Here is a 60,948-nt window from a genome sequence, read left to right on the forward strand (position 1 = left end):
CTGGGCTGGTTATCAGCATCGGGTACTGTAATTTATTGAAATAAAATATTTGCAAACTTTTATCCAGCACCATTCCGTTGCTTTCTCTTGTTTTCAAACATTTCTCTATTACACCGTCACACTTCAATCGCAACTTCTCGGGCCTTTCCGACTAGCGGAAAAACGACCTCGAATGTATATGGTAGCCGCCATGACAACCCTCCTTTTTCACGATCTTGGAAATAAATGCATGGAGACCTTTTACCTGTGGAATATGGAGTTTCACTTTATTCAATGTAATGATATTACCTAAAATATACCATAGAAGGGACTTCTAACTCCGTCTATCCTATATTTGGATGAACAGGAAATGTATAAATTTTTAACATCCGGTGATGTTAATACATTCGAGGTTGTTTTTCCGCCCTCTAACGGAAAGACCCGAGATGATGCGATTGCGTCACACTTAGTAGTCTCGTTCAACCAGACGCTCGGCTGTCTCCGTAAACTCCGACAAGCAGAGAGTCTGGTAAAGAATCACGTAAGCGTTTGTAACCGTCAGAGGGCGCTATCTTGTTTTCGTTTTGAAGATCCTTTTTGAAATCAAATGTTAAGTGTGTTTTTTTCTTCTGGATTGTGACTTTATATTGATAAACTAATCTTTAATTTGGGACTCCAAACGAGAAATTACAATATCAATCGAAGGAATGTGTATTACGCAGGTAGGGCTACACTACTTTCACTTTTGCTTTCGTACAGAATATTTGCAAGACGTAATAAAACATACTTACCTATAACCGGTGGGCATTACCGTAAATAATTCCTATCTAACATCTTTAACTTTTAGACACATAATTTTTACATCTTTAAGTTATTTTTCTGCTGATTTATCATGTATTTATTGAAAACGCGTAGGTGTGTTCTTTTCAGCCAATCAAAAACTTTACCAGAATTTCGGTAAGCCTCGTTTTGGCGTTACAAACGATAATGCGTATCTTTACCAGACCCTCTGGGTGGTCGGAGTTTTACGGAGACAGCCGAGGGTCTGGTTGAACGAGACTACAGGGAAAAGAGTACCAATTAATTTCCCATAGAACTCTATACAAACCTTAGGCCCTCCAAGTAATTTACTAATTCCCGTTCAAACAAATCTCTGATATCATTTGAAAGTTCGTTCTAAGCACTTATTAAAAACACGGAAAAAAATATACCGTTCCGCGGCGTTTATAGGTCAAATTTGCAGTTATTTAGAACTTACAGAGATCGGCAGTAAATGACACCCTGCCAAAAATATCAATCCCCACTCCTACAATCTCCCCTGGTATTTCTATATTTTTTGCAGTATTCCCACATTCCATCATTTATTTCAAACATTAATATTTTTACTTTAAAATGAAAATATTTACATACCTGAATTCAGCCAATCAGGTAAAGCCTACCCATTTATTACTCTGCTTCATCTTGTTCAACCAGGAAATGATGTCAAAATCTGGGTCTTTGGTGCTCTTTTTCCTATACACACTTAGCTGATCTCGGCCGGAAGAAGTCGATTTCGTCGATTTTCAACAACTCGTACGAAAATAACTTTCGGAAGTTTGACAATATTTAGTGGGGAAAGTACATAGGCGCTTGGTTTCAGGATGGTGTATGTTGTGTATTATGTGTTTTTTGGTTTGTCTGAATACCCTCATTAAATAAAAATGAAAACTCGCTGAAATTATCACGTTTTAAAAATGTCATATTCCTCGGAGTTTTTTTTTTTTTCTCTCTGGGGTACATTTTTTTGTTTCTGTATACAAGCCCCTGTGATACTCTTTGAGAAAATAAAAAAAAATATTATCTCGGAAAGAGGTACTGATTTTTCTAACTGATTTATTTTCTCTACACAAGTCCGTATGAGCTAGACAGGCACGTAGCAACAAGGGGGGGGGAGGGGGGTTGCCAGCCCCTACTTTTTTCCCAACATTACCTTTACTATTGAAAATGTGCATTGAAAGGTAGGTTGCCCCCCCCCCCCCCACACACACACACGCACTTATTACCATAGTATTGCGATATGAAGGAAAATGTACTATTGTATGGGAAAAAAATGAAAGTGAAAGGAAGTTGGCTTTGAAAAAAATTGGCCACTAACCCCCCCCCCCCCCTGAAATAGGATTTTCGTGTTTGAGCGGGGTTTTTTTTTTGGCTCGTCAACTTTTACAAGGTAAGTGAAAAAAAAATGTTTCTCTCTGGCCCCCCCCCCCCCCCCCCCTCACTTTCAAAAACGATGCTACATGTACGTGCCTATGAGAGTATATATACTGTACATATGACATTTTTAAAACGTGCTAATTTCAGCGAGTTTTCATTTTTATTTAATGAGGATATTCAGACAAACCAAAAAACACATAATACACAACATACACCATCCTGAAACCAAGCGCCTATGTACTTTCCCCACTAAATATTGTCAAACTTCCGAAAGTTATTTTCGTACGAGTTGTTGAAAATCGACGAAATCGACTTCTTCCGGCCGAGATCAGCTAAGTGTGACGGTGTAATAGAGAAATGTTTGAAAACAAGAGAAAGCAACGGAATGGTGCTGGATAAAAGTTTGCAAATATTTTATTTCAATAAATTACAGTACCCGATGCTGATAACCAGCCCAGTATACCCCAGAAACCCTTAAAGTAAGTCAGTCAGAGGTCCCAGGCGAAATCCACAATGGCGCCCAGTTGCAGGCCTTGGATATTTTATAGTATAGAGGGGTAGACCTATATATACTTATCATACGTCATTTACAGAATTACATGGGGAGCGCCTATGTCTGTAAGTTGAAGAAATACAGAGTAACAAATAAATGGTTCTCTTGTCGAAAGTCGTAATCGTTTGCTTATATGTTTGTACATACTAAGGCTTAGTACATAACCATTTTCGAAATTCAACCACGGCTCAAGTATTCAGGTACCTAACTGCTTTGCTTCAATATTCCGATTTTTAAATGTTGTTTTTCTCTTCTCGATTGTTTGAATTGAAATATCGTCCTCGAAAATCGTCCTTTGGGGATTGACTAAGGATTTGAAAACAAATTGTGGAAAACTTTTTTTTTCAATGTATATATCATAGATAAAACAGTTACTGCACATATATAAATGTTCTGTTATAATTTGGTATATCCTTGCACTGAAACATTGAATAATTCTTGATAAAAAAAAAACCAGAATATTTCATTCAACATATTCAAGTAGAAAAGGACATTGATGCATGAAAAAATATATTTCCTGAAATAATACACACATATGCTGAAAATTTGGAAAAATATGTTTTAACCTTTAGCTACCATTTGTAGTGCTGTGGGTAGTGTATTGGTGCACCTGTCATTAGACAGGTGTCCTGGATTCGATTCTCTGTAAGTTAAAAAAATACAGAGTAACAAATAAACATGATAAATGGTTGTCTTGTCGAAAGTCATTATCGTTTGCTTATATGCTTGTACATAGTACATAACCATTTTGAAACCTTGTGGGCCTCTTGTTATAATATGTTTGCCAAAGGCAATTTCCAAATTGATGATAAAATTACAAATGTGTCATCTACAGTATATACAATATGTATAATAAATGAGAAAAACATACGCCGAACAGACTCAGGGGTCTATATCGGATGGGGAGGGGGTATTTCTGTCTTCAAGCACCCGTGAATATTTATAGTATACCGATAGATACAGTGTATCAGTAGCTAATAAGATAATGTGGATCCCTAGTGTACTATTCTAGATCATAATTTCATGTATAACTTTAGTCATGGTAATGGTGGTTAGACTTAAACCCACAAATCTCAATATTACAGTAACAAAGAAGGGAAATATAAAATAGGAATGCCTATGAGATCAAAGTGTGTGATATAAAAAAGGAATAAGGAAAGGGATAAAATTTCAAACAGACAAATTCTACCCTGTATGTTAAGCCGAGTGCTTACAATGTTAGAATTATATAATTAGGTTGTTTGTGTATTGTTTAATAATGCATTAATCATTAAAAACAAAGAAAGATAAAAGAAAGCCAGATAATGTATTGGACCAGCATGCAAAATTCATATCAACCCATTCTCCCCCAATGAATGAAGAGTCCTTCCCAAACTTATGAGTTAGGACTTTATGCTGTGTCATATGTAGCATGATAAAAAGCTGAAGAAAAAAAAATAATTTTTTTTATTTGGTTAGAATACAATTTGAAGAAGTATAATTGAACTCCAGCCTAAACTCCAGTACAAGTCAAATTGAACCATCTTGAATGTCTTGATTAAATGTTTTTATTTTAGGCACAGAGCAACAGAAAGATTTTTTTTAAACTAGACCATGTTCATAATGCATCATTGCATGTACCATTTCTCAGCTACTTTTAATGTACAATTACATACAAATTAAATACCGGTATTCGGTATTTATAATGTTCATCAATTATGCTCAGACAATTACAGGTTCGAGAATCTGAGTCAATACATCGAACAAATGTTCACTGGATACATATCAAAATATCACTTTAACATAGAAAATTCTATTTACTCAGGGAGTCATTGACTTTTAAAGCATCATACCAGTGACTTTTCATACCAATTTTGCATGGATCAGTTTTTCCAAGGAGGGGTCCAAGGTCACTTTTAGTACAATTCACTGTTATCTTTGGACTTTCAGTAAGGCATGGTATTCTTAATGTTATATAATTAGCCCCTAAAATTTACACAGCTTTCATTCATTGTTGAAATATACGTGGCCGGGATATTCGGGCAAATGTCAAAGAGTGTAGCCAATTTCCAATAACAGGATTACATATAAGAAGTAAATGATTACTGGTAAGTTGTCTAATGATTGTCAACAACGATTAAAAGTACCTGATGTTATTAATTTTTTAACCAATGAAAATCTATTTGCCATTTGAAAGACACTAGTGCAGAGAATACTACGTCTTACTAAAAGTCCAAGGATGACAGAGAATTGTACTGCTTGGTTTAGTATGTACATACAATAACTCTGCAATGTCCATGGGAACACACACACTCGCCACTAGATCCACCATGAAAATTTCAATCAAGAAGCATCCTATAGAATTTATACTATGGAAACAAGAAAAAAATTATAAGTGCTGAAAAAAATTATTGTGTAAGAGTGATTTTGACAGGTCGGTCAGAGTACATAAAACAAATATTTTTTTATTGTTTGACTTCCTTTACTTAATCCTTTTAATTATGAACTCTTTCAGATATTAATTTATCCAACCTTATTCATTTTAAAGATACATAAATTACTCAAACATATCACCATTGAACGAGTTCATATTTTACCAATTGAATGACATAGTTTTAGTAATAATGTCATCAGCTATGGAGCTTGGTGTTAAGAATTTATTAAACGAATTTGAGTTATGTACGGAAAACCTCGATCATTCAGTGTCCCTAGCTTAAGAATGGGATCTCTGCCTTCCAACTTCCAAGGACACGATCTCCTATAAGCACGGTGTTTTAAAAAAACAAACAAACATTACAAAGTGGAAACACTGAACATATCCATCTCCGCTTACATAGATTTTATCAATTTGTACATGGATAAAAACATGATAAACAACGTTGCACCTTACTTAGACAGACCGGAGCTTTTCCTGTGATCAGAAACCAGACGTTAAAAAGATGCGGCAAACAAACCACTTATTTGTATCTATGAATAGCGAAAAATGTATTACATAGACACAAAAAGTTGTAAAATGTGCCACTTCTCTCATTTTTTAATCAAATAAATCGCATCCAAACAACCAATGTTGAAACTGAAAGTGTTTTCTTCTTTCACTTCCGTCATAACGTCACACATGCGCATTACCGGTATATAGAATATTCCGAAGATTGAACCCGATTACTATAATCATGATATGCTTGTGAATCGTGAAAACGAATTCTTGGCCGTCTCTGCAATAAATATTTAACTTATAATTTAAACCATACTTATTAATGTTCTATTAACGATAGTTTTAAATATTTAAAGCGACTTTTGCACCCAAATCATAAAAGTATAGATGTTAAAAAGATTTTTCAAATAATCATTTTTCAGCAAATTTGGTATAAAAATGTGAATTTTCTTGTTTGATGCCCGCTGCCCCACTTAATTTTTATGCCATATAAGGGAGAGACTATTGAAAAATAACGTGTTAATTTTAAAAAGAAATCTGTAGTTAGAATATCAAACAGCAATTTATTTTTACTAGCAATGAACTTTATAATTTTGAGCTAAATATGTTTAATTCGCCCTAGAAAGTAATATTAGGTGGATCAGCAGATTAAAAAAATAATTAAACCGTTAATCAAACATATTTTCTCTATAATTCATATGTTAAAAAAATTCTTTTGCTTTTACATTTAGAAATCTAGCATAAATATCTTAATTACTGCATTTCCGTAATTTCACGAGACAATGTCTATTTTTAGTAACAATCCTTTCTAAAGGAGGCCCGGTTGACCCCAAAATTTACACTGATCTGGAAAGGACAAATACTCAGTTAAGATTCTGAAAAGTTTCAACAAAATCTGTAGTTCCGTTATTTCTATAGCATGGTATGGATCTTTACCTTAAGTGTATGACGTCGCGTATCCATCATAATAATAACGTTATTTTGGTGCGGCGACTTCCATAATTGTACTTTGTATATAATTCGATATTTTGAAAAGTATTCATCATTTTAATTTGAATTTTTCAAGACTGGTTTGTAATATATTTAGCTACGATCCTGTTTAATTTCGTTAATGTACGTCGACTAATAGCATTTTTATCGAAGTTGTGACTTTACTTTTGGATCAACCCTCGTATGTGTCGGATCAAAAAGTAAAATAGGAGGTGCACAATGGCAATATGTAATAAAGATTCTGTGAAAGTTTCATCAAATTTCATTCAGTGGTATGAGAGGAGTTGCGGATAAGAGATGGGTACCCCAAAGCGTAACAGACGGACAGACGTACAGACGGACGGAATTAACGATTACTATATACCCTCCCGCTTTTCAAGCGGGGGGTATAAAAAGGGTATATAGTATGGGGTCCCCTATCTTATATTCCAAAACGTTGCCCGCCTTTTTTTCTAGACGTAACTTTTTACTGTTGAAAATATTCATGGAAAGGCCGGTTGCCCCAAACACACTTTTAGTTTTTGCTTGTCAATGTCTCTTTTTTTTTTTTTAGGTTTTGTTAGGTAGACTGAATTTTTTTCGCTGGTTGCACCCCCCCTTTCATAAACGATGCTACATGTATGTCACTGCGATATGTGATTACAATATATACCGATAATATTGATGACGTAGAAAAACGTCCTGGTAATAAATCGATACCTGCTCATTGCAATGCAGGTATCATTGTATATCATAGAATATCATTGTATATCATTGAATATTGTTGCATATCATTGAATATCGTTGTTTATCATTGAATATCGTTGAACCATTGAATATCATTGAATATTGTTGTATCATTGGATACCATTGTATATCATTGAATACCATTGCATATCATTGAATATCGTTGCAAATCATTGAATATCATTGAATATTGTTGTATCATTGGATACCATTGAATATTGTTGCATTTCATTGAATATCGTTGAATATCATTGCAAATCATTGAATATTGTTGTATCATTGGATACCATTGAATATCATTGAATATTATTGCATATCATTGAATATCCTTGAATACCACTGAACAATCATTGTACACATTTAGTAGCAGTTATTCAATATACACTTTGTGTATATCATTGCATTGATACTTTATGTACATCATTGTATTGATACCTTGAGTACATCATTGTATTGATAATTCATTTTGACTATTGATCAATAAAGCCATGACAAAAACTGCCAATCACTGTTAATCTATTTTGTCGACATAATCAGACTTAACTCAATATGAGTTAAGTCACGTTATGGAGACAAATAGAAATATGGTCCAGGAAAGATAACTTTAATGCAAATGTATATAACTGCTTAGCTACATCCATTACGCATGTGCATTTTACTCTTCCTTTTCCATCTCTGTCATCCATTGAAACTCAGCATCCCACCCACCCTCCCCATTCACCAGATTTTAATAAGCTGTTATTTTATTTTGAAAAAGATGTTGCTGCTGTCTTTGATTTCTTTTTTCAGTCATCATCAATTCCCTTGGCTACCAACAGAAGAATGCGTGACATCCTTTCCATTGACTACCAGCAGAAGACTCCATTACATTTCCTCTTGGCTACCAAAAGAAGAATCAATTACATTTGATTCCTTGGCTACCAGCAGATGAATCCATTACATCCATTCCACTTGGCTACCAGCAGAAGAATCCGTTACATTCGATTCCTTGGCTACCAGCAAAAGAATCCATAAGCGTCATGGCTTTTCTTATGTATCATTTAACTGCGGAGTTTCTGGACTTTTTACGGACTGTGAACCGAATTTTGCTAGAAGCTCGCTGCTGATCCTGTTATCTTCCAGGGTCCGTGGCCAATAATTGGGCTTATGTCATTCTATGAACCTTCTACATCATTCACTGTTGAAAAAGTCGATGTAGTTCATGGTCCTGGTAATACATCGATACCTGCTCATTGCAATGCAGGTATCATTGTATATCATAGAATATCATTGTATATCATTGAATATTGTTGCATATCATTGAATATCGTTGTTTATCATTGAATATCGTTGAACCATTGAATATCATTGAATATTGTTGTATCATTGGATACCATTGTATATCATTGAATACCATTGCATATCATTGAAAATCGTTGAATATCGTTGCAAATCATTGAATATCATTGAATATTGTTGTATCATTGGATACCATTGAATATTGTTGCATTTCATTGAATATCGTTGAATATCATTGCAAATCATTGAATATTGTTGTATCATTGGATACCATTGAATATCATTGAATATTATTGCATATCATTGAATATCCTTGAATACCACTGAACAATCATTGTACACATTTAGTAGCAGTTATTCAATATACACTTTGTGTATATCATTGCATTGATACTTTATGTACATCATTGTATTGATACCTTGAGTACATCATTGTATTGATAATTCATTTTGACTATTGATCAATAAAGCCATGACAAAAACTGCCAATCACTGTTAATCTATTTTGTCGACATAATTCATGTAATGTCTCTAGTATTAATTCAGGTAATGACTACCAAATGATGTCCATAGCAACAGAGCTGAACAGACATTTTGTACAAACTATTGAAGACATTCCAATGGATAGTTATGATAATTCAAAGAAATAATCTTTATCGATGAAATCTGCAAAAAGTTGAGCATTTAACTGATATTGCATTATTCAAAACACAGGCTGATCATCCAAGAATTACATATAAAATTGAGAATCATTTTCATTGTTTTTCATTTTAAAAACGTTAAATGTTCGGTTTTTACACAAGTAAAGTTATAAAAAAAAAACACTTCAGTTTTGGTGGAAAAACCTTCCAATTTCTTCTATATTGATATTTTTTCATGTTTATTTGCTAAATACACTCATGCATCATTAATTAATAAGGAAGTGATATAATGGTATCTCAAACATTATTTAAATGTCTTTTCCATCATTCATCAGGTAGCTTGTACATGTAGCATAGTGGTTAGTGTGTTGGACTCAAAGCAATATCATACTCGGAATTCTTATCGCTAATGTTAGAATCCCACGCATATCCCATTATTTTTTTTAAATAAAAGAATTTTTCCGAAAATTTTTTTTCTAAGATAAATTTAAACATGTTTATTTTTTAATAATTAAGAACTTTAAATACATGTAGTTTTAATTCAAAAAATGAATATGATTGTTTTAAAAATCTGAATATATAGACATTCTGCATGCCTTGTTCACCCATTTTCATTTTGATTTTATTAAGCGGTTAGCTAGCTAACCGCTTTATGGCATGGGCCTCCAAAAACCGGAAACTTCCATAAGGCGCTACCTATCGACATCGCTTTATGGCACGTAACCTTATCCTTCTGCAACCAAAACCGGAAACTTCCACAAGGCGCTACCTATCGACAACGGTAACTTCAGTAAAGCGCTTCCTATGATTTGTATACTGTTGGCGTAATACGCCCCCTGGTGAGAGATTGACAATAAGCTGTGTGTGAAGAGTGGCTATTATAACGATTATATCGAATTCTTATTAGACTAGTATTTACCAATGCATTGACAATACTTAAAACACTAACTTCAAAGAACTGAGAATTTGGTCCTTATTACATGTACATCGTGCGATCGCGATTTATAGCAACTGTTAGTTATTTTTGAAAGTTGAACGATACAGTTAATTATACAGCAGGTTGAAGGTTATTACAGACTGCAAAAACATCAGCAAATCTCTTGATCGAGTTTGATTTTCCTTGCCAAAGTATTAAGAAACACCATTTATTAAGTTAAGTAATACCTGAAAAACGCTTTTATAAAAACACCGAATATATCTGTACGTTTTACACTTTTTGTAACGTTTTTATGGAAACAATAGGGTTACCTCCACAATGAAACGTTTGTTTTCTTCTCTTTTCTTCTCTGTCTAATAAAAAGATTATAAAAGCTCTGCTCCCAGGGGTAAATTCTCTACTCCGTCTTTGATAATTTATGACAAACGATCATAAGGGATCACTTACTTTTAGTTTTGAAAAAAATAATGGGGCACTTAAAGTAGTAAAATTAATTTTGAAAAAAAATGGATAAATATATATTAATTTTAATCGGCATTGTGATTCTCTTCTAAAAATCAACCGATATAATTATTCACAGAAGAATAAGGTATGAAAAATCTTGGCAATTAGCAAAAATGTAAAATATATACTTAATGCTTATTTATAAGTTTTGAAAATTTAATCAATTCCTAAGGAACGTATTATTAGCTGAGAAAATACTTTTTAAATTTGAATTTGTCTAATTTGTCGATTATTATTTTGAGCGTTTAAAAAGAATTCAATTAAAATACAGGTGTTTAGAGGCACATTGATAGAAAAAAATCAGTGTATATTGTTTAACCGACATATTGAAGAAAGTGACACTGATAACTTCTTAAGTTACACGGACTTTTAGTGTACATTTGAATTTTTAAATACTAGTATTGATTGATTAGACAACTTTCCTTTTCACATGTTTTAGTTGAGAACAATATTGCATGAAGAGTATATGGCAAATACACATTATATGTCCTTATCTAGACATATTGTGCAAGACTTCTTTTAAATGATTCTCATATACCATTTACTTTATTCGAACATTTACTTGTTTGAAAAGTCAATAAAGTACATTTCATAAAGCTTGATAATCTTGTTTACTCGCCAGTCTTCCCGTAGAAGTAGTAGTTCATAATACAATGAAGCGCATTGAAGTGGTAAAATTTTCCGTTTGGATGGAATGTTTTGAGCGATCTTTAGACACGCCCATTTCTTTAGAAAGGAAAAATCGGTCAAATGATTCAATCGAATACCTGTAGAACAGGTATTCCATAAATATAATAACCAATCAAATTGACGGTCTACATAAACACCGAGTAAGCACGTGTTCGACTGATACATGTGTTATGCTAACTTCAATAAACATGATAAAATCATAATTATGTACAAATTCGTTGCAATGTATGTTTTATAGACTGAAGCGAGGACTCTATATATAGCTCTTTCTTATTTGAAAATCTTCATTTCAGTAAAACTCATGTTGCTTGTTGCGGAAAGTGGGGTGTCCTAAAACATTACGACGAATATTTCTTTCTCGTTTCTAAAGAAATGGGCGTATCATTATGTTATAATTGACGTTCAAAACATGACTCAGAACGTTTCATCCAGATGGAAAATTTTACCACTTCAATGCGCTTCATTGTATTACTAAACGGAAGTATTCAGTATCTGTATCAAAATACAGAATGATCAATGATCGATTTAAGATGAAAAACTGACTCCTGAAAGTTCAACAGATGGGATCCGTTGCCTAGAAGAAGTAAGCATCCCTCGTTGACAGGTTACACCCGCAGTGAGCCTACACATCTGGAGCTCTCTGATATCAATTCATTTACAAAGTCTCTGCTCAGCCATCCTTTTTTCTCTGACTAGCCAGTAGCCAGCTGTAGATCTACACTACTCCAAATCCATTAATCTAAAGAATTTAACTTGTCATTTTTTTAGTTGTTTGCTATAGTAGGCTTTACAATTACCTAATTTCAGATTCAATAGAGCATGAAAGACAATTAAATTTTCAACATCAACATAATTGTTTTCATCCAGAGAACGATTGGATGCCACCAAGAGAGAACTTTTAAAAATGCACTTCCTGTCTTTCAAACTGAAGAAATCTCATGTTTAAATTTTGAAACATGCATTTCAGTCTAATTAAAATTTATTTAAATGTTCCAAATCCGCTACCGCTTCTCAAACATCTAACATGCCATTCGGGGTCACATCAGAGCGACCTTTCGATTATGAATACATGTACCAGTAAACACAAACACTTTGGCCATGTAGATTCAAGCCTCGGTAAACAATTCTCAAATTAATTCCACGGCTACATATCATCGTTATTGATACTGTCTTACGTTGAATCAAAGTAATTTTGGAATAAATTTCATGTATAGTCTGCAGTCTGGCATCTGAACGTGAATAATGCAAACGAAAGAGCACAAACTATACAAGATACCCCACACGTCATACATAACACAGCTTTTGCAATGCATATTTTGTTTACTACAAAACTCCTCGGGTGTTTTGGTTCGGTGGTGAAAACCAGAAACCCATCTGAACTATAAGCCAAGATTTCGGAGGAACCATTTTCTTTGGCTAATCGAAGATTCACTCTTACATGACCCCAAATAGGATGTTGTTAGATGTTTGAGAAGCAGTAGCGGATTCGGAACATCTAATTTTAATTAGATTGCATCCATCTGTGACATCAGTTTGGAATGTTATTGGTTTTACTATTAAAGTATTACAAAAACAGAATGTCTGTTGTTTTTTTGTTTTTTTTTGTTCTCTGATGACATTGGACAAAGATATGCATACTTAAATATCATCATTTCATGCACTTTTTTCGGTACATATTACATGAAAGCATGCTAACCGCTTTTCAGTACTTTCAGTACTTTGATTGTATATGGGTTTTTGTTGTTGTTGTTAAACATCCCTCTCGAGAATTTACGACAATTTTTCTCATATCGAGACACCACTACTTGTTGGGGCTGCAATTTAATACCTATGAAAAAGCACTCAGGACGTTTGCGCATTGAGGAAGCTTTTTATTTACTGTGGCACAAGACCTCGGTTTATTCGGTCTCATCCGAAGGACCACTTCCCACACCCCGCAGTGGATTCGAACCCGCGACGTAAGGATCAGTTCATTACTCCGGGATCTAGAACAGCCAGACGCTCTAACAATGCGCCACGCGGGCAACAAGAAGCGGACGAAGGCAAATTTTCAGTAGAAAAATATCAAGACTGAACTGTCTTGCTTTCATTTGCAGAATGCACTACCAAAAAAAAAAACAAAAAAAAAAAACTAACAATTAAATGCTCTTAGTTTTATTCAGTTTACAAATATAAAATTCTATAACTTATAAAACACCGGTAAAAAAACGGAGGAGTCAAACTCCAGACTTAGTCTCTTTTACAGAAGGGAGGAGCAGCGTTTGTTTTCAGGTAAAATTTTCCGTGAACATTCTTATCGGCATAGAAACCCATTCTATTGCAGCCATTAGCACATGACTTGCACTTGCCACTGTAGAAGTCCAAATAACTTGTACATAAGTAGGCTTTAAATTCACACGAGGAGTTAATGGACTCGGTAAAGAAGTCGATAGCCCGCATGTGACTGCATGCTATGCTTGATGAAATCTCTGTGAAAAGAAGAATATATAAATTAGCATTTATAAAAGAATATTTTTTTTCTGAGATCTGATGTACATGTATATATGATATGATGGTCATTTCGAGAATGTGGACACTCAACATTTAAGTGCTACATTAGAAACAGTAAAACAAGAGGCCAATGGGCCACATCGCTCACCTGAATTGCTCTGATCATGCTTGTAGTACCTATTATTACCCCACCTTACCCCACGTGTAAATGACCGTCAAATTTGGACAATTTAAAATCTACATTACCCCATGATTCTTTCACATAAGTTTCAGCTTTTCTGGCCCAGTGGCTCCTGGGGAAGAAATTTTTAAAAGTTTTTTCCTATACATTTCCATGTATAACTTGGATTCCAAAATTTGGCCCCGCCCTACCCCCGGGGATCATGAATTGAACAATTTTAAATCTACGCTACCCAAGGATGCTTTCACATAAGTTTTAGTTTTTCTGGCCCGGTGGTTTTTGAGAAGAAGATTTTTAAAGAATTTTCCTATATATTTCTATGTAAAACTTTGATTCCCTATTGTGGCCCCGCCCAACCCCCGGGGTCATGATTTGTACAATTTAAAATCTACACTACCCCAGAACCCAGAATGCTTCCACATAAATTTCAGCTTTTCTGGCCCAGTGGTTCTTGAGAAAATTTTTTTTTTAAATTATTTATATTTCTATGTAAAACTTTGATTCCCTGTTGTGGCCCCGCCCAACCCCCAGGGGTCATGATTTGAACAATTTAGATTCTTTACTACCCCAGGATGTTTCCACATACAAGTTTCAGCTTTTCTGGCCCAGTGGTTCTTCAGAAGAAGATTTTCAAAGATTTTTCCTATATGGTTCTTTGTAAAACTTTGATTCCCTATTGTGGCCCCGCCCAACCCCTGTGGGTCATGATTTGAACAATGTAGAATGTACACTACTCCAGGATGCTTCCACAAAAGTGTCAGCTTTACTGGAGTGGTTCTTGAGAAGATTTTTTAAAGACCCCACCTTATTTTTGCTTTTCTTGATTATCTCCCCTTACGACAAAACTTGGCCCTTCATTTTAACAATTTAAAATTCCCTTTATCCAAGGATGCTTTGTATCAAGTTTGGTTAAAATTGGCCCAGCGGTTTTTGAGAAGAAGTCGAAACTGTGAAAAGTTTACAGACGGACGGACGATGGACAAAATGTGATCAGAAAAGCTCACTTGAGCCTTCGGCTCAGGTGAGCCTAAATGCCATAAAGCAAAGAGTACTAAACTAAAGAAACAGCAAGAAATATGGTACGTACTTCCCATTTTTCCTTGGAAGAAATTCAGAATGTTGCTCCATAAACTGCGCTTACATCCGGGTTGTCTAGTGCCCCCGTTTGGATAGAAGTCAACATGTCCATTTGGTATCCTTATTCCAAAAGCTATGGCAAGCAAAAATATGATTTTAGCCAACTACTTCAAATTGTTTTAGCCAACTACTTCAAATTGTTTTTTTGTCCCGTGGGGATCCGGGTTAGAATAGGTCCTCAGTACCCCTTGCTTGTCGTAAAAGGCGACTTAATGGGGCGGTCCTTCGGATGAGACCGTATAAACCGAGGTCCCGTGTCCCAGCAGGTGTGGCACGATAAAGATCCCTCCCTGCTCAAAGGCCGTAAGTGTCGAGCATAGGCCTAAATTTGCAGCACTTCACCGGCAATGGTGACGTCTCCATATCAGTGAAATATTCTGGAGACCAGTGGAGAGGGGCGTTAAACAGTATGCAATCAATCAATCAAATTGTTTTCCTCTGAATGAATTGTTACTGTGTAATTTTTACTTACCCATTTCTGCCAAAGAGGCTCCGTCGGTATGAATGACGTCAATAAAATTTGCGTCAGAAGTGTCTAACCTCACTTTGGTGTCATACCTTTCAAAATATAAGCCAGCTGGGTCTAATCCTGAAATTCAGAATCAAAACCTCTGTATCAATATCCTTTAATAATGGAGAGAGAGGGAGCGAGAGAATGAATATGGTAGTTATTATATACCCGTGATTCTGCCAATTCCACGCACCCAGTCCCCGGTGTACCCCATGATATGGGCACCGAGACTGTGTCCGATAAGATGGACCTGTCCCAGAGGTAAGCTGAAGCTGTCTCGTAGAACCTTTATCATGTTTCCAATGGTGGCGCCCACCACGCGGGTATTGGCGGCGGACTGACGGTAAATTCTTCCTTGGGTGCCCTTTGACCAGTCAACAGCTATCACATTCATGTCTCCCTGAAAGAGAATATAATTTTAAAAGTACTTCTCGATTTGATATATACTTAAAGTACCAGTTAAAACATTCTTGGATTCTCTTCAAAATTTGCAGAAAGTTCAATGATTATGCAAATTTCTCTCACAGTTTAAAAATAAATGTTCAACAAACGTTTTGTTATGCCCCCGGAATAGAAATTTCTGAATACATGTATGTACATGTAGTATAGGTTTTTGTCAAGTCCCTCCGCTTGTCTGTCCGCATAAACTTTACCTTTCCCATATTTTTTGAATGGGTGGGGCTATGGCTTTCAAATTTTACAGGCGTTTTTTCTTGTGACAAGACCTTTCTTTTGGTACCATCAAATTTGACCTCTTGTCCTTGACCTTAGATTTGGTCTACTTTTACAAAACTACCAAACTTTAACCTTGACCATAACTTTTTTAAAGTTGTCCAGAGCTAGGGCTTTCATTCCTCATACGTGTGTTCATTGTGACAAAATAAATGTTTTTGACCTTGACCCTCAAGTTTGACCCATTTTGTAAAAACAACTTGAATCTAGGTCATAACTTTTGAACAGTTAGAACTAGGACTTTCAGATTTCACAGGTGTACTAGAATTCCTTGCGAAAAGACCTTCTTGATACCAACAGTTTTGACCATGGAGTTTGACTTGCATTTGAGCCTTCACGGTACGCCATAAACTGCCATACGGGAGCATAAATGTTTCACCAACACTCTTGTTTTCTTATTGTAGTTGGAGTCATACTTTGCTTGTCCCTGTTTTTGCGAAAGCAAGGGGAAATTAAGCCTTTCAAAAAACTGGGGTACTTCCAGTTTAGCATTATTGTTCAATAATAACTAGCATTTGTATGAATTTTTCAGAGAAATACCAACATTTTGGAGAAGGGCGTCTTTCATCTCTAGTGGCCATCCAGATTTAGCTGTATCTTGGAATCCGTGGGTAATAAAAACTGTCGGCAGACTGGAATCAAAGTGTGAACTGGAGACGGTGTTTGTATCATAAGGATTCAGGATCTGGGCGGTATCCGTGTTTTGTCTGGTGTACAGGTTGAAGGTGGTATCAATAGTACTTGGAGACTGGGGCAAGGTTCTCTTTGCATTATTGAACGGCTCTGCGTTGCTGAAACATCCTATGTTTGGGTAACACACTTGCTTTGGCTTTGGTTTGAAAATCCACCACCCTAAGAAATACCAGGGTATTTTTTTTATCATATACCAATATAAAGAATGTCCAAATGCAGCGATCTCGAAGTTTTAACTTGTTTAATTCTGATTCGAGACATTTTGCACTGAACATTAAAGTTTTGGATTTAATTCTTCAAATACCAGTTAATATTTTACCTTGGGTGGATGAAAACAGAAGCAGAAGTGTTAAGCTTTTCAACATCATGGACGAATATGGAACGAGTTTATCAATCAACAGCTGAAAAAGAAATAATAGATGCAGCTTCTAACATCACATAGCATATTACAAGAAGATGCCAAGAATGTATACCTTAATATGTATTTTAGATACCATAATAGACCCAGACAGGTAAAACCAGGGGGACCATAGGTTTCCTCCTCGTCCGTTGGTCCGTCTGTTCGTCAGACTGTCCCATTCTTTTCTTTTTTCTCTAAATTGTAGCAGGTATAGAACTGATTTTTGGTAGGGGGTTGTATCATGATGCCTTACAGATCAAACCGAATATCGTTTCGCTTCAATTATTCTTTTTAGGGGATTACGGTCTAATTTTCAAGGGTTGTTCGTTGATGTTAGAGAAAACCAGAAGACTCTGTCGAGACTGTAGCTCTACTGGCTTGCAGTATATCAAAAGAAGAGGAAAGTAGCAGTTGGACTTGAAACTTAACAACAGCAATAAACAGAATTATAATCCTTGGTTTAGTCTGCTCCCGAATCCGGCTTAATCTGTAGGACTAACGGAATTTCACAGATATTTCTAATTTTAGGTAACCATGGCAACACGTTTATCGCAATCAAAAACCAAAATATAAAATCATAAATCTGAAAGTTGCCTACTTGTGTGCCAATTTAAACTGTAATCTAACAAAAACTGGAGGAGTAGTGTTTTGAATTTTATTTTGATTTTGAGTTTTGTATTCCAAAGAAATTTTTGTTTTCAGTAACCATTGCAACACCGTTCAATGAAGTCCAAAACTGATTAACAGAAATATTTATAAACCAATAAAAGTGAATAGGATTGGGCAGCAGGAAAGCCTATTTTATCCCTCTCCCTAAACAGAAATATGTATCCAAGTGTAGTCTAGTTGTGCCAAATTATATTGAAATCAAACTAAAATTGTAGGAAGGGGTATTGTTTTAAAGTATTTCACAGAAATTTCTATTTTTCATAATTACGGCAACGTCGGTTTTTGAAAATTATGTAGCTAAGTGTAGTCTACTTACACGTAAGTCATTTTGAAATCAGAACAAAATTGTTAGGAGTAGCGATTTAAAGTAACTCCTAAATTTCTATTTTTAGTAACCACGACAACACTTTTCACCAAAAATCAAAAACCGATTTACATATGTATAGAATTATGTATTTTAGTGTAATCTTCTTATGTGTCATGCTATATTTGAATCTTTAATCGTTCGTTCTCGTATATGTTGATGATACTGTTCTTTTGTTGGACACATCGGAAGATCTGCAATATTAAAGAATTATTCCCAAAAGCAATAAGACTAAGTGTATGTATGTTATTACGGTATAAGGAAGAAATCACAGTTTCACTGTAGAATGTCAGTAGATGGTTTGATAAAATGGCTTATAATTTTAACAATTCATTCAACTTAATAATTCATTAGATTTTTTAGACCGTTAATTCACCCGGATCCAATATTTTAATGATTGAATATATAGTACTGTATGTGGTAGTTAAAAATTGCATTAAAATTTTTTAAAACAAATTTTACATCAAATTTCATCTACATTAAATTTTATGGTATACGGTGAATTAGATCGATATCCTATTTCAATTAATAGAAAGGTAAGCATGATGAGTGTTTCATGTAAAGTAACTTTTTCACATGGTGATATCTTACTGCCACCATGATTCATAAGTTTTCAGAAACAACAATTTTCCATGTTGTAATTATATAAAATCTATACTGAATGACTGTCGTCTTTCTTATATCTGGCAAACTTGCCGTGCATAGATCTTGGGTGAAGACAGTAGTATATAAGACCACGTTCCTGTTTTAGGGTCTGGGAGCCGTAAACAGCCCAGGAAGGAGACCAGGGCAAATCTGATCAAATTAAGATAAAACTTAACAGATCAATAAGGCGACTTTCCCTTTAGCATTGAGTTGATAATTAGGAAGGGAGCAATAAATTTGAAAAGTGTTTTCATAACATATTACATATGCGGAATATTAAGCTTGATTTTCCTGGGTATTTTTACCTGTGTATTTTTACCTGTGTATATTGTAAATGAGAAGAATTCGAGGAATATGCAGCCCGTTTTCATTTAAAATTTCAAGATCTTTAAAGAGAAAAAAGTATTACATACTATATATCTTAACCCTGTCTATTTCTCATGTTATTATAAATAAATCAAAGATACATTTTTTGAGTGATAGACTGATAGACTGATTTATTTCAAGTGATACCTGCGACATATATATATTTCAGATGAGTTAAAAATACGCATTCATACATGTACTTATATCAAATAATGATTATAGATGTGATTGGTATTCATCATATTTTCTACTTCTGCTCTAGTTTAATTTATAATTAGGCTACATTTAAAAAAAAGGGTTTAAAAAATCAAATGGTTTCTTTGTTTTACTATTGTTCCCAAAAAGGTTTTCCCTATTTATTTTTATGTAAAACTCTAATCGCCATTTGTGGTCCAACTACACCAAGGGGATTTGACACTCGCGGTATGAATATAAGATGATGCTTTCATATGTTTCATATTTTCTGACTTAGTGTTTCTCGAGATTTTTTCAAAATGACATTAATGTTTCACTATTTTTTCACAGTAATTTATATTTAGTTGATCGCGAGGTGCATTTTTTTAAATAACAGGCAACGCCTACTTCTTCGGGGATTTTTTTTTATGGAGGCGTCACTACTGGTCGAGAAAGTGATGTTAACAGACAGACAAATTGATAATTGGCCGATAGTCAGCTAGATGGACAGATGTTCACCGTAAAACAGGTTGAGACCAATCGCCCAAATGGGATATACTAGTAATAGCTCGTTTGGGATATAATATCTCAAATGGGATATAAATTTACAAATGAATGCAAAAAATGAAAATTTTAATCTTGAAAATATCATAAATCTTTGGTCAATAAGTTTTTTTTCTCTATGACCACTGTTTAAGAGATTGATCCTTCGGAAGTTCGTAAACTTCAATCTATCTATCAATCTAACGACACATATAGGGTTGGAGAAAAAACTTGCTTGCCAAAATGTAACCAAAATGCTCTAGGTGAAGGTGAGCTAACAATCACCACTGGTTTGTTGGCTTGACCAAAAAAAAAAACCATCAGTAAAAAAACATTGTCCACTTCCCACAATTGGATTAGAACACTAGAGGTATGAAGCAACTTCATACATTGCGAGTAAGAAGACTCTAACCACGCGCATGACAGGATTCGGCGTTATCACACATATCAATCGAACACTTCCGTAACAGAGGTTTTATATCACATTCTGTTGATCGAGAATTTATTAAGTAGACAAAATGAGAGATTTGTATTTTATATATATAAACAGTTGTTGTTTTTGGCCACACAGGTTGTATTCCGCCATTATTTGGTGATTATAAAATTTATACGTTATGTTCTTAATACCTCTTAATTCAAGAGTTAACTTAGTAAGATAAATGCTAACAGGAATTGAAGCATATAAAATCTTGGACAAAAAAGAAAGTTTCAAGACTTACTTGCCTTTCTCCTTCTTACAGTGTTGTTTTATCCGAATCCCAATGAACGAGTGTCATGCTTTCTTGGTCTTTAAAGAGATACGTAGTACCACGTGTCTCATGTTTTCCCAGGCCTTAAACTTGTACGGTGGGTAAATCATAATGTTTTGATACGCTCTGTTGAAGCTGAACGTTAATACAATGAAGCGCACTAAGTGGGGAAATTTTTCTTTTGAATGCAACGTTTGAGTGTTCCATTGGTACATGACACGCCAAGTTCTTTAAAAAAGAGAAAAAAAAATAATTGTCCTAATGCTTAAGGACATCCCACTCTTCGCGACTAGCAATATGAATTACACCGAAATTGAGCTTTATAACACACTTCTGCAAAACAGTCATTGCAACGAATTTGTACATAGTTATGAATTTATCATTTTCATTGGAGTCACCATAACAAATGTATCGATCGAACACGTGCTTTCTCGTTGTTTGTGTAGACCGTCAATTTCATTGGCTATTGTATTTATGGAATACCTGTTCAACACTTACAAGTATTTGAATAAGCTTTTTGGCCGATTTTTTCCCTTATCAAACAAATGGTTGTATCATTATATGACAACCAACTTCTAAAGATAGCTCAAAACGTTCTATCCAAACGGAAAATTTTATCACTTCAATGCGCTTCATTGTATCCCATGTGTGCTATGTTGAAAATATATACTCTTTTTTGAAATTGTTAAGCCATTGTTTACACATTCTAAATTAATTGTTAAGCCATTGTTTACACATTCTAAATTAATTGTTAAGCCATTGTTTACACATTCTAAATTAATTGTTAAGCCATTGTTTACACATTCTAAATTAATTGTTAAGCCATTGTTTACACATTCTAAATTAATTGTTAAGCCATTGTTTACACATTCTAAATTAATTGTTAGGCCATTGTTTACACATTCTAAATTAATTGTTAAGCCATTGTTACACATTCTAAATTAATTGTTAAGCCATTGTTTACACATTCTAAATTAATTGTTACGCCATTGTTTACACATTCTAAATTAATTGTTAAGCCATTGTTTACACATTCTAAATTAATTGTTAAGCCATTGTTTACACATTCTAGATTAATTGTTACGCCATTGTTTACACATTCTAAATTAATTGTTAAGCCATTGTTTACACATTCTAAATTAATTGTTAAGCCATTGTTACACATTCTAAATTAATTGTTAGGCCATTGTTTACACATTCTAAATTAATTGTTAAGCCATTGTTTACACATTCTAAAATTAATTGTTACGCCATTGTTTACACATTCTAAATTAATTGTTACGCCATTGTTTACACATTCTAAATTAATTGTTAAGCCATTGTTTACACATTCTAAATTAATTGTTAGGCCATTGTTTACACATTCTAAATTAATTGTTAAGCCATTGTTTACACATTCTAAATTAATTGTTAAGCCATTGTTTACACATTCTAAATTAATTGTTAAGCCATTGTTTACACATTCTAAATTAATTGTTAAGCCATTGTTTACACATTCTAAATTAATTGTTAAGCCATTGTTTACACATTCTAAATTAATTGTTAAGCCATTGTTTACACATTCTAAATTAATTGTTAGCCATTGCCATTGTTTACACATTCTAAATTAATTGTTAAGCCATTGTTTACACATTCAGCCATTGTTTACACATTCTAAATTAATTAATTGTTACGCCATTGTTTACACATTGTTTACACATTCTAAATTAATTGTTAAGCCATTGTTTACACATTCTAAATTAATTGTTACGCCATTGTTTACACATTCTAAATTAATTGTTAAGCCATTGTTTACACATTCTAAATTAATTGTCTACGGATTTTCCCGTTTACCCCATCAGGACAAGGAGAAAACGACAGGAATGTCTGACGAGCAGGGAAAGCTCACTCCTTCATTGCACCTGATCCCACCTCTGGTGTTTTCAGAAGTTCGTGGTGTTTGCTCCGCTCTTAATTTTTTGTGATATTCTTATGGACTTTTGAGTATGAAAACTATACATTTATTGACCGAGTTCAACGGCAACATGCGTTTGTCGGACCCAAGAACCGAACTGTCTGCCTGAGGTCGTTAGGCAGATAGTTTGGATCGTGGGTCGACAAAATGCATTTCGCCCCCGAGAACTCGGTCAATAGATGTTTTGTTATACCTTTCATTTTATTGTCCCCCACTTTCGCAAAAGCGAGGGGACATTAAACCTCATTCGTCTGCCCGTCCGTCACAAAAACTTTAACCTTGCCCATAACTTTTGTATTCTACGACTTTCATATTTCACATGTGAAATTGTTGGGACAAGACCTTTCTTTGGACAAGACCAAATTCGACTTTTGACCTTCACCTTGGCGTTTGATCCACTTTTAAACCAAAATTCTAAACTTTTACTTTGGCCATAACTTTTAAATGGTAGATACTAGGACTTTCATATTTCACATATGTAATTCTTACGAGAAGACCTTTCATTGGATACCAACAACTTTGACCTTTTGACCTTTTGAAATTTTAGTACTTATGAAAAAACTTTATCCTTGGCCACAACTTTTGAACAGTAATGGCTAGGGCTTTCATACTTCACATATGTAATTCTTCTGAAAAGACCTTTCATTGGATACTAATAAACAACTTGACCTTGGAGTCTGACATACTTTTAAAAATTAAAAAACAAACCTTGACCATAACCTTTGAAGAATTAGAGCTAGGGCTTTCATACTTTGACAAAATCTTCCATTGGATATCAAGAACCTTGACCCTTTCACCTTGACCTTGGAGTTTGACCTTCTTTATAAAACATTAAACTTGGCCATAACTTTTGAACGGTAGATACTATGACTATCATATTTCATATTTGTATTACATTTTATTTGATACCAACAACTTTGACCTTTTGACCTTGGATGTTTCCGTATTTATGAAAATACTTTAATTTGGCCATAACTTTTGAACGGTATAGACTAGGGCTTTCATACTTCATATATGCAATTCTTTTGAGAAGACTTTCATTGGATTCCAAGAACTTTAACCTTGACTTTTCATATTTCACAATCGTATTTCTTGTGAAAAGACCCTACTTTGGGTACCAATATATATATATATTAATTTGCATTTAAGAAAAGATTTTTTTATGTTGACATAAGGGGTCATCAATATTTCACAAACACATTTTGTTCCTTATATAGAGAAGAGATATGGCTTTCATATTTGATATGTGCATTACCTGTGAGAAGATATTTCCGAGCATGCTATGATTTCTGACCCCTTGACCTTCACGATAGACCTTGTTAAAAAAAAAAACTTCGTTGATAAATTCTAAATGACATATGATAGGGCGTTCATATTTGACACAATATGGTAGGACGTTCATATATGACACAATATGACCACAGTTCTTTGAATTTGCTTGCTTTATTTTATATTTTTTCATGACATACATGTATTTTGTATCGTCTTCCGTGATTTAACATCAGGTCCGTAACTGTTGAACACCAACGAATGAAAATGAGATTAAGCTCCGCCCATTCTGTGACGTAAGCGGTCCAACATCTCACCGACCGGTCCAACATCTCACTCAGCGGGCAAACATCGATTTTTTTATGCCCGCTGAGCAAAACATTAGAAATATTTGACTTTTTTCGTATAGATTAGGAACAAATTTTTAAAGGTATAACAATTTGAATTTGGTTCGTGTTTATACAAGAGGTCATGACATTCACTTTTGAAAGAGACACCATTGCTCGCGAAAGCGAGGGGGCATTTAATTCCAAACGTCTGTCAGTCTGTCCGTCCGTCACAAAAACTTTAACCTTGGTCATATCTTCTGAATGAGAAGAGACAGAACTTTCATATTACTCGTGTTTATCACCTTTGACAAGACCTTTCTATATACATGTATATTATGATTGTTGACCCCGTGACCTTGATGTTTGATTTATTTTTTAAAAAAAATAAACATTACATTGAATTGGCATTAACTTTTGAATGAGAAGAGATGGGGCTTTCATATAAGATCTGTATATTGCTTGTGACAAGGTTTTTCTAAATACAATATGATTTTGACCCCGTGACCTTGAAGTTTGACCTTATTTTTAAAAAAGACTTAAAATTGACCATAGTTTTTGAATGAGAAGAGATAGGACTTTCATATTTAACATGTGTATTATCTGTGACAAGACCTTTCTAAATACACTATGATTTTAAACCTCATTACCTTCACCTTGAAGATTGACCTACTCTTCAGCCCTATCACCATCTGCTCCCAAGTTATGGCCAGGTTAAAGTTTTTTCATAAATACAGAATTCTTCAAAATCAAGGTCAGAAGATCAGGGTTATTGGTATCCAATAAAAGGTCTTGCCACAAAGAATTCATATGTGAAGTATGGAAGCCCTTGTTCTAACCATTCAAAAGTTATGGCCAAGGTTAAAAAGATTTTAAAAGTAGGCCAAACTCCAAGATCAAGGTCAGAAGGTTAAGGTTATTGGTATTCAATGAAAGGTCATGTCACAAGGATTACATATGAAGTATGAAAGCCCTAGCCCTTACTGTTAAAAAGTTATTGCCAATGTTAAAATTTACATATAAGTACGGAAATCTCCAAGGTCAATGTCAAAAGGTCAAGGTTGGTGGTATCCAATGAAAGGTCTTGCCATAAAGAATACATATGTGAAGTATAAATGTCCTGGTATCTACTGTTCAAAAGATATGGCCAAAGTAAAAGTTAAGAATTTTTGTGTAAAAGTGGGTCAAACTCCAAGGTCAAAAGGTCAAATTTTGTGGTACCTGAAGAAAGATTTTGTCACAAGGAATTCATACATTAAGTATGAAAATCATAGCTCCACTAAATCAAAAGTTATGGGCAAGGTTAAAGTTTTTGAGGACAAACAGAGAGACAGACAGACATGTAGATAAACGGACGGACATGACAAAAACTACATACCCCCGAAACTTCGTTTACAGGGGCATAAAAATCAACTTCAGTGATAACTTCTTAATGATATTTGAAAGGGTATTCATATTTGACACAATATGCCACAAAAAAAATGACATTTCACCCACAAACACAGCGAAAGCGGGGGACGACAATTCTTTGAATTTGCTTGTTATTGACTGCACTGTATGCCAAGGGTTTATGAGGAGAGTATCGTTTTAGATACCCCTGGCAAGCGAAAATGGTGTTTCTTTGATAAAAAAAAACATATCCTAATGCAACAGATACAGGTGAAAATCATGGGTTTTTTTCAGGTACAACTGCCTTCAAGGAATATCCAGTGAAAGGATTGAATTACAACTAAAGCAGTGATTTTTGTTTCTTTTTTCATGTATTGCGTATCAAGCATTTATAAAAAATTGCATTCTCTCATTCTATAATTCAACAGTACTAAGAACATGAACAATTTACTTCCCATGAGAAAATCTATTGATAAACTATTCCTTCGTATTGAGTTGAATCATTTATATCTTTAAGTTTTGATATATTAAATATATATGTTCTAATTTACTTAATTTTCATTTTCACTCTACAAACATATTCATACAGCTGTTTTAGGTCTCCTAACACGTATGCTTCTCATTTTCTTTCGCTTTAAGTTGGTCAAGGTCTCTTTTTCATTTTCTGATATAGAATCTCGTCTTTGCGAGTAAAATGTCTTTCCTGGGATTATTGCGTTGCGACTGCGCGGTCGGGCCACCCGTTGTGTCGGTGTCGCTGGTTTTGGGGGTTGGTGGACCCCTAGTCCTAATTTTTCAAAGTCTCTTACAATATCAGGACTGACAGGCGTATCCGGGCGCGGTCTGAGATCTTTTGGTTTGAAAGACGCTTGTCCACGGCTGTATGTTGTATTCCCCGATTTTGGTCGTCCTAAGACTAAGTTGTTTGCGTTTATCATTTTGGCATTATTTTTGGACTGACAAGATTTACAAGCACGTGGTAAAGGTTTAGTTGATGTTTGCTTCTCCTCATCGATACGAGGTTGGCGCATGCGTTGTTCATATTTTGTTTCTTTACATTGAGAACTAATACAGAATACTTGTCTACAATATTCACATACATTAAATTGCACATTTTTCTCGGGACAGTCCCCGGTACAAGCAGGCTGTAAACACCGGTTACAGCATCTGCGGTCACGTGTTATAGGCTTGGCACTCGTCACACGCTTTGATTTCCGGTTTACCTGAGATCGTTTATTTTCCCACTCCTCTGTATCTATTTGAAGACGCTCTAACTCAACCAGACGGTCAAGCATTAGGTCTAAATTGTCTTTCGCTTTAGCTCGTGTATGATCCCTCCAGTTCCATTTTAACCTCGCCATTTGCCGTAAATCCAAGTCACTAAATGGTTCGGGAATGGGGTCAGCGAATTCATATGGAGGAATGTCAACATGATCTGCATCAAAGTCGTACTTTCGCCATCCCTTTGAAGAATCTGGAACAACAAACGAATCCAGTTTTTCAGGTCTGAGTATTAGATCCGGAACTTCTCGGTTTTTATCTACTTCCGGTTCAAAATCACTATCTTCGTCATCAGAGCTACTTCCACTACTATCGTCGTCTGTTTGACTGCTTTCAATTCCGCTTGTGCTATTGTCTTCATCTTTCTCCTTGCTCCTTTTGCTTTTCTCAGCTTTTAATTTCTCACTGTCATCTTCATCGTCTTTTTCGTTGTCACTTCCGGGTATTCGATCTCCGAACGTCTGCTGTTTATAAGAGTCTCCGATTAAGGTTGATAACACTCGAGGGTTTAAGGAATCAAATGGACCTGGTCTTACATCACTCGGTGTCTCGCAGCGTCGGGCGTTAGCGGGTACTGACCGAGGCCTGCGCATGCGTTGTGCATAACATCTTGAAGGTGGAGGGGTTGGGGCTCTAAAAGAAAATAGAGCATATTGTTAATGATCTTGGAGTAACCTGCCATATCAAATGGAGATAAATTTATCTAAATATTAAAGAATTCAATGTTGCTTCTGAATTATTAAGAAGGTTTTCTACAAATTGGTCTTTAATCTCTGTAACGTAATGGTCAAATTATTGAGAAACGAAATTCTGGTATGCATGTTAACACACTATTTTGCAAAGTGTCGATTGCAGTCTTTCATTTTATTATGAAATAGCACCATTTAAGATGGTTAATATTAAGAAAAATAATTGTCCTTGGCCAGATATCAATAATGCAAGCGCACTTAGCAATCTGTTTATTTAAAAAAAACGGAGTATATAATCAGAAATTTCGTTTTCAGATGACAGTCTTTTATTTAGAATCCAAAGCATACAAATTATATATACTTCACTACAAACCGGTAGACCACTGGTAGATTTCGATTAATTTCGAAAAAAAAGGTAACTTTGGTGAAAAAAAACTATCCAGGGCTGACAGATCACAGTAGTGCATGAAAATAAGACGCTACAGCCTTCTTTTCAATTTAAAAAAAAACAATGGACAGAAATCGGTCCCTTTTAAATGTAAACGAAGAAAGGCCATTCCAAGTTTTTTCTCTGTTTAGCGTCCACCCATCTTTCAAAAATCTACCTACCTATTCGCAAAGAACACACAAGCCAAAACATAAACACAGGCTTAAAAGTCATAAAAAAGACACCCTTCAAATGATTTGATCTAACTAAACTGCTTATAATAGCTATAGAAGAAATATCTATTCTTAAGCAAAAACAAGGGATTAAATGCTTAAAATACACCCAATATAACTTACTGTACAGAATTATTTGGAGAAATTGACAAAATTCAAAAAACTTAATCAATTTCAGGTTTTTTCTTATATGGGGTGTCAAAATCCAAGGCGCACGCGGACGCTAAACATAGAAATGGCCAAACCAATAAAATATAACAGAAATTAACCTACCTATATAAATAGGTCTGTTATTATGGTGTTATTTATATTTTTTGTGATAAAATACAATAAACTTCCCTTCACCGGTACCGAGTGACAAGCGAAGTGCATTAGAATTAAATATCAATATGTCAGTTCTATACATCATACTACATAAACATAAATATTTGTTGCATTGTGCAACTATTATGCCCAAGTGTCTCCAAGCGCCTGATTGCGATGGACTTCCGCCAACACCAAGATGGTGCTGTAACATTGCACGAGTGACTTTTACCTGATCGAAGGAAGGAAGGATCGAGAGCGAGGAAATCTTAACCCTGATCTGTTCCGTATCCTATCACAGTAAAACACGTGGAATAAAACAAACTTTCAATTTAATCATCAAGAAAACACTGCCGTATTATTATTTTCCTGACAAATATTATCAACTTTAGTACTGAAAAGTTTATTATTAAAATCTTGACTGAAATTGATCATTTTAAGAGGCCCATGGGCCACATCGCTCACATGGGTTACTTATGGCCCTTGTTGTTCTTCATCAGTAGATTTTTTTCGTATCGGATGCATATTTCCATGTGAAACTTGGTCACCCATTATCGTTATGACCCCCTAAGGATCATGATTTGAACAAACTTAATTCTGTCTGAGAATCCATTTTCATAAATATATCTTTGCTGTTCCTTGGAAAAGGGTTGAACAAACACAACCTCATGATGCTTCCATATAAATACTGACCAAGGTTTATTTGATTTCTTGGATGGAACATTTTCATTTCTTCTCCTATTTTATCCCTTCTTTAACTTTGAATACCCTGTCCATAATTGTCACAGCCGATCCCTTTCCTATTCCGATATTAACCAATCTAAAACAATTTCCTTCAATGATCCCACCATATATCATGACTCCTGGAGGTCATGATATGAACAAAATTGAATTTAGGAAGCTTCAACATAAGTCTCATCTATTCTTGAGAAGAAGATTCTTAAATGACCCCACCTAGTTTTTATTGTTTTTTTTTTATATAAATATTTCCCCTTCACCCAAGAATACTTGTACCAAGTTTGGTTGAAAATCGCCCAGAGGGTATGGAAAAAATATAAAATTGAAAAAAAAACGGCGAAAATAATGCAAATGACATGTAGACAACGGAAAATTTTTATTAAAAAAACAACCTAAAATGAGCCTTTGGCTCAGGTGACACAAAAGCACTGAACCCAGAAGAGTTATTAATAATATTCAATCAGAACTTATTCTCTGTTTAATCTAGGAATTTGGTCTTTGACATGAATTGCCAAAGGTCAACATGTATTTTAATATATATAAACAGAGTTGACAAGGAAGTGATAAAAGAAACCCGATATTAACAATGGCGGAGATCAGTTTCAATTCTCACCTGTCGGGCTGGGGTTGCTGTATTGGTCGACACCTGAGGAATGACGTCTCCTTCTCGTGGTAGTCCAGGGGTGGCCAGTCCTTGGGTTTGAAGGCCTTCAGACTAGCAGCCAGCTGGGAACGGTAGATCTGGGCTCCCGTCTCCACGGGCGAAGGCTGCTGGTACAGCTTCTGTAAACAAAGCAGCCATTATTTCAGTCAGTTACAATATCACGGCCATTAAATCAAGCCGTTGGTGTGTCAAGATTCTCACATAGATGTCCATTCTATCAGCTAATGCCACTATTGGATAAATCTGTCTCCATAGCCATACATGTACTAGTAGAGAACGGTTACCATGGTTACAAACACCAGATATATTTGATCTGTTTAAGACATAATAACGGTTATAAAGAGCAGGTTTTCTCTCCGTATCTTCAATGAAAATATTTATTGGTACTTAAAATACACAGGTTGGTTTGTATCATAAGTCAACAGTTAAAGTCTACTTGGAGATAACAAGCTACCCTCTTACAGCCACAGGTAAGACTCGAAATATTCTATATTATTTTTGTTTTAGGTGACGCTAATAAGCATTTCAAGCGAATAGTAAATAAAAACGGGGTATATTTAATGATTGCGACTGATTTTCGTGCAGCTAAAGATCCTTTTAACAAACTTGAGACGTTCACACATGCAAGTCTCCTCACGTGTAGTGAAGAGAAATAAAACGTTTTCTACATATAGAAGATAGTAATGTCAAATCTACTCTATACAACATGAGAGATGGACTGTTTTAACTAAAAAATTACAATTGTTAGTAGGAATGTTAAAAAGGTAGATTTTTGTGGTAAGTAGTTCACGCGCGCCGTGGAGAAGGAGCGGATCTAAAATAAAACCACCACCATCAGCTTACCACTTTTGTCACTGTGTAAGGCAGTTCAAATATCTGTGCAGGAGAAAAATTAAAACAGGCTGAAATATTTTAACTTTGTGTGTTTGTGATTTAAGCATTGTTTGTTAAATCTTATTCAGTAGCTGATCAGTTTTACAAAGACTATTTGTTAAACTCAACACGTCTCCAAATATATCAGCCACTTCATTATCATGATATAAGCATGATCGACGAAAGATTTCCATGTGGAAAAGTCAGAGCTTCTGTGCTGCTTTTTTGTTCTTAATTAAACTGTAATTTGATGAAAGGCAAGCCAGAGTGTGGATTGTATTGATTCTATAACTTCTGTGGCATTTTTCTCCGACAGAATGACAAAGGTCCTCGGCCACTGGAAACTCTTCAGCAGCGATGACCGCTGGGACGAGTACATGAGAACCCTGGGTATGTAGTGTTACTATTTATAGTTAATGAGAACCCTGGGTATGTAGTGTTACTATTTATAGTTAATGAGAACTCTGGGTATGTAGTGTTACTATTTATAGTTAATGAGAACTCTTTGTATGTAATGTTACTATTTATAGTTAACCTAGTATCTATTCAAGATTCACAAACTCTGGAATGTGCACAGAATTACAAGTTTTGTAAGGTATGACAATTACATTATTGCAATCAATACATATTTGTTAAAAGTACATTAATATATTTTAACACATATGTATTGATTTAATTAATTTTCCATAACTTCGTACGGCTTTCGAAAAGTCTCAGCGGACTCTGATAATATCAATGAGTCTTGATTCCGTCCTTGAACTCGCTTAGTACCCCAGGTTTACACTGATTATCAGTCAAACCTGGACATCTTGGTCTCTCCTTTGATTATGCACCGGTGAACGGAGCTGAAACCAGTGGACAAACACGACAAATGCTTGATCAAAGTGTTAAAGTTCGTTAGGCAACTGAGAACAGAAAATTCTTGTCATCTTAGTTTAACATGATTGACACCACAGAAAATATCAAATCAACTGTCATCGAAACATGTAGCATCTAAATATTCTACTGACTCTCAATATACCATCATATCTGTCTTTCAACAGTAACACCTTAAAAAGACTACCGGAAAACACTGTGAAAGTACATGTATTCAAATACATTATAGCAATCTATCCTAAGTATTATCATACCATCTTTACTGTACCCTCAAAATTTCGTCATAACAGTCCAACCAAGTACCACTGCAGATTTTGTTCTGTGTTTTAAATTAAGAAACAAATATTTTGAGGATATCAGATTCTATAAATTAAATCATCCTGTTTGTAACACCTTGACATATGTTGCTTTAGGGATCGGGTTTGTTTTACGTAAAGTGGGGAATTCCATCACGAGCTATGAAGAGCTCAAACAAGACGGAGACACGTGGGAACTGCTTATCACATCCACCTTCAAAAACGCTCATCTCAAATTTAAACTGGGAGAGGAATTTGACGAGACGACTCTGGATGGCCGAAAATGTAAGGTAAGACAAACGTGATTCGCCAGTTAAGGAAGCCAATCCAAGACAAATCCAAAGGCCCTGAATCCAGTCAACTGTATACTGTCAAACATTCTTATAAGCATTTTTAAAACTTTCAGTAAAAGAACGAAAGCAAAAAAAGGAACCACTAATAATAAATGGATAGATTTAATGTACCATCAACTTGTTCAAAAGGATTTTGTGTTTTCAGTCGTCCTTTGTAATAGAAGGTGATGATCTAGTCCACTACCAGAAAGGTATAAAGGAAGGCGAGGTAGACTCTAAAATCGTCAGAACAAGAGTGGATGACGAAACAATGACGATTGTAAGTGGCAGACTCAAATAGAATTGTCCGAGTACAAAATAAATAAATCTATCATCAAATGATTTTGTGGTCATGGACATTATGGGCGATACATTTGAGATGGGTGTCAAATATAATTTACTTCCTCTTTTGTCACGATTATTCACAATTTACTTGTCTCACTTAGTATATTTGAGGATATCAAACGTATTTTTTCTGCTATTTTACAGACTCTTGAAGCAATTGGCAAAGACGTGACCACTGTGCGTACTTTTAAACGCTACACGCCATAGGACCCTGGAATGGCCATGTTTCTCCTAATTTGCATAATAGTTCTCCTTGGGCAGTGTTTAGACATGACGTCATCGCATATTCTGGTTTTTAAGAGACACTTTTTCATGCTCGTGGGAACATTATATGCTTTGTACATTTAATCCTTAAAAGCAGGCTATTAAAGTCATGATAGGATTAAAAATAAATCGATTTACACTTGGGATACTTTTTGTCATTGTAAATCAGCCGTGAGCAAGGAATACAACAGCAGGAATCGCAGCAAAATACCTGGCATTCCCATGGGAGCACGGAATTGCGAACTGCATTTAGTTAATCATAGAAGATGAACTGTGTATTATCCTAAAGACCGGTGTTTTACTGATTATGTCAATAGAAACCTAAAGTTATCATGCTAGGAAGTAAAATTTCTACATTATTTGATGTAATACTAATTACTGAAACAGTCAAATTTTTGACTTCCAATCAAAAACCAAAATTTAGTATGGAAAATCTAACAGCAAGAATAAGATATGATCATTTTCAGTATGAATTCAATACGAATTAAAGTAACTAACGTTTTTTCAAGTCTTCATAGCACAAAATATGCTGATCTAACTATACTGAAATATTTCATTTTGACACTATTTAAAGTTAATGTCTCCAACTTTGGCAATTTGTAATTCTAATGAGCATTAACCATTCTACTTAGACAACAACATACATGAAAAAGCCATGCAAACTAAAATGTAGCCACTTGACAACACTCATACCTGTAAGAACGTGTTCGAGAAGGATTGGGGGTAATGAAATCGGATCTGGAAACGCCCCGTCACTAAGAATTTCAGAATTGTTACTAAGCAGTACTGCAGATCACGCCATTGATAACCAACACAAAGTGATGCACAGTACAGAGAACTCTTTATGATAAATATTGTCATTATCTTAATGGCCCTGTCGACAGGATCGAACAAAATCAATAAGGAAATACCTGTAACGAGGCAGGGAAGCTGGGTTTGCTTTGAATTTCAGATATACTTTGAGAAGAGGAAGTTCTCATCTTGGAATGCAATTGTATTGATGCTAACAATTAACAGACACGAAAACAGGAGTCAATGATCCAATATCCAAGTTACTATAGTGCAATTCTGGTTGACAAGTGCGCGTTGAACAACATATAAAACATCAAGGGTCTTAAATTTGACCTAGGGTACATTATCTCCATACCAATTATAAATTTGAAAGCTACCATATTATAGAATCGCTCTCAACATACACGAACAAACACACAACCATGGTAGTTAAGAAGTAGCTTTCATTAAATGACAAGACAGAAGCTACAAAAAAGATAAACTGACGACTTTAACGGTTCCGGCTTAACACTGCTGTTACCTTGTAAAGTCGGCGTCTCTTCCTTTTCTTTTTTAGTCGCTTGGTAGCCATGTTTAATTCATCCACTGATATAATTAACATGGTAAATAATCCCTCTATTGTTTCCCGGACAGATGACACAGTTTTTTTAACTGATCTGATGGAAGACTGGCATTGCTAACCCTTTGTTCAGCTCGGGATTAAATATCCTATGATGACATACCCGCCGATTTTTCGCTAGGTCAATTTGTGCTTTATCGTCCCTCAAACTCGGAAAGGACCCCCTCTAAATTAATCACACAGCGCCACATGTCTCTGTAGTTTCCGGAGAATTATAAGTATTTAATACGCCATATCTCATCAACAATACAGTTTTATGAACTTAGATATTTATAATCCACAAGCATTGTGGGCCGTGGGTGCTTATGGTACAATTTCTGGCTTTAAACCTCACTGAAAAGACTGTCAGGTAAAACAAAACCTCAGTGAAAAGACCATCAGGTAAAATGATCAAGCTATACTTTGATTCTTTCTGCAATGCCTGTTTTACATGATTGTTTCTGTACCTTTCTTTGTCAAGGCAAAGAACAAGAGCAGAACTCGATCAAAAATGGCCAAAATGCGGTGAAATATTTGCCCATTGCAAAATAAAAAATGTTGAGAGTTTTTATAAAATCATTGTAAGACTTTTAATGTTAAGACCACGTAAATTTTATTAAATAAGTCCTTAATTACTAGCTAGTATATTAATTGTATTATCATTGTCTTGTGTTCTAAAGTGACTAACGATCGATTTGTTGAGGCTCTGTTTAAGCAATTGATTTCTAACAACTCACACTATAAAAATCTACCAAAAGTAACCCTCGATATAAAATTTAAATGTCACAGTTCTTATATATAGTGTATCGGTGCTGTTCGTGCATAAAGTGACAATGTACGCCATGTTGAAATTTGTTTACGTAGCAACGAAAGCACGATGTTAATTAGCTGAATAGCCCATCACACGTGTCAATGTTTACTTCCTATATTAAACATGAATAGTGTATTTTACAACATTTTTATCACAAAAAAGCCTGACATTATTGACAAACACACTGAACACGTTAATAAGAAAGGTAACTCGGTAAGAAGGAGCGGTGAAAGTTCCTACCTGATAGGCCGAAGTCCTGAATTTATTCCGGAGGTTCATACTGACATCTCGCACCTGTTCTGTGAGCTTCTTAAACTCCACCTGATCATTAGTTGACCAAATTAATGAATCCAAAGTTTCTTTAAAATCGTAATCCATTACAATAGACTATCAGTTAACACATCAGCACAATTATTGATATATAAAACAATCAAGGAGGCGAATCGGACATGTATCAAATCAATACACATGCCCTAGTTCTAGTTTTTGAGATTCTAAATGTAATATGCAGCAGGTCCGCCTCCATTTATAGGGTATCAATAAAAACCCCGTCACCAGGCATAAAAACAATGGCGGACATGTACAGATCCACTTTTACCTTGAGCAAAGTTGTCGGGACGTTTTAAATACCAGCCGAAATTTTGACACAAGTTTACACCTTGTAAGACTTGGCGATATGTTTTTCTAACTTCGGTAGTATTATGGAAATGTAATTAAAGTTTAAATGCATTAAGACTTATTGAGTCTTTGTGACAGATTAGAAGGACATTCGGTCCTCTTTGTGTACCGAGATAATTTTCTAAGTTGCTTTTGATAGGTATAATTTTTAAATGCTTTCCTTATTACAAATGTATTTCAAAGAATCAATACAAATTCAGGGTCTTTCAAGGGGACTTTAAATATCAGAGAGACCATTATACTGTATGAAATGTGAAATATTTACCTTGGATAACCGGCACAAATTTTCATCTGAAAAACATAACAGAAAAAGAATCTGCTGTTAATTTTCCTGAGGATTTATGATTCAAGTACATTGTACTCTTCACATCAACAAATAATGCTTGATTTTACTAATACCGAGTTTATATATTTTCTTCATTTTTTTACAACTGCAGATCGGATTTTCCTTTGCAAACAAGAAGAAATAACTTTCATATTGATGAGCCCCCAAAAGAACTATTGTGTCAGCACACAAAAAAAACCGGTTACTTACTATCTTTATCGCTCTTGATAACTTCTGGTAAATCTATCGTTTCTTCTCGTAATTCTACATCACTGGGCGCCCATCCAATGTACTTCAAGGTGGCCTGCAAAAAAAGAGAGAAAATAACCAATGAGCATCCCAATGTTTCAAAAAAAAATTAATTCCAGTTTGAAACACGCCCCATCCAGATAAAAACTTCAGTTACATTCATTCCTTGAGACTTATTTGTGTCGTCGTTTGTGTCGTCACTTGTGTCATCGTTTGTGTCTTCGTTGTGTCATCAAGTGATAATTTTTAGTTGGTCACTTACCTTGTCAAAGAACCTGTAGCCTTTTATTCCAAATGCTGACGACGCATGGTTTGATATGTTTTCAAAATTTTGATTAGGGTCCAATGAAACAACGGGAGGAACCCATTAGGCTTTCAATGACATTCAATACATAATGACAATACACATGAATATTGATCAGGCAGAACATCAAAGTCTCTAGGATTTGATGACAGTTGGAGATAGGATGTTTCCATACACTGCATGATTCAGCAGCCTTAAATATTAATGTTCACTAAACTTAAACGGGAACCTGTCGTGAACCCCTGGCCGAGTGCACGTGAATATACATATCATTTATAATTGGCAAGAACATAAATGATTTAGTGTTAGCTTGTAAATGCGACCCAGTGTTGACAACTTTAAATCATAAATTAAAATTGGTTGGTGGATTGCAATGCTATGTAAAGACGAAAATGACCCCTGATTTTTTTCCATGTAAAAAAAAAAATCACATTCGTCTACGACTGAGGTCCGTCAATGTTTTTTAATGTCAAAAAGTGACCCAGTTCATTATTCTACGAGGGTCGTGAATTGTCTTTAAATTGATTTTGATGAAAATGTCTCCACATTTAAGTTTTCTTTTCATTTTCTGGATTTGCGTTATTAAGACTAACAAGAGATGTTTGTAAAACACTTATGCCCCTTCCCCCCAAATTGGATTTATTCTAAGTCCAAAAGGGCATAACTCAGTCTAAAATGGTGCGATCCTACCCAAAACAGAATTTAACCTAGATATTCAGCTGAAAAACCTGTATACTAAATTTCATTTCAATATGTGCAACCTCTGCAAAGAAAATGAACGGAAACGGCAAATAAATGGAATTTTTTTCCAAGGGGTCTAACAACAAGGGGCATAGCACTGTGGCTGGGAAAAAAAAATTGGTTTATTTATATAATAGTGTTGCATTATGTACTATGCCTAAAAAACAGAACTTGACCTAGATATTAAGCTGAAAAATCTGTATACTAAATTTCATTTTATTATTTATGTGCAATCCATTTGATTTAAGAAAATAATGGTAACACACGCACTTGCAAAAACTCATTCAAAATCTTCATGCTAAAATTAGTTGCATGCTTAGTTATTTTGGTTACTAGTATTTTCTCTAAAGGGGCATAACTTTATTTTCTGTTTTGTAAAAAATGATTTGTTTACAGCGTGGATCATTGATAATTTTCTTTTACATCCTTCAATCAAGCGCTATATAAAAAAGCTGACCCCATGATATCAATTCATCTAACGATCTGTATGTAATTAGTTTGAAACTTTGTTGTACACATTGATAAGATTCCTGAATAAATATAACTGTTTTCAAATAATTTCTATTTTCTCCTTCTTGTGTCAATTGTATAAATTAAGTTTATATATTTAATAAGAAAATGATCGTCTCTGTGGCGTAATCGATAAGGCATCGGACTGGCAACCTCATGGTCGTGAGTTCGATTCCCGGTGAATGCACGATAGAATTTTATTCAGAAAATAAGGGCGTGCACTATTTCGGCATAGTATGCTTACGCTATATAAATCCTTAGACCACTATGCGAGAATAGTAGGGTATGGGCTATATAGAGACAAACTGACAGGAAGCATAATAATATTGAATAGTTATTATCCAAAAGTAGTCCCATGACCAATCATGCTTTGCTATTCTTGATAGGATGATTTTAAAGAATTTTCCTATATATGTCTATGTAAAACTTTGGTCGGCCATCGTGGCCTCGCCCTAACCCCGGGGGTCATGATTTGAACAAACTTGAATCTACACTACGTGATGATGCTTCCATATAAATATGATAAATTATGGCTTTGCTATTCTTGAGAAGAAGATTTTTAAAGAATTTTCCTATATAAATTAAAACTTATTTTTAGTAACCATAGGGTCATGATTTGAATAAATTTGAATCTACACTACCTGAATACTTCCAAATAAATATGATCAATTATGGCTTTGCTATTCTTGAGAAGAAGATTTTTAAAGAATTTTCCTATATATTTCCATGTGTGCCAAGTTATACTGAATTTGAACAAACTTGAATCTACACTACCTGAGGATGCTTCCACATAAATATGATCAATTATGGCTTTGGTTTTCTTGAGAAGAAGATTTTTAAAGAATGTTCCTACATATTTCTATGTAAAACTTTGGTCGGCCACTTTGGCCCCGCCCTAACTTTGAGGGTCATGATTTGAACAAACTTGAATCAACACTACCTGAGGATGCTTCCATATAAATATGATCAATTATGGCTTTGGTTTTCTTGAGAAGATTTTTAAAGAATTTCCCTATATATTTCTATATAAAACTTTGGTGGGCCATTGTGGCCCCGCCCTACCCCCGAGGGTCATGATTTGAACAAAAATTGTTTCACAGAAATTTTCCTGGCACAGTTTTTGAGAAGAAGATTTTTAACAAGATCATCAAAATCAAAAACCGATGCAGGGCGTGGCCCTTCAATTGAACAAACTTGAATCCCCTTCACCCAAGGATGCTTTGCGGCAGGTTTGGTTGAAATTGGTCCAGCGGTTCTTGAGAAGAAGTCGAAAATGTGAAAAGTTTACAACAACGACGACGACAACGACGACAGACAACGGACAAATTGTGATCAGAAAAGCTCACTTGAGCCTTTGGCTCAGGTGAGCTAAAAAGGGTGCGATCCTACCCAAAACAGAACTTGACCTAGATATTAAGCTGAAAAATCTGTATACTAAATTTCATTTCAATATGTGCAACGTCTGCAAAGAAAATGAACGGAAACTGCAAATAAGTGGACTTTTTCTAAGTTCAAGGGGCATAACTCTGTCAAAAATGTGCGATCGTATCCTAAACAGAACTTGAAAACTGTATGAGGAGTAGCATTTTGAAAGCATTTCACAGAAATTTCTATTTTTAGTAACCACGGCAACACCGTTCATCGAAATCAAAAACCGATGCACAGAATTATGTATCTTAGTATAGTCTGCTTGTGTGTCAAGTTTTATTGAAATCAGACAAAACCTGTAAGAGGAGTAGCATAACAAACTAACACCTTTTTCCAGAAAATGTTAATTCACCTTTATGTAGTGAATACATATAAAAAATAATTTTAACGATGGCCATATGAGATGACGACTTTAAATAAAGGACAGAAATTTTGTCTTTCTGGTGGCGTGTACATACAAAACATGAAATACATGAGAAGAGATAAGGATAGGAAAAAAACCGCTAAATAGAAATTCTGTTTAAACACAACTTTCTACCTTTTCTGTTTTGTTTTATTGATTAAGTTAAAAGCGAAATTCCTGTCTTGGACTTTCTTTAATAATCCCTGCACGATCAGCGATCTGTCACTTCAAAGTCAGAATACCTTGTAAACTCTGGGTAGAGATTTAAACTACGAAAGAAACACCCCTTTATCAACAAATCAAGTCTGTCAGATAGCTAGACTAGCAATTTACAACAATTACAAAATATTGATACTTTGGTTGGGTCATATATATTTTTTCCAAAAATGTTTTTTTTAAGTCGGAAAATTTGTCCCACCCCACCCCTCCACTTAGCTAATGCAATACAGAATGTAATTTTCCCATGTTTTACCGTTACAAATTTCATGTAAGTAAGAATTCCTTGACAAACTCAAAGGACTCCGGGCGACAAAATGAAACAAGTAACTACTGTCAGCGTAACAAAGGCCATCTCAAGATTAATTTTACAAGTTATTAAAACTTTCATTTTCGGATGAGAGAGAAAATAAGTTGATCTATTATTATTCCAATGTCACCTTATTCTTTCTATAAACATAAAGAATAATTCGTATCGGTGAACTTTATTTGTGTAACCGTTTAACTTAGTCAGAAAGTGACAAATCGCACCTTCGTTTTCCGTCGGCTTTATCTTTTAGTCAATTTTATTACACCATTTTTGTATACAACTTGGTGTTATTGAACAATCCATTACAAATCCCGAGACGTGAAAGTTAATGGGATTGAAATGCTTTACTGAAAGAAACTGCATGAAAATATCGATAATTTAAGCTTTATCCGGATCATGTTATTACAACTTTGTATTCATTGTGTACTTTAACATATCAGATGATGTTAGCATTCAAAGAAAACATGTATAGGACACCGACGACGAAAGTTCTACACAGATGTAGTACCCTCGGAGACTATGATTTTTAAATTTTACCTTTTTCTATTTCAAAGATCTGTTCATATGCATGTTTATTATACAGCAGAGTTACTATTTGTATTATACATGTTGATTTGTAATGCCTTCAAAAAAATTTCCCTATATAATGTTTAACTGAGCGGGAATCGGTGATTAACCGCAGAGTGAGATGTTGGACCTATCAAAGAGATGTTGGACCGCTTACGTCACAGGGTGAGCGGGGTCAGCTATTAAATCTTAATTTCATTCGTTGGAGTTCCGCAGAACTGCAGTGTGGGTAAACGAAATTAACATTATGGTATGTCAAAAGAAAAAGGTATTATAAAATATATATTTTCTGTGTTCTCGGACAATGCTTTTTTTTTTGTCGACCCCTAACGGTCTCAGGCAAACAGTCTGATTCTTGGGTCCGACAAAAAGCATGTTGCCCACTAACACAGTCAATAACTATAAAATATCGACCTACACTGAAGTCCAAAATTGGATAATGTTAATTTTGAGGGTTTTACTGGACGAAACAATTTAAGCTTTTGAAAATGGTGAATAAACAACGAGGGAATGGAACGAAACTAAAAGATTCGTTTAGATTTTACTCAGTCCAAAGACGAAAAAATTCAGACAATTTTTGAAAAATATACAATAATGCCGTTTCAGCTAAAGAATTCAACATCTCTTTCATGTTGCTTTCAGCCAATTTAGATAGAATACCAAAGACATTCAAATTAAATACATATCTTATTGCAAAAACGATTTCTAGTACTCATTTTGAGCGGTATCGAACAAAGCTTTTCCAATTTTTTTTTTTGTACTTCAGGACAACTATTTATAACTTCAGCATTTTATACTGCATTGAAAATTTAAAATTTTGCCTACTCATTATTATTTTTTTGGGGAAGGGATCATTGCCTTCATTTTTTTTTCAGAATCTATATGAAATGTAAAATTTTAAGAATGGATGCCATCAGAAACAGAAAACAATCCGAAAATTGCTAAATGATTTAGAAATTCCTACCGGATCAAGACGTGAGAAAGCTGTCCGTCCGACCATGCTGTCATCAGAGTCCGGAGTTTCCGTGTAGTAGCCTCCTTCCGGTCCAGAGTTTTCCGTGGAGCAGCAAACAATGACACTATCCTGAAGCACCTTTTCTTTGCGTCGTGACGTCACACCATCTTTGCTTTCCCTGCATTTAGAAAGGCGATAAAGTATCAGTCTGGGATTTCGATAAGTATAGCCCTTCTTTCTGATCATCATCCCTCACTGAATAGAGGGATCAGACAGCTAAATGATTATAGATCTACCCACGCAAAGATAAATCTTTCTTAAATCGTGAGCCATAGTTTTTATCCCATTGCAACAAACAAAAATATCAATGTATAAAAAATCCTTTCTTTGTGTTTTCCTATGAAAGGAATGTGATGTTGCGGCTAACAGAAAACTCCCGTGGAGAAAGTTCTCAGGCTACTTCCAAATCACCAGCACTCCTAAGCAAGAAACAGAAAAGTTTCACAACTTCAAATCAATATATTCTTCATCGTAAAGTCCATTCCAAAGATGAATAAATTTGTCGAATCAATTCGTCAAATCAAATTTTTGTCGAAATGTAAGGCTCTCGATTTTATATTATTAAAGTTCCATAACGACTTTCATATCTAGTGTATCCATGAAGAAGCCAATATTTCTAGCTGTTATACAACTTAAAACCAAAGTAAAAACAATCGTTAAAATTTTAAGAGCTTTGTTATTTCCCCGAAGGTGAAAAAGACAAACACTTAGAACACAGATCGAAGATTTTGAATAGGTAAGATTATAAGACCAAACGTTTATTTTTCTCATTTAGGAGCAGTATACATACCAAAAGAACGATGAAAATTAGGTAACGCGAGTGAGGATTCTGACTTAGAACTTGTTCTAGATTCATCAAGATTTTTTTTTCTAAAAAAAAAAGGAATATTTGGATCTACGTAAGACAAAGCTGAAATTTTGAACAGAGATGGCTAACAATGAGCAAGCAACGTAAACGATAAAATCCTGTATCGATGTTATTATAGTTGAGTAAACTTTGTGCAAAAACAGAACTCCTTGTTCAAACTAATGGTCTTGGTAGACAAAGAAATGTAGCCAAATCCATTGAAAAGGTATATTAAGCACGGTCTCATCAAAGAGATTTCTTAAATGAGTACATACTCAGTGCAGATATGTGAATTTGTCAGATGAAAACCAAGTAGAAAATTAAAACTTGAGAACTCAATACATTGGTATCAATACGTCAAAGACGACCCAGATAACTTCAATATATCAATTCCTGTAAATTTCAATTGGTTAAAATATGTGACAAAGTTCTGCTTGTGTGGCATTGTCAAACATTTTCTAATTAGAACATTTAAAGTCAGCAATGCCATAGGTGAAACCTAGCAATGAAGTTAGCCTTAAAGCAAAATTGCCAATGGTTCCGGAATTTTATTTCTCCGGCAACTGCATTCACCGGAAATGACGTCGATACATATCCGAAGATGCTAACACATTCGGAACCAACAAGCAGACCAAATAAACTGAAAATTGGGTTAAGTCAAAATTTCTAATTAGTATAACATTTGAAATACTTTTGAAAATAAAACAAAATTATTTATTATGTATATATTTGAATATTAAAGTATAATATTTTAAACGTATTCGTGAAACAAAAATCAGGATATCCAGAGTTTAAATTCTGACCTCCGCATGATATGGTCCTGAGCCCCGAGATCGATACGCTCCAGGAAGATTGCCATTAAGATTTCTCCCTTAGATATCAATATCAAATAATCAATCACTACTTTGAGAAATTGAATAATCCTTGTCCAATATGCCTTTAAATATTGAAACTCGAAGAAAAGAAAGCTTGTCGATTATCTGTCTCAGGTCTTGGGGTCATGGCAAGGATTGAGGTTCACATGAAGATGGGCCAATTTTACGATAATCTAAAACTCGATGATAATGAAAGAATTTACATTAAGAGAGACAGAAAAATAATGCATAAACTAAAGTGTAATGGGAAAAATCTGACGCTTTTTTCATTGGAATTTAATTTAATAACAAATTAATGATTCGATTCTTCTAGAATGAGGAGAAGCGAACCAAGTTTATGACGACTTTAGGAAAATAGTATAGGACTGTCAATATCTTAAACACAACAAAGACTCAGAGAAACCATCGACTTTTTCCTGGTGTTACGTTGTCCTGTTCCAAGCTACTATACAAGGTACAAAACTATGTGATGAATACTGAACAAGGAAATGATAATGATTTAAGACAAGTGTATATACTTAATTAAGCCATCTGCTTTTTCTGGCAGTCTAATGCCTTTAAAGCTTTTAAAGTACATTACTCTGTGGTGAGTACAAAATGAGGAAAGTCTAGGTTTAGTCAGTACAGCTGTACCTACCGCGATGTCCTGTCCTCTCTGTCGTGTTTCTGGTCGTCAAATGTCCAGAAGTTCCGGTAGGCAGTCGTCGTTAGTGTGTCTGCCAGTAACTCGCTGCACATGTACATAGACCCCATAATTATCAAGCCAACATCAACATCATTTTTTTTACAAAGAGCGGGTTAAAGGTCACCAAGAATAATTTTAAAACACGTTCAAATTTTAAAACACGTTCAAAGAAATAAGTCCATTCCAAAAAGAAAGTTAGTTTACATAACTCCTTAAAAAGTCAAATTAGTTCTATTATCGTAACAACAATTATAATCGTAATTCAAGTACTTCCAGGTACTTCCTTGGTTTTCCGTCGGACTCTTCCTGAAAATTAAATCTCCGCGGATCAAGGGGTATTAGAAATTTTCGAAGATTTAGAAATAATATTATACTTGTCAACTTAAATTTCCATTGATGAACATTTCACGAGACGGACAATATTTAAATCAAGTCTCTCAGAACTATATTTACATAAAGAACGCAGTCAAATTCCATTTAGACGTTCTTCTTTGATAATTATACTCGTATTAGTCCAAGACCTAATTTGCTGAGAAAACAAGAAGCACCTCCAAACGAAATTACACGACTTCAATCAAAATTCAAATCTAGGTCTAATTCCAAACATTAAGTTGCACCCCTCTTCTCCATTCAGTCGTGCATTTTGACCAATGCACCATCCACTTTTTGGCATTACTGGTAAGTATGGAAACTTTCCATTGGCTATCTCTGATATGTTATCTCCAATCGATACTTCCGTTTTTTGAGACAACAAATCCTCCGTGGCAGGCACTAATACTTCGTTTAGGTTAGGACATTTTATGGAGACACTCGGACATAAATTTTCAGCATAAGGCATGCACTCCAAGATTGCGTTGTCTGGGTAATAGGGATGTGCGATTTTATCGGTATACCGGTATATCGCGATTTTTTGTTGCGTGATACGTATCGTGATACGGAGGCCTAAATACCGGTCTTTGGTACATATTATAAAATCCAGAAATAATTCATTTATTTGTTCAATCTTTCAAATTACAAACACAGGAAGTATAAAAAATTTGTAAAAAGTGAAAAGAATCATCCTGTCCAAACATAATTGATTATATATACATAAAAATTTCAAGAAAATAAAATTTTATTTTTCTAGCATATTTTCTAGAAAAATAATGACTTTTCATATAAAATCATTGTAAAAACTGGTTTTAAAAATATCATGATATTATCGTGATATTGTGGGAAAAAATCGTGATATATCGCGATACGAAATTTTTGGCGATACCCACACACATCTTTCCTGAATTTTTAAAGATCACCTGAAAGCTATAACTCCAGAATTAATCACCATAAAACGCCCAATAAAATAGTTAAGGAAACACACAGTCTCTAATAAGAATCCAAAGATGGTCGTTATTTCCAGTTTCCATGTTGTGTCTTGAGTAGAGGGATAAAATAGAGAGGGATTCCTTCATTTATCATTTGTCTTGGATGAAATGAACATGCTTCATAATGATTAAAAAGAATTATCAAGAAATGAAAAAGTTTTAAATAACATTTGTGGGATTTGATCCGATTAAATATGTCTCCATTCACTAAAAGAACACTGACTTCAGGCTTTCCTTAATTAGATCGTATTCTGTTGCTGTGTGCTTAAAGCAATTACACCGGATTTCTGGCAGTCCATCGATAAATTTGCCCTCAATTTATTTTTCCCTCAAGTTCTCTGTCTTGAACACGTAATGAAAATAATGCATTTTACTGGCCGTAAACGTTCTTGTATTCTTTTTTAAAGAGGTAAATTTATCTATTTACACCCGGCATACCCGTGTCTTTTGGTTAGAGCTAAACCATTTCCTTAATACTTTAAATCTGTTTACACTTAAAACATCAAAATGATTTCTGCTAAATGGGTTCCAAGTTTTAGAGTAAAGTCAACATCAAATTTAGAAAATCCCGTTAGAATCACAGGATAACTCTAACTAGAGCGATGATTGCGACAAAGATCGCCAAAATTGAGTTCTTTGAACTCCACAGGGTAAGATTTATAAAGAGCATTCATCAGCTAAATGAAATACCCCTCGAAGAAACCAAAAAAGCCTTTAAAATATTACATGTAGATGAAACAAGGGAACAAGTCACTCAAAAGTGGCGTTTTCTTTATTTTACTAATAAAACGAGAGGTTTTAATTAGATAAAGTAATGAGAGATTAATTCCTGCGTGGATAAGAATTTTTTGTAGTAATCTGTAAATACAGTTTAATTTTCTGACCACCAAACTTTTTTTTACTTGTTAATATATTCTAGGTGAGTGGCTGGCTGTGATGGGGGTGTATGGGCTGGAACTCAATTTGGAAGGGAGGGATGAGAGCTCTTAATTCGAATTTCATCATCGTCATGTGCATGTTTGGAAAGCATTCATTGATACAATGTACCTGTAATTTGACTATCGACAAAGCTGTTTTTGTTTATACATGATTTGTTTTTTTACGATGACTTGAGTGCATTCTGACATAATATGTCTGTTATCTTCAGATCGAGATCCCCTGATGGACTTCACATCTGAGCTGTATAGGACGTCAAATAGAGGAACGCGTCAAAGTTCCTAAAAAAGTCATTCGTTAAACCTCAAACACTTTTCTTAACACGAGAATTTGTTGTTTTTTCCCCTTATATTGTGATATTCCTGTTATTTCTCCATTGTCTTTTATATAATTATTCAACCATTTTACATTATTTTGAAACATAAGTAGATCTATATAGTTAGCTAAATTAAATATATACTTCGCTTGCACATTGTATTTTGAACTTTTAGAACGGTAGGTATTATAAGTGCATTTCTATTATTTTAATATCGTGTACTTGCCAATGAAATGTTTTAAATTCCCTTTGATGTCTTACACAGTGGTTTCAAGTTTCATATTTATTCATTTTTTAAAATATAATGTGGGTTATTTCACATACTTATATGACCTATATATGATGTAAATTGAAGTTACTTTGTAAACAAATAATGACTTGGATAATTCAACAGATTTTAAAAACAATTTAATAATTTTATAAATAGTTTTTAAACCTTTGTTAAACCTTTAAACACACTTAGGTCATCCAAATGGATTATGTTATTTTTACAGGAAAACGCTGCCAAAATATTTCGTCGTTTTACAGATATCTGCAGCTGATTCCAAATAAAACTGTCAGATTTTTATCTGTAGGCATGGGACAATCTATAATCTGTATACGTACAACATGTAGTTGATTTTCGTCAGCATATCAGTTGACAAGTTTTTAAGTTCAACTTAAGAACATCGAAATAGAAGCAAAAAATAGTGTAAGAAAATGCAGTGGTTAAAGAATTACATGTGTTACTTATTTTATGAAAACAGAATCTTTAAATATTCAAATATTTTCTCCTTCATAGCAATTTTCACATTATGTAAAAAACCCAAAAATTCTTTGTCCAACTTTTCCTAATTTTTTCCGTAATGTTATAAGAAAATTTGCTTAACTAATTATATATATATATATATATTCCCTAGCTCTAACTTCTAACTTTCTTCTCAGCCATCAATCATAAGAATATGATGTCAGACATTCTTAAATTTCATGAATTTAATATTTCTAATTAACACTTTAAAAAATACGATCGACTCCATTCTTCCACTACAATCCTGATTTTTTTATTATTATTATTTTTTTTTTGGTTGAAAATTATCACTTACCATTTTGAAGGTGCATTTCCCCTGGTGCACAATATCCCAATACACAGAGAAATAAAAACAAAAGGGTTTAAAGTGCCTTGTATAGTGTTAACCCCGAACAATAACCACAGTATTATAGCACTGGAAGCGCCATAACAAAAGTAGTCTTTCAAAATCCATTCATGATTTGCTCTCGGATTAAAAACATGACAGTTTCAAAACTGCATATTCATATCGGATGCAAAGAGTGCTTTATAAATTGTGGTTTGAATTCTATGCAGTTTAACAAATTCTTTAAAAAACCGGATTAAGAGCTGACTAGAAGTTATTTGAATTGAGGTATATACATTTATATTCATTTCATTCCTTAGTTTAACTACTTTACGCTTTGAGTACTGACATAATTGCAGTGGCTTTTGAGGCAAGCACCGAGGGTATATGTTTCAACAAATGTGTTTGACAAATTGCTGTCTTTTAATTAACGAGAGTGATTTATTGGTTTCAGATAGGGAAAAAAACTGGAAAGAAGATTAACCACATTAATCACCAAATAAGATATCGGGAGAGTATGACGTCACACTTCACATGGTCTCAGTAGCGAGAGGGAGTTTTTAATTCCTACCCTGTTATTGGGTCTAAGAACTGTTCATTGATTCTTCTTCCTATCTCTGTCATTAAGTTTATCTATGCTGGTGTTTTCCCGTTGTGTAAAATCATTTATTACAAAGTACAAACAGAGAGAGGTCACCCTGGGATGAAGACCACGGTTATACGGAGTGAGCACTCCGATTCAAGTCCGCGAAGTCCGAAAATTAACACACCCTCGAAGATACATTTTACAATTTCTGTATTTCACATTTTTGTCTTGGTACCTTAAACGGTGTTATTCCAAAAATTCAAATAGCCACAACTCTGCTTTGAAAAAAAATATATCTTGTCTTTAACTTGCGACATTAGGGTAATAAATGCATCTCTGACAAAATAAGCTGTTTCCTCTCTTTTTCTCTATATATAAACTTATTTCGTTGCACAAATCAAAGAAATCATTCTTAAATTTAAAAAAATGATGACAAACAAAGATGGGACTTACCAACATGACCCTCGTTCAATCAACGGTAAATAAACATAAGCTATATCACGGGCATGTGTCTGTGTATCTGACAGTTCGAGTTACTTCTTTACAAAGCTGTATTCTAATTTTATCTTTGTCGAATTACTCTTAATCCAAGTTTGATTTTTATATCAAATATTATTTTTATGACAGAGCAGACTTTGTACCTGGAGAATTGAATGATTTTTAAACGCTGCGAGAAAATCAATGGTAGAGTCTTTAACATTCATATGTCGCCATCCATTAGAGCAGTGGGATTAGATACAAGGGTGTATCAGTGAAATCTTTACTGATAGGGAAGTCATATGATGTCCACCACAGAAGGAAAATTTACTTCTTTTTTTAACTTTTGTGAGAAATCAATACTTTTGTGAAAAATCCATTAAACTTCTATCGCAAAAAGAAAATGTATGCGCTTTAAATTTTGAAAATTTCAAAATACTTCATATACTCATCCCTGAGAGTTTGGTAAATTTTAGTTCATTTGGTTTCAGGTATTTAGCAAATAATTTAGGAAATGAACTTTCAGGATATGCATATGATAAGCTTACAACAGTAGAAGGAAAAAGTCTCCAGAGGTTTATATAAGGAATGTAAATCATTCAGTCGACAGAGCACTAGACCATCAAATCGCGTTCGTGAAGAATAGTTCTTTGGAAAGATTACATTTCTTTAGTTTGTACTTCAAAATTTAACACAGATTCATAGCGTTCTCACAGGAAAATCAAACAAAATGTAAGCAGCGGTACAGTCGTTATGTACAGGGGGATTAACAGAAAGAATAAATTCACAAAATCGCCATTATTTCCATGCAACGGTAAATTGGCCGCCATACATCTGAGGGAGTGCGATTCCCCTACATCGGACTTACCTCTTCTGATATGCCTCATCTCTGGAAATGATCTTACGGCAAATATATATACTTGATAAATATGACTCTTCAGGGAAGGAAAGCCAATTGGGGCCACTTGAGATTACTGGAGATTGAATTACGGACCATAAGCGCTACCTCTCACTAGTCATTTTCCCGCGTTTTTATATTGTTTCGGTGTCAATTGCCAGGGTCGTTAGATATCCCCATCTTCAAAGGCGTTCGGGTAGATCAGTTATTGACTGATTTTACCAAAATAGCTCCCTGTCCTACCTCTCCCCTGATTTATGATTCTATTAAGCAATAAAGCACCATCGACGACCTGACTTTTGGTTGGAAAGTCTTATTTTTTCAGAGCATAAAAATTTAACGATAAATTCGGGAACAAACATAGATCAGTAACATAGAACTTTTGACAATGAGGAGAAAATACGAAATATTCAATGATTTCCAATAGTGAAACACAAAAGAAATTAGATAGGTATGGATTTAAAAAAAGAGGTCTTATACATTCCATGCGAAGGTGGAAATTCGCGAAGATTAACTAACTTCCTGAATAATAGATGATGGACAAATGGAATTTACAATCGTGTGTTTTTATGTCTTGTAGCAGAAAATAACCTGTGTAGTGTCGAAGTTACATACACAAAATCGGAAAAATATTTCAGCAAATGAAGGGCATTTAATCTTCACTTAAAATAAATACATTTTATGATTTATCTTATGAAAAATGCGAGAGAGAAAAAAAATTAAATTTCATTTTTCATAAATATAGGTACTGTAATAAAGAGTATCGTGACAGTATAGCATCTACATTTTTCCTCAGAAGTTCATGTACCTATATATCAATTTTACTGAAATTTTAAGTAAATTTAAATTAAAGTACGTAATACCTATAAAATTAACACATTATAGGTATTACGTATTTTTTTAAATTAAATAATTACTGAAATTTTCGGTAAAACTGATAGATGCGCGAACTCCTGTGATTTTTCTGAAGAAACCAAGTCACAGTCAATGACTAACCTTCTTGGAGATTCTGTGGCGCTCCATATTGTCCAAGTCCTGTTTCTATACTGCTTGTGAAGCTTCCATGTATTTTCCATAATTTCTTATATTAGATCTAACTAAATTAAACACGCACCAGAGTATATTTTTCATTGCAACATGCACCTGAACTGTTTAGCAATGGGTTTATGCACAAAGTGTTCCGTGGGAAAACGGAATAGAATACATGAGTGTCTTAATCAAATTAAAGTTCATGACCATATAAAAGCATCGTGTTTCAATTATGAAAACATAGGATTATTCTAAACAATAGATTTTAAATGGCTCATTGTTCTTAGTAGTTAGTTTATTGGAAATTGCACAACATTCATTCTAAGATTGAATTGGCTTAAAATTGGAACATCTAAGGTAATATTTTCAAAAGAAACTTCTGAAAATTGGATGAATAATCACCCCCACCCCAACCCCAGAAAGCTTATTGATGCGCATGTCTTAAAGAAGCCTTTGAAAAGCCAAAGTAAATGTATGCTATCTGTCGGAATGTAAAGCAAATGGGTATATTTTTGTGAAGAAGAATTTTAGGTTATTTTATCTCGAGGTGACTACAGTGCCTATCAAAACCAAAAGCACTATGATATGTGAAGAAACTTTGTAAACTTCGATCTGTTCCATTTGTATTGTATGATAATTATCATTTGTATTGTAGAGTTTTTATATGTATTCCATATAGCTTTTCATTTGTATTCTATGATTTTCTGTTTATTTCAATTTGTCTTCTATAAATTTCCATTTGTATTCTGTAAATATGCAATATAAATGAAAAATATGCAATACAAAAAGATCATTATAAAATTTAAATAAAACATATTCAATACAATTTAGAAATTTTAGTATACAAATATAAATTATAGCAAAATGAATGGAAAAGTATCGGATACAAATATAAAAATTTATACAATACAAACTTATATATATGTCAATACAAATGGAAAGTCATGCAATAAAAACGGGAAAATTAAATTTTGCAATTTTTGACATGCCAGGATTTCATCATGTCTGTCATTGTCAAAGACTTAGTAAATTAATCGCTGAAACATGTCCGGCATAGGTAGAGATTTGATATATCTATGAATATTACTGTGATTCGGCGGATGTTTGGTTATGAGAAATCTCAGCAAGATGTACCTATCTCACTGAGATTACATGTTGTTTTGGATTAAATGAGTCAGCAATTCATGAGTTAAATTAATCTAGTAAAATTGCTTTTTCTTAAAGAAAATATCTTGTCGTTCCCTCTTTCGTAAAAGTGACATGCACTTAAGTTTAATCTTCTTGGAAAAAAATTAACATAATGGTTATATCTTTTGAACAAAAAGAGGTATGGCTTTCATACTCCTCATGTGACAAATATATTATTATTTTTACCCTACATGTATATGACCTTTTGTATAAATAAAACATTTGAATGAGCATCCCCACAACAAACCTAATTTTTAGGCTTGATTCTTTAATTGAGAAGCAACAAACAAATTTGGGCTTTCATAAGTATAGAAAACATAAACAGAAAGTAGGCAGTTGACACTACAAAGTATGTTTCAAAAGCTTAATGAGACTGGTTCACAGATAAAATACAAACTAATTTTTTTCGGACCAAAAGAATTCCCTGCAGTCAACCCGTAAAAGGTTGTCAGGGGTCCAATGGACACGAGTGGCTTGGAACTTCTGACCTTGTGAAGAATGATATAGACAAGTTTGGTCATAACTTTTGCATGAGTTTGTGTGACTTCATATTTCACATGTGGATTACCTGTGACCTTTCCAAATGTACCATAACCTTGTAAAATTCACTCACTTTTAACATTGGCAAAAACTTTTCAAAGAAATCTTTTATAATTCACTTATTCAGAGATATTTCGTGTATATTGGGGTGCAATGTTGCAAACCTTGACTTTTCTGATATAATTATATGATGACAATTAACCTCTTGACCTTGCAGATTAGCAGTTTTCCAAAAAAAAAAAAAAAAAAAAAAAATTAACAATGAAACAAGAAGACGAGCCTTTCTTATTTTTTCACATGTGCATTATTTGTAAGAATCTATTTTGTCATTTTGGAATGTAAAATGATTTTTGATCTCATGACCTATAGATCAGTTTTTAAGAATTCCATAACTTTTCCAAAAGAGCAGTTTGCTCACTCAATATTTTGAAACCTTTTATTTAATGATGTGCAGACAAGATAGATAAAATATGGAATAAATCATTGTACCTCAAGCAATAAACCAACGAAAATCGAGAGACCTGAATTCTTTCACATTAAATTAAGAAATTATTTCAATTGATTTTATTGTACATTAATTTTTTTTTTTTCATATGATTTTACAAGTCATTTCCAATTCTGTCACCAACTAGATCACTCTTTGTCCATCTTGATTCTCCGAGCCTATAAAATCTCCTGTGTTTATAATCCTGGTAAACAAAATTCTTATACTTCCCTTCAGTTAGATCATCCTTAAACCGGCGACTTTTCCCAATAATTTGAAACTGCCTATGTCTCTTTTTACTAGAACATTCAACAAACAGTTGACCATGTCTGGTAACAAAATAGCAATGTCTGCATCTTAACTTTGGAACACCTCTTGGTTGATATGCTCTTGTTTGCTCTAGGTTAATGATGGATGGCATTAATAACTGTCGTGAGGAAGTAAACTGTGTTGTGAATGAACTGAGAGAACATTTCTGGTACACAATGGAGAAGCATCTGCTAATATTGTTGGTTTGTAGCACGCTAGGCAGAAGAACTCGGGCTGTTCTCAGAAAAGAGGATAAGGGATTCATCGTAACTGTTCACTTGTATCTCAAAGCTACAAAAGAAAATTCTATTACTCAAAACTTGAAATAAAATTGTCCTTTTCAAACATCATTCTATCTGACACCTCTGTTGCTTATAGAATTTGCATGTATTATATGCACCCATAACATGGAAGAGGCATTAAGCAGGACTAAGGAATGTCTCCAATAGAGAGGAATAAAGAGTAGCAGCAGCCCATTTTTCGTTATACAAGCAGAGGAGTAAAAATCTTTTATAGTCAATTAGTCTGAATTTCCTCTGACGAACCATTTTCTGACAAAAACTATAACGATTAAGTAAAACACATACTATAAGACACTTTTCTATGTATAAAAAATACCCTGTGTACCTAAAAGCGTCCGTATAATTCAAATTCAATGTTATCTGATTAACAAAACATGTTACTGGTCACAACGAAGAGTTTCTGAGTTAGACATAGGTCAGACCTTGGTTCCGGAAACACAAATCGGTTTGGTTCATGAATTAGGTATGAAATTACGAATAGCTCGTACGAAAAAATATTCGGATGTTCTGCATACAGTTATAATCATAAATACATATGTTGCTTCTCTCTTGTTATTGCTAAGTTTAAGATATTTTTAAACAAAAGGTAAAGATGCGTTCAAATTTAAATAATTGACTGAGATCTACAATAGTATATGGGATTCCATAATAACACTATATATTGTAAAATTACGTATATTACTTTGTTTTCTCTCCCAAGATTGGCAAGAAGAACTAAATTAGGCTAAAATTTATCTTCATAATGTTTTACATTACCATAGACTTTAATAAGACGCTAGGTATCGTGTTTTCTTAGGGGTGGGGTGGGTGGGTTAATAATTATATAGTAGGCTAAAGTTTTATTTTTTTTTCAAATGGACGATAAGACTTAGTTAAAACAAATAAATAAAATGAATTAATAATGAAACCAAATAGCTTAAATCAAATAACTTGACTAATGGAACTTTAAGTTGCTACATTTGACTAATAAATTATTCAAATAAGTAAGTACATGTATGAATGAGTAATCAAGTAATATAACTAAGTTTGTGAGTTATTGCATGAATGAGAATGAGGGTGAGTGAATGGGTGAGAGAGAGAGAGAGAGAGAGAGAGAGAGAGAGAGAGAGAGAGAGAGATAAATAAAATAAAATAAAACGGAAATTAATCGGGGAAACCAAATTAGCTGTTTTGGTTTTTGTAGTACAGCGACAAAAATATCGCATTGCACTCACAGGTACTTGTAGAACTTTAAGCTTATTTTACATTTTTTTCACAATTTATATTTACTTCTCTCTTAAATGTATAGTGGGGTATTTTTTTGAAATTATTTTGGGGTTTTAAATTTGTTCATTGCAAACAAATAAGTGTACTAAATATAAATTGTGAAAAAAATGTAAAATAATTGAAGTTTGTCCACAAGTACCTGTGATTGCACTGCGTTTTTGTAATACGGTAAATTGGCAAAATGCTTACACTCAGTATGCCTCTCATCAAAATGAACACATATTATTTTTTCGTATGTCCAAAGTATGCGAACACCAGAAATGAATTTTTACATAATTTTTTACAATTTGATAAAATCCACACACTAGATACACATGTCTTATTAGGGGGGGGGTTGATTCACTGAATAATGCAGAGAATGATAATTTTTTGTTCAAACATTTATTAAACATTCTGGTAGATTTCCTTGTTAAATACTGTACCAATATCTGTTCAACATTTTATATATTTATACATATATGCAAAATGCATCAATTTGTTTACTTTTGCAAATATATACTGAATACTTTATATAGCATGTTTAACTGTGACAATATAAATGTGTAATTTACATGTGTATAGGGAGAGGGCGTTATAAGTTTTCAGAACTTATGCTCAATCCCTTTGTAATTATATTACAATAAAATATGTTCAAATCAATCAAAATGAATATAAAGAAAATTTGTCTGAAAGTTTTGTGATTGAGCCAAGCAGGGGGACAGTTCTAAGCGGTTGACAACCTGTCTGGGTTATTTAATTTCAGTGCATAACTGTAAATTTTTTCTTTTGGTTACTTACCATAGACATTTATAAACATTCTGCATGTAAATTGATGAAGTCAATTTAAGAAAAAAAATTTTCGCTTTAAAGATATAATTGCAATATATATCATAGTCAATTTTCATTTTCGTTTTATAAATAATTTCAAAAAAAAAATTTGAAAAAAAATTAATTCAAAAAACCACTAAAATTATGTTTAACGTTACTTTAAGTGAAGATAATCCAACCATATATTATGCTAAATGATTCATCATTATATCCACAGAGAAACTGGATAAATAGAAAATTTCATTTTCATTTTTTCGCAATTTAGTAAATGAAAAATATACGCAATATACAAAATATATATCAATCCAACATCTCTGACTAATAAAAAACAGCCCTAGGTAGGATAAATTGTAAAAGCATTTTCATTCCCACATTTCGCAGAAGTTTTTTGTGACACCACTCACTTTTGGTTAATTTTCAGGATGGAAAGTTTCATACATTTGTTTAAATCGCCTTTTTGTTGTCGTGGTTGTTTTTTTTCTTGAACTGTCTGAGAGAACCATCAACTGATAATGCTTTTAAAAACCCAAAAGGTATGTTTAGTGTCTTTTATTATTATTATTTCATTATTTCTTAACTCAGTTTTAAAAAAATAAACTTAATTAACTTTGAAAAATACAAACATAAATAACATTTACATGGTAATTTATTTTACACTGTTATTTTAAATGTCTTTGGATGTAATTTTTTTAAATTAATAACATTTGTAGTTTTATGCAGAAAAACGAAAAAAAAAAATAGATTTCAAAAGACTCTCTCTCTCTCTCTCCTCTCTCTCTCTCATGCGCGCGATTCCTTATCTTTTTTAACCAATCAGAAACCAGATTTTATTCCATGTGTGACAGAGGAAAGTGTCGGCTTTTGTTTTGTCGAACCGAACGCGACAGTGAAAGTAGAGCTTCTGACTTAGCACCATTATTTGGGTATGTTTTATGGAAAACGTATATTCGTAATGAAAACATTACAATATACTATATTATGATGCCTTTTATGCAATGAAGGATCTACAGACTGGCCTAAATTATGGGATCAGTCTCAGCTGATCATGCCAATTTCTGATAATCACTGCGTAGATAATCTTAATATTAGAGCATCGCAGTTCATGCTGTGGTGTGTGAAATATTGTAATTTTGTATAGTTGGATTCTCTCTGATTACATTTACAACTAACCTAATTTTTATGTTGAATGCGAGATTCATACAATATTCGGCTGTTTTTAGTTCTTCTGAACAAGAAACCCACAAGACTTACTGACAAGAGTCAAGATTTCAGAAGTTAAAGACCTAGGTAGTTGCAGATCTGTAGCGTTATGGTTTTATATATTTATATATCAGTTAACTACCTTTCACTCCCTAATTTTAGGCACATTAATTAACTAATCTGTATATCCATCTCCCAACCCTTTATAGTCATCTGTACAAATGATAAACTCACTTGATTAAAATTATTTGTTGGATTGCTGAAAATTCACTTCAAGCAAGTTTATATGTTGCCTGTAGAGACAATTATAAATGGTTGGGAGGTGGATATAATATATTCATACTGGCTACAAAATGTGTCTAGAATATGTAATATTTCGAGGAACTTTGGTACCCCTCAGTTATCTAACTTACTACCTCTCTTTTGCAAGGGAATTGAGAAAGCTGAAGATTTCTGGGGCACATGACATTGTTTACAGTAGTGACAATCGAATGATTCGAAGAATTTTATGCAGAAAGTATAATTTATTGCCAAGGATTCAACTCCAAATAGTAGATTGTCAAAAAAGGAAAGTTTAGAATATTTAATCAGCATTCATATGACAATTTTCAATGAAAATTCATTGAGAAGAGCTAGTCCACTTAGTTAAAAATATTGTTAAAAATGTAACATTTTAGGATTAGCTCCTCTCAAAAATTGATTGGGCTGGTTCAGCAATTGTATAGCAAGGTATTCCACCAGGATTTTTTACTTATCTGTCCTTATAAATTCTATAATGATCGATCTTGCATTGTATTTGCACATTTGCCCCCATCCAACAGACGTTCCTACCTCCATCATGAAAGAGTTCCGCTAAGTTAAGTAATGGTGATATCAAGTATTAGGGAATTGACCGATGCTGGAAAGTGGAGAAATTCTCCCCAAAAGTGCGCAAAAAATATTGTGCCGTAAATTGCACCTTTTTTGCATTACGGGATCTGTAGCGTTATGGTCAAAGACAAATAAATATCATATACCTAGTAGTGTATCAGCCCTGATACAGGCGTTTTATCGAGACAGCCTGGGAAAGGGCTGTATCGCCCTAGATATCTCTGTCTCGGCCCGTTGTCAAGGGGCTGTCTCGTCCTCAAATTTCAATCCATTATTTCTATTTACTTTGTGTGAATTAAGAGTAAAAGATATATATTCTAATATTTAAGAGAAACATTATATATCGAAAAATTTAACCAGAATCTTTAAAAATTATTTATTTATACTAGAATTTTGAGAAAATTGTTTTTGTACAGTGTGCCAAATGATAGCTTTTTTGACGTAAGATAGATAACTCTTGTTTACTTCTAGGACAGCAACAAATCATGTTTTGAAAAAAATGGACGTTTATTTGCTTTGACATTCAGACAATACAAAGTTTTCGTGTAATGTGCCATTTTTGATTTAATATATATCCTAAACAAAAAAAAGCAGTTACTATAAATCTCATATTTACAATCCGTAACAATTCGTTGGCGAAGTTGTAACCCCGGTTCGGTCCAAAGTGAAAGTAGAATATTTTTAAGTTTGGGACCTTTGTTATCTAATGTGCTTCAAAATGAAATGTTTCAAAACACCATTCTTTTTAATGACAAGACCAGGCAAATCTTTCTTAACTTTCACCATCAAGCAACATCTCCAGGAACATCGAAATAAAGAAAGATACCTCTATTTTGTTACAACAAAATTATATAAACTGTTTGATCGAAAAATATCTAAATATTTGTTCTTTTCTTTGGTATCAGATATATGATATAAAGAACATCACACCACTGTTTTGATCTTGTCCCTGGTATCAGCCCTCGGATGGTCTCGGCCCGCGCCCTCCGGGCTTGGGCTGATACCAACCGCTCGGGCTGATACCAGGGCCGAGATCAAAACAGCAGTGTGATATTCTATATATCTGCAGCTAAGACCTAGGCAGCAAGGCTATCAAGTTGAATTATATAATCACGGTCACTACAAGCACTTTTTCTGTTATAAAATAAAGTTTTTAATCCATTTAAGGAATAAAATATTAATAGCAACCCAAGTTATACTGTATAACCTGGGTTGGGTAGTTTATGCTTTATGAATGCGAAGATTTGTATAACTGGTTGGGTTGCTATTTAATTCATTTAAGGAATGAATTTAATAGCTACCTATTTTATACGGTATAAACTGGGTTAGGGCAGTTTACGCTTTCTAAACCGCTTTGCGGTTTATAAAAAAGCATAAACTGTTCCAACCCAGTTTATACCATATAAAATGGGTAGCTATTAAATTCATTCCTTATAATTTAATTTTCTTTCATTTGATGTAAGAAAAAAAGATGATTGTTCCAACAAAATGACTTCAGTTTGTAAAAAATTTGAATGTAACGTCAGGCGGATTGATACGTTTTTGACGCGCGTCATTGTGACGTAGGCAACCCATTTTATACGATATAAAATAAATTTTTTATCCAATCAAATACAGCGTTACAACCAGAATTAAATTATTCCTTTATAATATAATTTTCAAATCTTTTAAGTTTAGAAAAACTAGACAATTTCTCCCTTTAAAACACCTTCAGATTATACCTATCTTGAACGTAACATCAAACGTTATTAATTTGCCTTGCAAAAGAGTAGTACCACAGTTATTGTGAAAGGGCTAATATTGTACACAGAGAACCAAATAAAAAAAAAATTTATGGGTTAAAAGATTTAATTGTATTAATTATTAAGTATTGCTTTGAATAAATCAAATTTGTTATGCTTTGTATACAATATATTTCCAATGAAAGTAAATTTAGAAACAGATTTTAATCCAAAAAAAATCCAATAGCATCTGTGCATTACTCTTTGATATTTGGGGTTTATATAGTTTATTCATTGAAGTGAGCTTTGAAACTTAGTTTTGTTTTTAAAATCCTTACATTTTTTTTCCTCTTATTTCAGAAATATCCTAATGTGAAAGCAAGTGCTTTTGATTTGTAAGTATTTAGTTCATAGTAGTATGAAGTTAGATACTTCAGTGGTTTAATACTGGTATGAGATATATAATTCAGTGATATTTGGTCATGTTATAATTATAGTTATGAATACAGTTGTGAAGCACTTAATGTATCCTTAATAATGTTCCTCAAAGGCAAGCCATTCTCTAAAAAAGCACTGTCTGTCAGTTTGTCATAGGGTCCTATCTTTTCATCATCGGAACCCACAGGTTTTCTGTTTCACTACGTTGAATGTAGTGTAATGGAGAGAAAATCCATGGGTTCCGAAAATGCTATCTTTTTGCAGAGAAAAGATAATGTTTTCATAATAATTTCACTTCCACTACTGTTGAATGTGACATCTGAATAGATTGATTTTTTAGCTATTCCGTAATATATATTTTTTTATTTTGGCAACCCAATGCTTTAAAATAAGACTCATTTACCTAGACTAAATTTAGTCAGCTCACATGAGCCAGAGT

The 60,948-nt window shown here is 34.0% G+C and overlaps 3 protein-coding genes and 1 long non-coding RNA gene across 6 annotated transcripts; 1 reads left to right on the forward strand and 3 right to left on the reverse strand.

The window, feature by feature from the left end:
* Positions 1 to 13,593: 13,593 nt before the first annotated feature.
* On the reverse strand, positions 13,594 to 17,336 carry LOC134270799 (inactive pancreatic lipase-related protein 1-like). The gene is made up of 5 exons (XM_062753039.1): positions 16,998 to 17,336; positions 15,890 to 16,121; positions 15,683 to 15,799; positions 15,161 to 15,283; positions 13,594 to 13,870 (listed from the first exon to the last, which is right to left on the reverse strand). Exons 1-5 carry the CDS (start codon positions 17,334 to 17,336, stop codon positions 13,632 to 13,634), a joined length of 1,050 nt encoding a protein of 349 aa, XP_062609023.1. The 3' UTR covers positions 13,594 to 13,631.
* Positions 17,337 to 26,346: 9,010 nt separating this feature from the next.
* LOC134270802 (uncharacterized) lies at positions 26,347 to 51,448 on the reverse strand. 3 transcript variants are annotated; one of them, XM_062753045.1, is made up of 8 exons: positions 51,352 to 51,448; positions 42,212 to 42,380; positions 36,730 to 36,823; positions 36,460 to 36,485; positions 35,757 to 35,837; positions 31,173 to 31,205; positions 30,279 to 30,448; positions 26,347 to 27,908 (listed from the first exon to the last, which is right to left on the reverse strand). In XM_062753045.1, the coding sequence occupies exons 1-8, from the start codon at positions 51,429 to 51,431 to the stop codon at positions 26,576 to 26,578; spliced, it is 1,986 nt and encodes a 661-aa protein (XP_062609029.1). In that variant the 5' UTR covers positions 51,432 to 51,448; the 3' UTR covers positions 26,347 to 26,575. The 3 variants fall into 3 exon arrangements, with proteins under 3 accessions (XP_062609029.1, XP_062609027.1, XP_062609028.1); XM_062753043.1 differs by lacking the exon at positions 51,352 to 51,448 and adding an exon at positions 44,622 to 44,801; XM_062753044.1 differs by lacking the exons at positions 31,173 to 31,205; positions 51,352 to 51,448 and adding an exon at positions 44,622 to 44,801.
* LOC134270803 (sodium/calcium exchanger regulatory protein 1-like) lies at positions 31,182 to 33,459 on the forward strand. Its single transcript, XM_062753046.1, has 4 exons — positions 31,182 to 31,592; positions 32,492 to 32,664; positions 32,873 to 32,986; positions 33,196 to 33,459. The coding sequence occupies exons 1-4, from the start codon at positions 31,520 to 31,522 to the stop codon at positions 33,256 to 33,258; spliced, it is 423 nt and encodes a 140-aa protein (XP_062609030.1). The 5' UTR covers positions 31,182 to 31,519; the 3' UTR covers positions 33,259 to 33,459.
* Positions 51,449 to 53,534: 2,086 nt separating the features above from the next.
* On the reverse strand, positions 53,535 to 54,666 carry LOC134270793 (uncharacterized). The gene is made up of 2 exons (XR_009992893.1): positions 54,533 to 54,666; positions 53,535 to 54,196 (listed from the first exon to the last, which is right to left on the reverse strand). It is a non-coding gene; the product is annotated as an uncharacterized LOC134270793 (long non-coding RNA).
* Positions 54,667 to 60,948: the final 6,282 nt, after the last annotated feature.

This window comes from Saccostrea cucullata, unplaced genomic scaffold (assembly GCF_032062105.1).
Source record: "Saccostrea cucullata isolate Sc308-1 unplaced genomic scaffold, CSIRO_AGI_Scuc_v1 ctg1217, whole genome shotgun sequence".
Lineage (NCBI taxonomy): Eukaryota > Metazoa > Mollusca > Bivalvia > Ostreida > Ostreidae > Saccostrea > Saccostrea cuccullata.

Coding starts and splice junctions, on each gene's coding strand:
- LOC134270799 (XM_062753039.1), bottom strand. CDS start 17,336: ATGATAAAAAAAATACCCTGGTATTTCTTAGGGTGGTGGATTTTCAAA. Junction 16,122..16,997: donor AAGACGCCCTTCTCCAAAAT/GTTGGTATTTCT, acceptor ATTCTCTTTCAG/GGAGACATGAATGTGATAGC. Junction 13,871..15,160: donor CTTCCAAGGAAAAATGGGAA/GTACGTACCATA, acceptor TTCTTTTCACAG/AGATTTCATCAAGCATAGCA.
- LOC134270803 (XM_062753046.1), top strand. CDS start 31,520: ATGACAAAGGTCCTCGGCCACTGGAAACTCTTCAGCAGCGATGACCGC. Junction 31,593..32,491: donor CGAGTACATGAGAACCCTGG/GTATGTAGTGTT, acceptor ATGTTGCTTTAG/GGATCGGGTTTGTTTTACGT. Junction 32,987..33,195: donor ATGACGAAACAATGACGATT/GTAAGTGGCAGA, acceptor GCTATTTTACAG/ACTCTTGAAGCAATTGGCAA.
- LOC134270802 (XM_062753043.1), bottom strand. CDS start 44,737: ATGGGGTCTATGTACATGTGCAGCGAGTTACTGGCAGACACACTAACG. Junction 42,381..44,621: donor AGAGAGGACAGGACATCGCG/GTAGGTACAGCT, acceptor TTCTAAATGCAG/GGAAAGCAAAGATGGTGTGA. Junction 31,206..35,756: donor TCAGGACTTCGGCCTATCAG/GTAGGAACTTTC, acceptor TCTCCTGCACAG/ATATTTGAACTGCCTTACAC.